Here is a 66,691-nt window from a genome sequence, read left to right as displayed (position 1 = left end):
TTATTGGCTATGCCAAACCTAGCCCACATCAGCTGATCCACTCAGCTGATCGTTCCCTTCGATTGCAAGTGGCCTCTCTCATAAGGGTGACTGATTTAAGCTGCATCAGTCTGTTTACCATCACTGCTTTCTCCACTCTCTGCCACCCACCTCTAGCCTGACTCTCGCTAGACCCTTGTAGTTCCGCCATGCTCCACCAGAGGCGTTTCGCTGAGCTCCACACAAGGGTCTGGGCTCGAGGGCAATCCAAACTCCTTCCAGGGAGCAAAACATGATGAACCAATCAGGAGCGCCGATGAGAGTGTTTGATTCAAACAACAATGGCGGCACTCAGCGAGGAGTCTTGTGCTGACATTGATTCTGCTATTTCAACCGTTTTGTCGAATCTATCGAGTATTCATTCTTTAAAGGATGAACAGACAATGGTTTTGAAGACATTTATTGGTGGCAAGGATGTTTTCACTCTTCTTCCAACCGGGTTTGGCAAGAGCTTGAAGTAGCCTAGCACGTCATTCAAGATAACAGACAAGTGGTTTATCATATCACATGCAAGGATGTTTTACAAGGCCCCGCCTTCAGAAATACGTCTCCTATCTAGAAGTCCCAGATCCTTGTGTGAAGCTCAGCGAACTACAAGGATCTGGCGAGAGTCAGGTTAACCCAGAGCCATAGAGAGAAAGAGTTGCGACACGCTTTGATATCTACCACTCTGGGTTAACCCACCTCCTCCTCAGCTCCACCTTAAAGGAATATTTCGGTTTTTACACTTTAAGTCCGTTTTCTGTATTGCCTAGCATGAAAACGAGCCTGTTTCTGGAACTTTCTGGTCTATAAAAGGAGGAACAGAAAAAAAACAAGATACCCTTACTTGGGCTTTCAAGCTTAAGAGATCTGGAAAGTCCTGGAGAATGGTGATATGAATTCTGGCAGGAAGAAAGAGGATCTAAGAAAGGTGTCAGTGCTTATAGGCAAAGTCATCACGATTAACAATGGTTACTATGCAAAAGGAAATAAACACCAGTGTAAGTGTACAGAAAGGGACATAATAGAAGCAGAACAGCTAATTTTACTCTTAAACAATACCCTCAAGACATGAACACATGTATAACACATTATTCCACTGCTGACATTGTCCTGTGTTCTAGAAGGGGGTGCATTGAGCACATCCACTTGCAATACAACAGTTTAATGCACATATTCCCACACATGAACACTTAATCTTGTGATAATCCGTGATAACGCCTCCATTTTCATGTAGGCTAAATTATAGGCCAAACCAGAGCCATATACATATCTATATGGCTCTGGGCCAAACTGCATGGAAGAATGCATTCATAGCCACAGCGTTTCTGTTGCAATCAAAATCAACCTAAGCGTGAGCGTCAACTGTTGCTCATCTGTCCATCATCGTGTAAAGCCCGCCCTGACAAATTTGATTGGTCTGGAGAGATCTGTACAGCGCATAGTAACAGCCCAACAGAGAAAGGCCAGACCGAACTTCCCACTGTTCAGATAGCCCAGGCTACATGGTAGCACTCGTTTACTGAAAACCGTGACAAAATAAACATCATGAAAATAAGATGTAGCATAGGCAATAATTTTAACAAGTTGCAATTGAACTCTGTTAATGACCAGAACACAAAATGAAACAAAACAAAACAAAAGTAGGCCTATTTGTTGGTTTCGTGTGAGCCTGTGGTGTGTGGAGGGCGCATACAGTATATGTGTGAGAGAGACTGGAGCTTGGCGTGAGCAATAAAATGCTCGCATGCTAAAAGGACCGGGATCTAATTTGTATGCGACACGCAAGCCTGTTGGAAGCAATTCCATTCAATAGAGAGAGTGAAAGAGATGTTCTAATAGGCAGAGTGGCCGCATCAGAGACTTTTCTGGTATGAATGCACATATAAAACCCGACGCAGCAGCCAGGGAACATGGACAGAATGCACACCAGGTCGGCAGTCTGAATGGCTACCAATGTTAAAGAACCTACCGCTTCAATATCAAAGTTCCATATTCGGTATTTTTTTCTCTTTTTTTAAATTCAGTTTCACATATAGTACATGAAACATGTCTTACATAATTGAACTCCACACAACATCATATCTTCTACAGAAATATGACATTATCAAACATAAACACCATTGCATAACTTAGTAGGCCTACTTGTGTTGTTGAAGTTGTGTGTCTCTGCATGCACCTGGGAAAGCCACTGTTCCCAGTGACAGATGCTCAGCATAGCGCAATGAAAGTAGGCCTACTTAGTGTAAAACAATCACGTACACAAATCACACATTTTCGACCTTTGTAGCCTACTCATCTTTCGCATCCTCGCTCCCTTTTTTCCGCATTAGGAACTCTGCGTTTTTAAATGGCTGCAAATGCAGATGTAGTCAACAGAGAGGGTCTGGATAGGGGCCATTAGGCATGCCCTCCGCCAGGTTTCCAGGTAATCAGGCTGAAACCGGAAAACAGGCACTTGGCACCAGCTGGAACTGATCCAGAGAAATAAGTGGGTAGATCAGTAACCCATAACAAATATGTTTTATCAGGCAAACAGACAGTCTTTAGACGTACTGTATGTAATGGAGCAATCCGCCCAAGCTTTCTTTGTCAAAATAAATAAAACAAATCTATTTTGAATTAATGCTCATCCAAAAGTCTGTCCAGCTAGCCTGACGAGCCAGACCCACATCAAGATGTAGGGCAGGGCTATTCAATTAGTTTGTAATAGGGGCCAGTTCATGAAAAGTATCACAACTGAGGGGCCGGAGAAATACCGCTTGAAATATGAGTAATTACGTACAAATGCAGATACAATAAACTACAACAGCACCAATATGGGTGTTCAAATGTTGCATTTTGTAAATGCATATCAGAGCCCGTCCCTTATTAGACATTCTCTGATAATATCGTTTTTTGGTGGTTAGTTGTGTTTTGGGAATATTTCTGCCACCACAGGCCCAGACTACCACAGTGGTAGGCCAACATTGGGAAGGTGACACTGGATCTATATTGCTAATATGTTGCATTTTGTAAAAGCATAAATATTTTGTGGTTATTTTGTTGTATTTGTGTTTTGGGAATATTTCTGCCACAGGCCCAGACTACCACAGTGGTAGGCATTGGGAAGGTGACACTGGACCTGCATTGCTATGGCTAATATGAAATCTGTGATAACATTAACAGCAATGGAATCTGAGCTTTGCGCAGTAACTGCTTGGTCCATACAATTTCCAATGGGCACAAACAGGTTTCAAACAGTGTTTAAATGAATTAAATGTGCGTAATCGGTCGCATATGTAACTCTTCTCAACATACATTTAACGTTTCCACCATTTAAATTGGATGAACGTGTTCACAAATCAATGTTACTTACAGTGGACTTGACATCAAGGCGATGGATGTGTATTAGTTTCACACTGAAACTATTTGCGTGGTGCAACCCGTTAAAATGTTAGTAGCTTATAATACTCCAACGTAGTGGCAATTTACGTTGAAACTAGCTAAGATGGAGCTTATGTTCAACTCGGTCAAAACGTTACGTGCAATTGGCTGAGGTGCAGTGGCTGCAGGACTTCAGAGCGAGTGAGAGCATGCAACAGAACTGATGCCACCAAAGTTAAACTTTTAAACCGACTCCTATTTCCTCCAATAGCTACATTACGAGTGGCAAATGTTTTCGCGAGGATCTGCTTGGACTTGAGAGGCACACTACCGGTGAGATTTCATGCACCAAAAATGCTTCATGCTTTGAGGAAAACAGCTTGGATTCGGCGCACGTCAACATGTTGGTGACGCTGCGTAAAAACGAAGCAATAACGCACCTCTTTGTATAATATCCAGTAACAAAGTAGCCTACAACGGCAACGCACCACACAGAACATTATTTATAGGCGCTACTCGCAGTGTAGCCTATCACTGCACCTCCATTATCGTGTTTTCCACCAGCTATTTACGTCTCTACCGATCATAAGGATTTGCTCATATACAACATCAGCCAACACTTCAAGGGCCACTACAAAGTATCTCGGGGCCCGGATCCGGCCCGCGGGCCGCTAATTGAAGAGCCCTGATGTAGGGTCTGGACTAGCCTGGCACGCCCTCCCAGTGACGCAACGCCTTCAGGCTTTTGCTGCTGGTCTGGTCAACTGCTCATTGAGAAGGATTTCTGAGTTCCCGAAATCTGCGGAACTGCCCCCTTTGGTCGAGAACCAATCAACTTTGAGCAGCTCCAACGGCTCTGGGTAGAGGCGTGTTCAAGGCAGCGGAAAGAGTGTTGTTATTGGTTTAAACTCGGCAATCCGCTTTCTGACATCTGCCAGTAGCAAACCGAGGCACTTAAAGGAGGCGGGTCAACCAGCGCTGGCAAGAAACCGTGTTAGCACAGGCTGTTGGTCAGACTAAAGTCTCGCAGAGCCTTTGAAAGTCGATGGTAATCAGGCTACAGTAGGTCTGGACACTCACCGTAGACAGGGCTCAATCGGAGGGGTGGGATAAACAGTTGTCTTTCAAATTCCCTCCCCGCAATAGGATAACGCTAAACGAATCATCTTCTTGTTTTCAAGTAGCAGGATGCGTAACCTTCCCTCTCCACGCAATAGGATAACGCTAAACGAATCATCTTCTTGTTTTCAAGTAGCAGGATGCGTAACCTTCCCTCTCCACGCAATAGGATAACGCTAAATGAATCATCTTCTTGTTTTCAAATAACAGGATGCGTTACCGTCGCAACTTCTGGTCGCATGTCAGTCACCATTATGTTAAGCCCACCCACCGACTCTATACACGCTGTGATTGGCCCGCTGGTGCTTCGGGTTCTCAGCTCCCTGGCTCTACGGATCGTGCCTAGACTGCCCCGCCAGCCAAATTACATTTGCTGCCGCTAGGGGCGTCTAGATTTCTAGGCTACTGTCCAGCCACAATGAGCAAAAGTTTTCTCTAGAAAATGCAGTTTACTTCAAACACAGATATCAAAAACTTCAAAATGACTTTCTTTTAGGCTTGCATGAGTACTGTTGGTCTGTTAAACATACAGTAGATAAGAATAAGCTATAAATAGCTATAGCTATTATCTAGCATTACAAAATGGGACCTCAAGCCGTGTGAAATGGAGGACCATTTGCCTGTGGTCATGTATGCATGAGACACTCCTCTTTGAATGTCCCTCTGGATCTGTTGTCTCCCCCATGTATAGTGAGGTTCGTCTCTGTGCCCACGTCTACGAGGCAAGCCAGTTGAGTTTTGTTTCACAATTCTGCTGAAGTCATTTGAGTTTATGCTATTTGTGGATTAGGCTTGTAAGATGTCAAATAGGCTTCAGTTCTGTCTGAAAACAGCTATCTTAAAGGGTCACTGCACCCTAAAATAGGTTTTTTGAGCTGTTGATTGATTGAAAATACTCATAAGTGGTGAACTGTACTATTACCAGGGTTAATATTGACAAAAATCGTGTTTCTCGACAAAAGTAACATTTTGTCTGATTTTGTATTGGAAATATTGCTCTCTCGCGCATACTACCGTTTGAAAACATGCCATGGCATGTTGGTCCAAAATACTATTGGAATGCTGACGTTGTCCTGCACTTCTAGTCCGACACTACGTCACCGGGTCGTTACAAATTAGGACTGAAACGCCCCAACACCTGCTGCCCTGATTAGCCTACCTGTGATAAGCCATGTCTGCAGCACTCATTCCCAGATTGACACGAAATCACCATGGTTGATTGGTTGCAGCAGTGCTGCACTCTCTCTCCAAATTTCAGAACGTCTCGCCCATTTTGAAAGACGTTTTCAGAAATGTGAAGTGGGTGGAGTTATGGGGTGAAGTGACTCTTTAACATTTTACAGTATTCCCAAAAATACACTATGCACACGGTACCCTATATATAGTTTTAAATGATTTGCCAGTAGGCCACCTTTAGTGACAAAACATTTGAGAACCACTGAGGGCCTAAGTTAAATGTTCAAGTAAAGGCCAAAGTCTGTCAACAAATAAAATTCTTGTAGGATAAATAACTGGTTTTGCATGTGGGAGCATTGAGCTGATCCATAAATGTTTGTAAAGGGTTTTGCCACTGGTGTTAAATTTGCTAATTGTTTTTGCCAAATTATTAGATTAGCGTCAGACAAGAATTGCCCTTTGCCCATCATTCAAATTAGGGACCTCAGTGACAAATGTGATTCACAAGGCAATTGCCTATTACCTGGTACAGAGTTTCAGTTGCATGGGAGGGAGGGAGGGAAAGGGAGAAGTGAGCTAGTTCTCTATTTTGTTTGAACATCAACAGAAATGACATTACCCAACATCATTGAGAGCACAAAAGAGAGAGAGGAGAGTGCTGTGTTGGGTCACTTAATTAAAGAAAAAAACAGGTGCTCTTCGGGAACAGACAAAAATGGAATTTAAACAACCTGCCTGTCCTGTCCTGTCCTGTATCAGTTCAGTTCAGTTCAGTTCAGTTTACTTTATTAGTACCCATAGGTAGATTTGTTGTGCAGTAACAGGAGGAAGTAAAATGTATGTAAAATTCCTTGGTGATAAAGTTTGTAGAAGGCAGTCAGAGGTCCGAGGCTCACAGATTGAAAGAAAACATTAAAAATCCTTTATTTAATTGGATAAGGTTAGCGCCTACACGTTTAGACTCTACTGAGTCTTCCTCAGGGCAATCAGTAAACACACCATCATTGAGAGCACCTTTTAAGGAACACTATGCGGTTTTAGGTATTTCTGGCGACTGTAGAGCTCCCTCCAGAGTCACAATATTATATTTACTCTGCTGTTGTAAATAGCAAACTTCTCGTGTACCTTCAAGAAATCACAGAATCAGAGCACCATATTTAGAAAAGAATAACATGCTTTATTACATTAATACACATACTTACACATTCATACATACACAAGTTTTTAAATATATTTACAAATATTGACCTTTTTTGTTTCCAAAACCATGGCGTACTGACTCCCGGGTCTGAGTTGGGGTATGGTCGGGGGTAGATTTGCACAGTAGGAGCATGGTGGTGGGGGGAGCACTGGTGGTGTGAGCACTTAAAAACAGAGAGTCGAACATTGAGAGAGTCCCTGTCACCTCGGAGAACAGTATCTGCTGAAGCTCACTCACAGCTGTGCTTAAGTAAACAGTAGTGCCATATCCAACTCATTAAAGAAGATATCAATGTCTCTGTCCAAAGAGAAAATGTCAGTGGGCCATGGCTGCTCTCATAAAGGCTGGTTGTTGACTGAGAGTTACTGACGGGTGCACAGGCTGTGGTCCCATCCACTTTTCACCTGCAACATGTGACAAAGACATGATTGGAAAAATAGACATGGAAGGTTTGAATATGGCTAAAGGTGATGGATGATACATGGATTAACAGCAGTGCAATAGTACAGCTAGGTAAACATTAGTAAATATAGACAATGTCTTACTACAGTTAGCTACATCATCATCTGATTAATATGATCAACTCATTTTGATAATACTAAAACTCTAAATGCTTAGATAACAAATAATACCAATGAGTGTTTTACTGACCGAGACAGTGAGCCATTAGTTCAAATCTGTCTGATCCAAAGAAGATTTTGGCCTCTCCGTTTACATGGCAGACTGTGAGGGGAAATCCAAAACCCTAAGAAGACATAATGGAGGGACAGTAAAAAAAAAGACACTGTGAGCAATCAAAAAAGAATAGCATTAGCCTAATGGCCTCTTTCAGACTAACACAGCATAAATGTATATAATTTGATTAAAAACACGTCCACGTAGTAAGATTGTGTAACTGAGATCAGGAGTTTGTTTCCCAAAAGGATGATGCTAATTATGCATATATGAATACAAAACTACACACTGAACAGATGCATCTCTTGACCTGTGGTTGAAGCACAGTTCCACTGCTCTTCCACTGATAAGACTGGGAGCCAGTCTATGCTATGTACAGTATAGGTGCGTCATTCATTCCACGTGCTACTATATGTCACTCATCAACCATGTTAGCACTAATCACTAAATTTGGGAAACTATCATGGTTCAAATTCAGTATGGTCTGACTTGTTTTGAGAAACTGTGGTTAGTTAGATATTGGTTAGTTAAACAATGCATCATACCATGTTAGTTCAAAGCTAACCTCCATGACAAATGTTCTCCTGATAGACTTGGATAAAGTACATTTTACACAGGCAGTGAAAGACAAATCAAAGTGAATTTAAAGGAACTAACCCCATAATCAAGGGCTTCTTGGGTAGTTGACCACAACTTGTCCTTGACTGCCTTACTGCTGGACATTTCCAGTAATTCTTGTACCCTCTTGTCAGATAGTCCAGCGTGTAGACCCGCCTATGTGAGAAAAAGCATAGTATATGAAAATCAATATATCAGATGTAAACGCGCAGACATGTACACACAAACATTTATCAAATATGTAATGGGTGGGACTGTTGAAGCACAGTTCCAGTGATCTTCTTGTCTGAGACTGCGCTGATGTCAGTTATTGGTGTTCAAATGAATAATTATGGTTTAGTTCATAAAAAACGCAAGTTGAAGACACACACCTGACTAAACAAACATGTTCACAATAATCACACAAACATACTTCAGCAACGTGATGGGTCGGCTATAGTGTCTAGAAATATGGTACCTCTGCAAGTGAAGAGAGCTGGTTGATGTCTTGGCTATTACTCCAGATCCTCATCCACAGCTCCCTGGAGACCTTCTCCACCTGGGCATCACCACCTGTCTCCTTCTCAGCCGCTGCAGTCACAAAGCGCATGGCTTCCAGAGAACCTGGTAACGAATGGTAGAAAGATGTAACACTGACACATGCAGATACAGTAACTATCGCCAGAGAATAGCATGAGAGATGTATGACATAAGAACAGATTGGTGCAAATATGAAGTATCTCAATCTTAAAATCGTCTTTATCTTTTGACTACTAATAGCATTTTAAATCCGAGCTGATTCCGAGCGTACCTTTCGCCATCAAAACGTTGACAGGCTGAGCAGGAACTCTGAGTGGAACTCCAGTGTAGGCGCCCAAGCGGAGAAGGTCTGCTGCCATGTAGTGGAATTTTCTTGGAACATCATCAGGACTCCTGTTACCTACAGTATAAGTTACAGTTATGAGTCGGGTGATTTGTTTATATTGCAACTTTGACAGAATCAAAGGCTGGGCTAAAGACTATTTTAGGAAGGTCATGGATGATATGAGAGACTTGTAGTGTGATGATTTGTAGTGTTTATCTCCTGCCACTAGATGTCACTATTGTTCCTTAATTAGTCAGTAGGTTAATAAAATTGGAGTTAGTAGAAGAAGATACAACTAAAGATGTATTGTGAAACCTGCTCTGGCTTAGAAAAAAGTTATTTATTTAAAGAGAACAAATCAGAAAGTATAGTGCAGTCAACCAAAAAGCAAGATACAGTGGATTGATACTATCAGCTAAGGCTTAGGCCTACATGTCATGGAATTAGCAGAAGTACTACATCTCTGTGTTGGTTTGTGGAGGATTAGAGATTTTCCTTACCGGCACCTTTATAGACTCCACCCAGAAGAGCAGGTCGCAGCTTCAGATCGATATTCCATATGTTCTTGTACCGACCGAGCATCTAAAACAGACGGTGAAATTAACACTTTTACTTATCCCCATTAGACCTACCTACTACATTCTCAGTTTAAAAACAATCATGTAGTATGGGTAAGGTTTGAATTAACACATTCAAAACTAATATTCAATAATATCAACACTTACCTCAAATGCAAGCCATGAGTAAGGGGATATTACATCATAAAACAATTCCACCAGTTTCCGTTTGCCGTAACTTGACATCTAGGAATAAGAGATAATTAGCATTAAAGGTGATACTGGCCACAAACACACACACACACACACACTAAAAAAGAGAGAGAAACAAGGAGAACAAGGCGGTTTAGAGCTGTAAAGTATTCTAGCCAATATTCACACTGCGGCAGGGGCAAGGAGGGGATCGCTGTAATTGTCATTTTAGTTCAAGCATCAGTGACCTTTCACAAGGAGTGGATTGTATCTTGGCTCGTTCAGGACACAATTCAGGCCCTACTGAATAATTAGACTAATCCTGCACCCAAGCAGCAGTGCTTCGCTTGTGCATCGCCCCAATATAGTAACAAATGTCAATACTGCCCATGCCTGTTTTTTTTTTTCTTCTAGTAGGCCTACTAAACACAATAGTTTGCACTCTTATATAACAGCACAACTCAAATGGGGAACTTCAGGGGAACTTCAGGGAAACTACATTTCCCTAATGTGCCAAGCAATGTGCCACAGCTTCAAAACATGAAAGACAAGGAAATCACAGCGACAGCTGGTTTGCATAAATTATAGCAACCACAGACTCGTGAAAAGAATGCCTTCAGCTTTCAGAACAATTAATGACAACATTTTCTCATTTATACATTACAAGTGTTGCAAGACATTTGTACTTCTGTTTGTCTCAATGCACTTTTTTCCAAGACAGTGAATTTACAAATAGAGAAAGCATTAATTTGCACAATTCAAAGCCTTTGATTTATACTGCGAAGCAGTCACATGGGTGCGCATCCCAAACAAAGCTTCAGACATCACACACACAAACCGGGGTCTCGTTTGTCGTCAGTCACATGATTTTTATGGAAACAACACAGGCCTCGAATCAGGACTTTACGTGGCACTTCCCCTTCTGCTCGACACAAGTTCCGAAGCCTCACATCACCAGCGGGAACTTGTCTGAGCTTGTGCGGCTGATGCTAAACTAAAGGCTTATTTGCATTCCATGGGCAGGGTTAGGGAACGGTCAATTGTTTTTCTGCTTGTTTTTTTGTTTTGTTTCAAGTTATTGCTATTTTAATAATCTTGTGCAAGAGACGTAATAGCAAAATGTGAACATCTAGCTTCTCTAGAGATAGACTTTTTGTTGTTCAAAATCAACCGAAGTGCTAAAGTTCAGACTAAATTTTTCCCAACCTTAAATTTTGTAGGCGGGGTTAAATTCGGGGAGGCTTTCAGTCTACATTAACCCACTTATGTAACAGCACAATTCTTTCTCAAACTTACATAATCAAGTGGGAACTTTCAAGTTCTACTTGTATGGTGAACTATTTGACTCTCAGCAGAAGCCTCGACACGGTCACAAATTAATTGTTGGTCCTGTCCACTTTGGCAAGATGTTTTTGATCATATTTACTGAAACCAACAGTATGCTGCTCCAACAGAACAACATAAAACCCCTACACTCCTACCCCACCTAGAGCTGTTATTTGTTTTGCAAAAATCTACAGCTCCCGGTTCTGGTCCAATAAGTGCAGGGCTGAATGATAATTTCCAGATCTGACCGTCAATCACAGTTCGTGCACAGTCACTAACAAGCACAAACTTGACAGGAGGGTGCTTTGACGTGGCGGGTATTAGTGAGGGAAAGACATGAGAGTTGTATTCAAAAAGTCCCCTCAATCTGCCAGACTTGCCAACTGCAGCTTTAAACTGGTTAATTATGAACACACATTATTATTTCTCTTTTGGCCTTTCATCCACACACATTAAAAGAAAGTATTGTGTAAAGTGATAAATAAGCAGTGGGGAAAAAAACCTTTATCATCCAGGATGCCTCCCACCCCCTCCACCAATACTTTGAGCTATTACCATGCCTCTGCCTAAGTCATTATACAACAAATCACTCATTCCAAATGCAAAACATATACAAAACTCGGGCAAACCCGTTTCTGGCAAACAGTTGCAGTAAACTTTAGGCTATGTTACACAGCATGTTTGCAGTAATGCAATATGCAAATTGGGTTTTCACCAGAAGTTCACTAGAAGTTTGCCATCATTGATTAAGTGTGGTGGCAAATCACTGGCGAGTGCATTTGCCACTGCTGGCAAACTTCTCATTGTTGCCAGAACTTTGCTGGAAGTTTGCCTCTAGCAGCAACATTGGCAAACTTCTGGCAATATTTTCTAGGGAAATCATCACTTTCCCAAAAATTACCCACAAATTTACTGCAAATCTGAGAAGAAAATGTTCTGGCATAATAGACAAAGCTTTTTGGATCTTGAATCCTGAATCTTTCTTCATTCTAGTTACAGTTTCTAGATTGTTTTGATGTTGGATGTTGGACTCTCCACACCAACCCATCTCTCCAGTAGGGCCTACCAATTTTAAATTGGGTTTAAGAAAGATGTGGATATTGTTTCAACATTCTTTTGTCGTTTTTGCCGCTATGCCCTGTTAAGTCTGCTTATTTTTTCCAATGATGATAGGTGTTAAGTTTCCATACTGTATGCATGTGCATAATAGCCTGGTAACAACCAGCTCAAAAATAACAAAACAAAGCCAAGTGTACATGTAACACCATGAGCTAATGTCACAATGATGATGTAAAACAGGTTGCCTGATAAGAGCATGTCCTGTCTCCTACATAACAGCAAACAATGAATAGAGTAGCACATTTCTCTCGGACATCTCTGTCATAGATAACAGGCTAGAACAGGCTTTGACAGAGCACCTGTCAAAAAATCTGAGACGATGCGCGATTATGGATGCTCGGATAGAGTCCGTCTATATATCGTCGTTTAGACTTTAGTAGACATCTGCCTGAAATCGTCTGTTTTTGTTTAGCGAGCATGATTGCAAGGTGATTTCAAACTCTGTAAAGCTAGGCACCCAATAAACATGATGCCACTTCTACTGCTATTAAAATATGTCAAAATATAGAACAGATGTTGGGGAACGATGCAGGAGTCAGCCTGCACGTCCATACACGGGCAACATTCAATGTTTCAAAACTGTCAAAACTGAACTTGAGATGTCAAAAGTAAACTATTACCTTCCAGGTCCAACTTCTATTGTGAGTATCCTCTGATATCAACAGTCAACCGAATGTTACGATAATCATTGTCTCCATGAGACCGATTTGCTTTTAAAGTCACTTTGCCACCCCGCCCTTCCCTCCAGCGTGCGTGCCATGAGTCATTGGCGAGGTGCAGGGTTATCCTCCTTGCGCGTCACCATGGTTCCATTGTTTGGGTTGTGCGTTTTCCAGCCAAGTCAGGTCCTGCGCATTGCAAGTTGCGTGAGGACACTTGTCACGTCAGACTCAAATTGGTAGCTGCACGTTCCACTGCGCAACAGCGTAAAAGTAAAATAGCATTAGCCGGCGTTATGGTTATTTCTTTGTTCCATCTCATTATAAAGGCAGGGATACTTCATTATTAGGTTTTAATGCACCATCGGGAACATTATGTTTATCCCACTGTAAAGGCATCTATTTATTGGGACTACATATTTTCCACTTCAAGGGCATCCATTTGAAAATGTTCCCTAAATCAATATAATCAGGGACACACCTTAATTCACTGCATCACATTTTATCCACTAGAGGAGCACCTCCATTGGCACTTCTTTATGTTTTCTCACATGTACAATAATGTATAGGGCTGCATTTCACTGCATCCTGTACTTGAAATGACATCCTTTGGAACACTGTCATGTAGGGGCAGCGTAGAGGGCACTCCATAATGACCTTTTCCGATGGAAGGGCACATGGGAAACGCCAAGTCTGGACCGTTTTAAGGGGCACCTTATAGGATCTTGTATTTAGAACTCTAGAATAGCACTCATTAAGACATGTTACTCAAGCTTATTGTTTGAAGTGGCACTTCAGAGGGCACTGAAACATTGTTCTCATGTACAGTAAAGGCCAGTCAACCGGCATATCACTCAAGATTAGATTAGAAGTCTTTATTGTCCACTACTGTGGAAATTCATCTTTGGCCCCACAACATACACGTATAGCACACACAGGCAAGACTACACAACAAGTACAACATAAAGCGAACACAGACAGAGACTACACATCAAGTACAACATAAGGCAGACATACACAGAGACTACACAGCAAGTACAACATAGAGCAAACACAGACAAAGACTCAACAGCAAGTGCAACAAAAAGCAAACACAAACCAAGATTACACAGCAGGTACAACATATGACACAAACAAGTCTGCACAGCAGATATGGGGATATGGACATGTGCAAATGGGTTAAATTATCATAAAAAAACAGTAAAGTGAATAATAAATTAATTAATTAGTGGTCAGTGGGGACATGGAGTATGATTTGTAGAACTCATAAGTTGAGTTGATTTAATAAGTTAATAGATAAAGGTATAAAAGATTTCTTAAAAATATTTCTACTGGATGTAGGTACTCTGTACCTTCTTCCTGAAGGGAGTCTTTCAAAGGTGTGATATAGTGGATGTAGAGGGTCCTGGACTATCTGTAGAGCTTTCCTCTTAGTGTGGGTTGTATACAGTTCCACCAACTGTCTCTGGGGGTTCAGTATAATTTTACTGGCCATATTTATAATTTTTGTGAGCTTACTCAATTGTGAGCTTTTGTGAGCTTACTCAATTGTCCAGGAAACCTTGCCAGTGACGTAGACCAGCACCATTTTTTTTTTACTAGCGGAAATGCTATCACAGATATTCCCACAGAACAAGCATCATCAGATAATATCCTGTCCCGGCAATGCAGAGTGTATTCAGGAAACGGAAAAGTACAGGGGAAATGTGGAAGGCCGGCTGGGTAAGGCTAAAGGGTCAAAGGGTGAGTTTGCTTTTTATCCTTGATGACAAATAATTTGTCAGATAGAGAAAATAGGTGTGGTTATTCTTGTATCAGGCTAGGTCCCCCATGAAGAATATGATGCAATGGCCTTCATCTCAAAGATACCAAAAGATGAATTTACTGCTATTCATCGCACCCCACCTTCCATGTCACGCCCCTCCTGTCATGCCTCATTCCCCACTAGTATGGATCCACCCCACACTATGAGAACCGAACCAAGGGTCAGTTAAGTATACTAAGGTTACCTTCACACTGGGTCGGTATAACTGGACCGCACCCGGGCCTGATTACTCTCCCTAGTCCTGGCCCAGCTGCTCTCCGTTCACATTACATTTCTGTTTGCAGACCCGGGTTCCATTACAGTATGTCATTAACACTAGATTCTGCCAATATTGCTTGGCAACATAGAAAAACATCTGGTTTTGGAACAGAAAGCATTCAAGCTTTACCAGAGTTCTTGTACTTTGTACTCCTAAGTTTCCCCAAGTTCATTGTTCCCACATGAGATGGTATTTACACTGACTCTATGAATGGAATTGATTCCATTATCTCCAGTTCCCATGAAAATGCCAAAAGTAGACCTCTTCGGGAGTTTGGGAGTGTCTACACATTCCTATACTGTTTTTGTATGCATATCCCTAGGCTACTACTGTACGTTTTGTTTTGACAACTTTGTTTCTGTTTTTAGACATCTGCTATTGGAGACTCAACCACTCGCCGTCATCCGCTCCCTGGAAAATTATATCACTTCTCCCAGGAAATCACATGTTGGAACATGTTATGTAAGGGATGGACAACACAGCGTTCAGGTAGCTAAAGTTAATGCATTCACTTTTGTACAATTACTGTTGTCCTTGGTCCCACATGTTGTGTAGCGGCAATAAAAGTTATATGTTTCTTAACATAAGGTGGTCTATACTTATAAATGATTATGATACTGTGGCTCATGATGTAATGACAAGTGTTGCATCCCACTGCGCAGGTAGTAGTGAGTGAGTGTGAGTGTGTGTGTGTGTGTGTGTGTGTGTGTGTGTGAGAGAGAGAGAGTGACTGGCAGAGAAAGAGTAAGTAGGTATACAAGAGATGAGGTGGGCTAGTGTGTGTAAGATAGTTTCAGTGTGTGTGTGACATGATTATTTATAAATGAGATCATTTTGTGAACTTGCATGTTCTACTCAGGCAGAGGAAAAAGTCTGTAATACACAGTACGTGCTTTTTGCCAACCGTAAGAGCTGCCTCAGCAGTTCCCTCTCACTCTGATCTACTTGTTCTTCATCATCTCACATGGTTCTTCACTGTTCTATGACATTATACAGGGTTCTTGGGGTGCTATATAGAACCATTCAGGCTTTAAAGACTGCTTGCAATGATGAACCCTTCAAAATGGTTTAAGGGGTGCCATATATTAAACTTGCAATATAACCATGTTTGGTTCTATATCACCTTTCTTTGAGTGTACATGAAGGATCATATCCACTTCTTGGAGATAAAACTTACATCTATTATATATATTTCATCTCAGAGCCATGGCAAATTGATACTGTGTGTTGTGTTTCAGTGTCGGAAACTTCAACAGCCAGAGGTTCAGCGAGTCCTTATTGTAACTCATACAGGTTATTTTGAGCATTCAAATGTCTGTGTTTTGCTCAAGCTGATAATGTGATCCATGGACCTGCCTGAACAATCCTGATCATGCCAACAGACACGCAGGCTATCAGATTTACAATGACTGTACTGCCTAACATTCAAGGCATCTTTGGAATAACTGGAATGTTCTCATTTTGTTGATTGGTCTCTGTGGCACATGTTGTACCATGAGGGAATGCCAGTTTCTAGAAAGTTTCGGAACAGCCAAACTCAAAGAAGTGTTTGGAGTATGGCTTCAGTTGAAAATGTTTGGTGACCTTCTCAAAGTAAATTGTAACACTAAAACAAGGGGCTGAATTAATATTCTGGAGGAAAAGATCAGGAAGTTTGCAGAGAGACCTGCCCCAATAAGTGGCATTGGACCATTAAACCACACAATGATCCAAAACATACAGCCAAAGAAAGCCTGCAGTGCACCACTGCATTAATAATTTGAAATATTTAGAAAACATCTGTGTTGCCCCGGCATCCCTCACCAGTTTGAGCTTGTCCCCTCCTGTTGTTGCACCAGTTGTTTGCTGAAGCGCATAGGAGCTGTCCTTTTTTGAAGTTGATATGGGTGTGTTTGAAATGCCATCAGTCGATGATGATTCCGTGTTGGTTAGCTCTGCGGAGCTAATTAAATTGTTTAGGCTATCAAACCACATTAGGATCAGAGGATCCATCACAATATCACAGGATCCACTAGTCAGACGATAAATGAGCATGTTCAGTGACCATCCCTTTTCCTTTGCACACTTGATAAGATGCATATCTTGCAAAATAATATTGCATTGCAGGTGTAACGTTACCGATGAACTTGGAGCTGTTGAAGTTGGTATGGGCAGAAAATAGTTATCTTTTTATAAGATACAAATAATTTTACCCATGCTGCAAGTCACTACAAGTCATTACAAGTCAAAAGTATGGAAGTCCTTGTACCGGTAAGTCATTTCTAATTTTGTTGTGACAGAAGTCATTAAAATTGTGACTCGAGTCCAAATCATGGCTTAAATATTAGCAACCTTTTGCCAGACGAGGAGTGTCTCTTTGAGGAGCTGTGTTGTAACACGTCCTGTGTATGACATCATGATCCCCTTGTATCTGCAATAGCTGTTGTAACCTTTGTGTGTGTGTGTGTGTGTGTGTGTGTGTGTTTGGGGTGGAGTGCTGTGACTCAACAGTGCCCGTACCATACGGGATACGGGCCCAAGTGCTCACAGCCACGTTCAAGGTTCAAGGTTCATTTTCCGATCCCACCCTGTCTTCCTCTCCCCGTCATTTCCTGTCAATCTCATGAACACACTTTTTTCGGAGGTCGGACTTTTAAAGTGGGATCCTCCAAGTCTATGGCGGCATGAAGGCAATAAGCAATACAAAAATCTGACGTGATGATTTTAAGGATCCATTCCAGCTAACGTCCCTGCCTCTCACAGACTAGTCTTCACATTTGCATGTTTTGTGGTAATAGCGCTTGCACAGTAATTTTGTGAAAATCAGACAGGTTGTTGCCTCATCACTGAATGACGAAAAAATGAGTCGCATTGTCTTGTCTAGACGTTTGCTATCACAACTACCGCGTATTTGCAAGGATTATACACATTCTATATAACATATATTACATACATATTTCATCTATCTTGAAGTAGTCTACTGTGCCCCAACTTCACCAAGTTGTAGACTTTGTATGTAGCCTATGTAATGTTAGTGTTTAAAACAAAAAAGAGAGAAACAGACGCTCAAGGCCATTTATAGATAGACCCTCATTTACCATAATGGTAGGATAGACTGATTAGCCTGTTGGGACATGTGTACAATTGATCCAGCAAACTCAAGTTGTATTTTTTGCTATGCACATGTGTATTAGTATCCTCTTTTTGAAAGACAGACCTGTATCTCCGATCCGAAGATATTTGTAAAAAAAATGTTTTTAATAGCCTAATACTGTGAGACTGTGAGTCATGATAGACACCTAATGTAACCTATGTGTGCGTGCCTTGTGGTAACAGTAGTGGGCCTATTTGGAGGAAAGTCCAGAGGCTTTTTTTAGTCTCAGTCAATCCCTGATCACACCTGTTAAACTCTCGAGGGGACGAAGAAATCAGAAATGCGTTTTGCTCTGCACACATTTGTCTACTGCCTTCGAGTGGATACTGTGATATTCAGTAGGCCTACACTAAGACAGACGGCACTTTGATTTTGCTACCCCAGAGCTAACTTGCAATCTTCTTATATGGCCAGCTTTGCAGGTTGCGTAGTGCCCCGCAAGTTAATCATGGCCCCATCCCTGTGTCCCCTATGTGGCCTCACACACTCACTCACTTAACACCTGGGATCAATTAAGTTTGTGAGTTTTTAGGCCTTCGATAATAAAACTGAATTACCCTTTAGGGTATAAATAGAAACGAGAATGAACAACAGCAGTCAGGTAAACTTGTGTTCGTTCCTTAGTTTGATGTCAACAAATAATCTGAGTCGGCCTAGTAACGTTAAGTTGCTCTGTTTTGTTTCCATCTCTCCAGCGTGTGTTGCTATCATAACAGAGAAGTGAATCTACTGACGCAGCTTGCTTGCCAGCCTTCCCTAGTCAGAGTAACAAAAGTTGTTAAATATAACCGCATATACCATGTTTTGAATGCCAGTGCCAGCGGCTGTTTACATTTTTGAGGGGGGAAACAGAGCTTTAAATGCGTTCATAATAAGGTGCATTTCATCGAGATGAAACTCGTTTTTCAGCAGAAACATGCGAAGACCCGTCTGAATTAATGGGTGATCTCACCTTCCCATACATTTAAAAAAAAAAAAAAAAATTACAATATTTTAGTCAAGCTTTAGTTGGTTGCTATGCAAAATGGAAAGTAGCCTAATGGATTAACTTTTATTTGCTGTGACGCACACTGCACAATAGATGCACATAAAATGCATTAGAATTATAGTTGAAATAAACCCTTGAAAATATTGAAGGGAATCAGCGGGAGCCAATCCAGTACACGTCTTTGGCAAGTAGGCCTAGCCTGCAGACAGGTGGAGAACAGCGTCAAGTTTGCGGGGAGTGTCGGACCCAAACGCAGGGAAAGGTGAGGCGAAGTTAGACTAGACTGTAAGAAATAAACTTACTAATAATAATAATAAAGAATCTTACTAGACTTAATAGACTTAACAAACCACTTGAACAAGAACAACACAATACAACTAATGACCGACAAAGACTGAGGGGAGACAGAGGGTTTAAATATACAGGATTAACAAGACACAGGTGAAGACACTGAAACAATAAACTGGTACAGGTGAATTGAAGAAGGGATTAACAGGACTAATGATTGGAGACGTGTGAGGGCGGAGACAAGAATAACAAAACAGAAGCACGTGGAGAGGGTAAACAAAGGGATGATTGTATTGAGAGCACTAGAGTGTTAGGTAACCCACTGCAGGCTCATAGAAGTGTAGCTTGTCATTACATCTGCAAGTGGAAAGTGAAAGCAGTGAGTAATAGGCTATTGTAGAATAACAATGTATTTATAATGGGGGTTCCCTCAAAGTATTTTTATAATTAGAGAGAGAGAGAGAGAGAGAGAGAGAGAGAGGTACTTTTTTACCTTCAGAGAAATGTGAGAAACACTGTGGCATAAGCATACAATTCTGTGTGCTTGTGTGTGTCCCGGGTGGCTCCCGGGCCCTAACATAAAAAGAAGAGACAGACAACACTTTTAACCAAAAAGTGATGTAAACTGTATTAATCAAGAGGCAAAAAGAATGTTTAAGGGAGAAATGTGAGTGCATGTGGCAAAAATGAGAGGAGTGGAAGCATACGTGTTGCTCTGCAGCGCTGGGGAAGGGTGAGAAGGAAATGTTCCCGGTGTGGCTAATGAATGATGCATTAAGGTCCCATGACTGCGGCCTGCATCCCCTTTGCATCGCTCGCAATATCTAAGGGGACCGCAGGGGGTGATAACATGCAGTATGTCTCTGTGTGTGTGTGTGTGTCTGTGTGTGTGTGTGTGTGTGTGTGGGGTGTCATCTGGTATTGTGGAAATGAAACTCTTTCTCAGTCACTCAGTTAGTTCTGGCTTTGACGGAACAGAGACACTTTCTGGTGGCAGGCAGCCACAGTTCATGACTTGTCCAGTATTAGTATACTATACTGGTGTTGATAAATATCCTTGGTTATTAACTTCACAAAGTGAAACCAAGTAATCTGTTCAGTGCACAAAATCAGTCTGTGTAGGGATTCCTTTACTGTTAGTTGGGTGCTCACTCAATCAGTATCTCATATCTCTAGGGGATTTACTGTCTGAGAGTGTCTGAGTCTGTCTCAAACAAAAGTTTGGAAACACTGACATATCTCTCTCCCCACACAATGTCTGTCTCCCACCAAAGTTTCCTTCCCCTTTTTGCTTCCTCCAATGTGATTTTGAAATTAAGCTGACAGATGGCTATCTTAAAGCAAATGGCTACTGTCTATGAGTGCATCAAGGGCTTTCCTAAATTCTAATTTGCTAAATTAGACTCTGGCAAAGTCTATCTGTTAAAAACAGACCTGTCTTCTAGTTATTCCACCTTAAGTATTTTATGTTAATTATTCTTTATTGCTTTCTTTTTATTTTTTATTATTACTATTATTATTATTATTACTCTTTGCTCATCTATGCTTTTATCTGCTATTACTGTTTGTTTTTTGTTATGTAAAGCACATTGATTGACCTCTGTGTATAAAATGCGCTATATAAATAAACTTGACTTGACTTGACTTGACTTTCCAAAGATAGAAGAAGTGAGAGTGAGCGAAATAACAGGTCCTGATGGATGGTCCCCATAGCTCTACAAATGGGCTAAAACAAATCAATGAATGTACATCCATATGCCACCTGCCTCAGGGTTACAGAAACTACAACAGCCCCCTCTGCAGGCTGGCAGCTGCTTCCCTTCCTCCTCTGTTGCACTCACCCCACCTCAGCCCTTATCCATAGGGGGCTCCAGCCTACACTGCATGCTTGCCATTTCCATCATTGCCATTCCAGGACCAAGGCCAGCTACCAAGTCCCACAAGTGTCCATCAGATCTCAGTAGTAAACATGCAAGCCATGAAGGGATATTACATTGTTGCTGTGGACGTTTGTCTGCTTCAGTCATATGGCAGTGTTCCTCTATTTTACTGTGTTAATTCAAAGACCAAATTCCAACATCCAGATTTGGAGCCAGGGGATCATGTAGAAGTACTGGGATATACAGTATTTCTTGTTCTTGTCTTGAAAGTGTCTGACATCACACACACACACACACACACACACACACACACACACACACACACACACACACAGCCCCATATCTGTCTATCATTACATCCCATTTGGGAGATCAAAGGGATCAGAATTTAGAAAGCTTCCATCACCACATACTGGAGAAATGCATTCCAATTGATTAATCTCTTTTGTTGAAAGCATTTAGTCATGCTTTATTTTTTAACGATAATTGACACCAAATGTACAGTACAGTATATGGATTTTTAACAACCCTACCCTTTGATAAGTGCTAAAACACAACATGATATTTTATGTAAGTTGTTTCTTACACTTGCATTGAATTATTCTGCATGAAAGTTCATCACAAATAGGCTTCCTGCACAGAATTATCACAAGGGGGCATTGTTTATTTGTTTATTGTTTGTCATAGCACTGCATTTAATTTTGGATAAATAATAACAATAAATATAGCTGCAAGCAGCAATGTGGGGGCCAAGCAGTAGGCCGGAGTAACCACGGCAACTCGACGCTGTTGGCTCAATGCGGCAATGAGATATATGGCCGTAAGCAGTCAGAACAAGTTTCATGTCTAACACGTCAAAAGTTACAAGCCAACTTGCATTTTTGCTAATTGAAGCTATCCTAAAGGTCAAAGGTCACCAAATTTCTTGAGCGTCCTCAGGATCGGGTCACAAGTCCCTGCACTAAGTTTGGTTTTGATAGATTCAAAGTTTGCTGAGATATGAGCTCACTTCCTGTTTGGCGGCTTCATACCCTCGAGGTGAAAGGTCACCAAATTTATTGGGCTTCGTCCCAATTGGGTCACAAGTCCATATACTAAGTTTGGTGTTGATAGATGCAAAGGCAGCTAAGATATGGGCTCACTTCCTGTTTGGCGGCTTCACCGCGAATTTCGATTGGCTGTGACGGGCAAACGCTTCTGTCAATTGTTACAGAAATCGAAACACTAACAAGGCATGGTCTGAAGATGGTCTGTGCCAATTTTGGTGAGGATCAGTTGAAATTTGTGACCTAGGGAAATGTGTTAGTGTTTTTGATTAAGTCCAATATGGCGGCCGAATCAATTAGGTTGATGTCACAAGTTGTCATCTGTCGACATAAGTATCTTCCAAAGTATTACTAGACATCACTAGTACATTGTAATTCTAAGCACAACAGCAGTTATAGGCCAAAAAGCATGTTTCTGAATAACAGCGCCTCCTAGAGGTCAAAGGTCACCAAATTTCTTGAGCGTCCTACTGATGGAGTCACAAGTCCATGTACTAAGTTTGGTTTTGATGCGTGCAAGGTTTGCTGAAATATGAGCCAACTTCCTGTTTGGCGGCTTCGCCACGAATTTCGATTCGCTGTTTTGAGCAAACGGTAATACTTCCGGAGAAAAAAAGCAATTCGTTGGCAAAACATATTCTGCGGATTCTCCACGTCAAGTTTGGTGTCGGTCGGACAAAATTTGTGAGAGGAGTAGGCTCTCAAGTGTTTTTGATGAAATCCAAAATGGCGGAAAATCCATCATGGCGGAAAATAACGTCATAGGGTGCGTTGAACTCGGGCAGGTCCAAGGATTCCAATGATACCTGACTTTTGAAAATCGGATCAACGGGTCAAAAGTTACGTGCATGAAGGCACCTCTAACTTTGACCTGTTGGTGGCGCTAGAGGGTTCGAGGTGCCGACATGAAATTTGGTGACATGAATAATGGGACTGTCCCTAATCAGTGTGCCAAATTTTACAACTTTTCACCAGTCGGTTCTATGGGCTGCCATTGACTTCCATGGCGGAGGAATAATAATAATAAGAAAACTAAGAATCACAATGGGTTCCTCGCAGCTTCGCTGCTTGGCCCCCAAAAAAGAATCACAATAACAATCTAAAGCTGACGCTTTTGGAGAGGTGGGGTGAACTTTTTGCTTGAGTATACAGAAGCTAGAAAATGATCCCAAAAACTGTCTGTATGTCGAAAATTCTGCAAAACATAATCTAAATACTTACTTATTTATACTAAATGTATATTTGCAGTTTTTGTGAAACACATAAAAGTATGCATCTTCAACAGAAGTGCTTGACCCTAATGTGTTGTTTGTTGTAAAAAGTATTCATAATATTTCTCATGGACTCGCGCGTAGGAACGTACTGTAGTTAGCATGGGGGGGGGGGGACAAGGAGGAGGTCCGCGCGCCGAAATAGGGCCTAAGCAGACATGCTGAACATTCTTATCTTGAGTTCATAGCCCAGGCTATGCCAGACAGAGAACGACCAAGAGTAGATAGCGCTCGCGATGATTTCACTCTTTTTTTGCACCTTCATTTTCACCATCAGTGAGTAGGCTACCTGTCTGAAATTTGATCATGAGAATTGCGCAGTAAGCCTACTCTTTCAGCCACATGTCACTGTTTTCGTGCCGGCTCCCACCGTTCATCACATTTCAATTGATAGATTGTAATTATTTGCTTTCTTTTTTTTCAGATATCAGACATGTTGTGGCAGATCAGAGTGATTTTGTGTTTGGTGTTACCGGGTCCACTGTTACCATTTTCAGCCAACTACAGACTTCAGCAGACAATCCGATTATTCTCTGGTACCACGAGAGCCCTGTGGGAGACATTAATTTCGTCTGTATTTTAACCCAGTCTACACTGATGTTTGAACGTGGCCGAGGAACATTGCCAGACGCTGCGAATAAAACTTCATTGACTTTCTGGAACACCACAATGTCAGATGCAGGACGTTATTTCGCCATCCTATTTTTCAAGAGGAGGCATGAGAGTGGCTCGGCGCAGTATTTGGTTGTAACAAGTAGGTCATTTTTACAAATGTGCGTCATATAGCCTTGACATGTGTGAATTCATCCATTAATGTTTTGGTTTACCAACAGTAGGCCTAGGCTATTCTAGCTAAAGGTCTGATACTTGCCAATGATCAGTGAAATTAAATCATGCGAAATGTTCCTTTGCCAAATGCTCCTTTTACACTTTATGTTTTCTGTTGAGAATTGTACCGAAACATAAACTATAGGGCTAATATTTAAATATATCGTATTATGCTATATGGGCACTTTTTGACTTAAGTTTGACGCGTGCGGTATTTGATTATTTTCAGAATAAATAACGCATATGGCTAAATATATTTATATATATTTTATATAACGTTGACAGTTTTTTATTATTATTTTTCCCTTTGTCTGTTTTCAGACTCTTCTGGCCCGGCCATGCGTTTGTACCGCGGGGCTGATGAACTTGGCTCTCCCTTGTATTTCTGTGAGGTGGCAGGAGCAGGGGCTAACTGGAGCGATCCGTATTGGCAAATCAAGGGGAATGGGGCAGTGTGCACGCTGGAAGGAACCACAGCAAGACGGATTGGCTCTGATGGAGTCTTCACTCGATGGTCCATCATCAGACTCAACTCTACACTTACTGTGACATGCCGGTGTCACCAAATTAACGGAACACGCATCCTCTTCAGCTCCAATGAAGTAGACGCGCGTAATGGTGGGTTTTAGTCATGCTTGGGTCTATGAATACTTAGTAAATCATTATTGTTTTATTTTTCGTGGTTGGATGTAAATGTCCATGCAGTTTCAGATATGCTTTGTTATAATCATTGGTGTAGGCTTTAAAATGCTCTATCTAAATGTCTGAAAGGTAACCGTGTGCGTGTAGCGTAATTAATGCTTTGGGAAAGGGTGAAAGGTTAATGTACGCAATAAGTTATGTTTTGGCCTTTTCTCTTCTCTTCTTTTCCAGGGGCAGCTGCGTGTGATTGGCTGATTTCCCTCAGTCCTTTATGTCTTCTCCTATTTTTGCTCACATTTGCGGCAACCATCCTCTGGACACGGAGACTCCACCAACTCAGAGCTGCATGATGCAAAGCGGAACCTTTTGAAATCTGTGACGATGTGTGGCATGCAACTTTTTTCAGTCTTTCATTCGTTACATTTGATAATCATTAGTTAGTTAGATTGCCCCCCGCTCCTTTCAATGCCACCAAAAAGACACAGAGAACCTACTGAAGCTAAAGTTTTGGGGAAAATATACTGTTGCTTGGACTGGAGCCTGGGGTGGGGCTATTTTGCAAGATGTAAATGGATGCAGAAATGTTGCATGTGAGTCATTGACCTGCGATAAATTGAAAATAATGATGAACAAACAATATTGTAGCAGTATTGGTGTTTCTTTATATTTTTATTGTTTTGTTCCCATTTCTGTTTCTGTCCATCTGAAATAAAATATAGGTCTGTGAGGGTGTTGTTTAACACAATTAAATGTGACTGTGACAGTAGCCTGACGGAACAATTCTCTGTGTTTCCTGTAAACAAAATAACCGCAACACTTTTTGTACAAACCTTTGATGGCCATACTTGGTTTCAGAACACCATAGCCCGATCACCCACCACCATCCACTGTGTTCGTAGGCGACTGTATCAACGTACAAATATATTTTGACGCCCATTTTAGAGAATTTCTGCACTCACGTTTGGGACGTTTGATTCTTCTTGTCAAATCAAGTGAAATCTACAACAATTGTTTCTGATGGGTATAAATCAAGTATCGTCCATTTACAAGAGATAATTGCAAAGGTGTGCAGAAATGCGTGCAGGGGTGTAAACGCAGTTTATTCAACTTTGACATTTCAGAAATAGAGCATCCATCTTATTGTATATCTATCTCTCCAGTTTATTCACCAATTGCAACTTTTACCATTCAAAAATCACACTGTATTATCCACAATCACAATATGAACCCTCGCCAACACTCTAGAAATGTATAATGTTATAGCCTATGCATCTCCACCACCATAACTTCTGACACTACACTACACTACACCCTTGGATGCGTGCATAAGCCTTTTACTGCAACTGTTGCTGCCTGTGACACTATCAGACAGGATCTACTAAGTCTCCACCAAGGTTATCACTTGTGTTTATAGTATATTATGGCATGGCCCTGGAAAATAGGGATTATTCCTTTAACATGAAAGTTGCTTAACCACATTGATTGAACAGACCCATTCATGACAGACTGATTATAATGTAAAGTCTGCCTAAAATTAATGTTTCCAATATCCGATTCAACAGTGGAACATTCTGGTGTTGTTTTTGTGATAGCCTATAAAAAAAAACATCATGTTGTAGCCTACGCCACCTCTTTCAAACGTGTCAGACCACGAGGACTATTACGCAGATTTTAGCCTCCGTGAACCAAACCGACCTTAGAGAGGAAATACAAAATCCAGTTCGTCTCTCTTTTGTAGGCTACTTAGCGCAGATTAACACATGCTTTGTCAAAACAATATGGCTATATCAGACATCACAATTTTCATCCTTATGTTTATCCTTGGTAAGTCATTTTGCGTCATTGGACATGTGTTGCTTTTCCGGTATGCAGCAGTGGTAAGATACGGTTGTATTATGCACTTCTATGCCTAGGCCTATATGATTGTTTAGCAAGCATAGGCCTATACGAAACGTTAAAATTCAACGAATTGTTTAATTTCTTTTTGCAGACTACTCTGCATGTGAGAGGGGGTTAATACTTGCAAAACTGGATGAAGATATTTCAATTACCTGTCCTTGCCCGGCATCCATACGGTGTGAGGCTAAATTCATTCGCTGGATGAAAGTCGCTGTGAATGGCACCGTGATAATTATAAACACCGACTGCAGACAATCTTGCCGAATCTCTCAGAAAATAGTCAACTCCCAAATTGAGTTGACTATTACCCGGGCGACGAGAGATGATGAAGGGCGATATTACTGTGACATGAACACTTTGTGGGTTCTCAAATTTAGCGGAAAGGGTACATATCTTCAAATTAAAGGTGAGAACTCAATAAGCCTTTATTCAAATATTTGATCAAAAGCCAGGCTATATTTGGACAAAGAGAAACGTTCAGTCACATTCGAACTGTTTTTGGTTCCTATTTGAAAACTAAAATGGCGTTTCAGAGTCTGAGAGCTGGACCAACAGGAGTGAGGTGACTTTGTTAAGAGAATTGGAGAGAACTACGATGAAACCAAATTTGGATGAGCTTCAACATGGATCTCTGCTATGCTTTGTGACCGGTTTGCTCACTCCAAATATCATCATCACTTGGCATTCAACACACACACGGGTGGCAGCCGGTCAGACCTGGGTATCTGATACAATCGAAAGGTAAGGAAATAGCCGAAATAATTAATGTTATTATCCTATTATTATTATTATTATTATTATTATTATTATTATTATTATTGTTGTTATTATTATTAGGCTATTGTCATTAGTATATCCAGTAATAGAACACTTTTGTTCTTGCATTTATAAATAAATAGTAGTAGCCTAGAAGAACAAGAATAAAAGGAGAAAGTAGCCTGAATATTATTCATTATAATTAGGCCTATATTCTTTTTTTTCATGTTTTTGCCTACTCACCATTCCTGTTTAGCTGTGTTAACAGCACAATTGTTAAAATGTGAACATGCTTTGCACAACTGGATCAAACTCTGAATTATTTTATTATGTAGGCCTATGTTTTTATTAATTATGCATATCATCAGATTTCTGTAAGAAATGTGCTTTGAGATCAGAAATGCTGTACCTGGACTGGCATCTATTTAGCTTCTCCCCCACATTTGGATATGTAACCTAGAAGTGATGATTTGTTCATTAATAAAAGAAAGACTCTAACTTTTTTCCATCATTTAAGGGATGGTTTTAGAGGGAAAGGTGATATGTTTTTCCTGTCTGTTTATCATAATAGTTTCACTGCTGGAAGCCGGCTACAACTAAATGTGACCACTGGCGAGAACCTCCACATCACCCAAAATGGCAAGGGGCCTGGAGAGGAATGGTGGTGTGAGGTGCATTATGACAACTTCACAGAGAGTGCCATGTCTTCTCTGGACAATAATACAGGTAACATCTCGTTACTACCTGAGGTCTTTAGAGAGATGAACTAATGCTGTACTCCTCAGATGTCGTGTAAGGTTCACTGATTCCTCTTCTCCAGTTCCAGAGTGGTGTCCTGTTGTGCTGTATTCAGCCGTGTCACTCGTCCTGCTGTGTGCACTTTGTCTCGTTCTCCTCACCAGTCACTGGGTCCTGCACTCACACAAAGGTTTGCTGCACATATGGGAAACACAAAGATGTCAAGAGCTGTTTATCGCATATTATTGAAGTGAACTGAAATGTGCTGGAAATGTTTTCAACTGAACTGACAACAATGTAGTTGAATTACACAGGGGTGCGTTTCTAGAAAGCGTCGTTTGCTAACTTGCGTCGCAATCTTGGGAGTTCGCTCCGTCGTTCTTGAATTTGGTGTTTCTAGAAAAGGTAGTTCAAACTCTCAATCGCAAACAAGGACGCAAAGTTTGGTCGTTTGAACTACTGCCCCTGGGCAGTCGCACCTGTGTCGTACCTTGGGAGTTCCAGTTGGTGATGTAGTCAGTGCAAGATCGCCTGACCAAAAATCACAAGCGCCCAACCAAAAATCACTAAGTTGTTGTTTTCTCGTGACTCAATGATTGCGCTATACTGTAGGCTAATATAAAGTAAAATATCGTTGGGCTCATTCTTGCTACGTGTGTTACCTTGCGTTCATTTGCGTGTTGGTTTGCGTTTTGGTAGGCTACTGTTATGATATTGACAAACCCTCGGGTCATGCACACCGTTCATTAGTATAGTGGTTAAGGCAGGTGGTCTATCATCACAACATCGTAGGTTCTTTTCCCGTATGCATCACACATGCTTTTGTTTCTGACTAGTGAAACGTGGAAATAACCCTAATAAGTAATGTCGAGGAACTATTAAACTGATGTCGTGTTCCTGGCCACTCGATGTAAAGCAATTAAATATATTTAGGGTCTAACCTATTGTTGTGTGTGTGGTATGCCTGCTCTTACTCAAAAGTGACATGGAGAGGTAAGATGAGAACTTGGGCCGCGCGCGCAATGTACTGACGTGCAACAGCTGAACCACCAGACACCGATTTAGTATTATGATCATTTGTAATTAGTCTAGGCCATATATATTTTGTACAGATATTTTTTTAGATATTTCACACAAATAAGTACATATATTGGACAGCTTAAGCAAACTCTTTCATGTGCTTGCAGCTTGCATAGGTTTACGTTTTTTTCTGATAGCAATGATAATGCCAGCATGAATCACTTTGGGTTTAAATTAGACTCGTCGACACATAGTGGGTGCCTCTCAACATCCCTCCTTGATCCTCGGTCCTCTATCCCATTGTTGCCGCCCTATCATTCAGTGAGGACGAGGATCGAGGAAGGAAAGGAGAATCTATAAAAGACAAGTGATAGGCATCCAGTGACGGAGCATTTCTAGTGGGTGGGGTATTATACGTTGACACCTTTTCCACCACTGAAATGTGCCGCTGGGTCCTCAACAACGTTGTTGGAACCAGGGGGTCAGGATTTGACTGGTTAGCTTCGCCAGAGCCCCTTTAGGGAGAGCCGGTCCACTTCCTATTAACTCCATTGTACCGGATTGTTCATGCAATCTGTTGAAATTCCGCTGGGGGCGTTGCCGAGCAAGTGATAAATGAATTGTGGTCTATGGGGCTAAGCGGCTAGAACTCGTTTTTTTCACAGTTGACAACTTCATTTCTTAATGTACATTGTCGTAGTAGCTACCTGAGTATAGGTTTTCCACTGGAAATGAAATAAAAAGTCACTCATGTCCTTTCTGCTTTTCATAGGATGGGCCGTTTTCCCTGTAACATGCTAGCATTTAGCTCATGGATGCTCGCGACAATCGCGACCGATTACGACCGTCGTGAAGCTGAACCTTCTTTTAGGTCTATGGCCGTAAAGTGGTTCGCTTGTGTCACGTGACATGAACACTTTGAAAGGGTTTTTAGGAATAACAACACATATTGAAAATTGTATTGGTCAGCTGATTGTCAAGTCAAGTTATCCTGCATCGCATGCATTAATGCAATTTTAGGACAAAAAATTATATAACGAGAAATGTGGTACTGGGGGGTTCAGCTCCATTGCTACCCATTCATTCATCACTTGCTCGCGATCGCCCTCTAGTTGCAGTACCATGCGGAAGTATTTCGCTAGTGGTCCTTCTCCCCTTATTAGACATTCTCTGGCTTCGCCGATTAGCAAAGCACTTCCTCGTCGCCATTTTCCAGAAATACATCATGTCCGGTGCCGTTTTCCCTGCGTTTTCCTCATGCTGATTGGTGGCTGTTCCACTCTCAGCTCATGCACGAGCTTAGTGTGGGCACGAGCTCTCCTTCTGTACCTTACGTCAATCGGTAACCTGGCACTTAATTGGCTAAGTAAAACGGCACCGGAAACAAGCCCCTTGAAACGCCATGTTGAAGCCTGAAAAAATGGTTCAATTTTGGCAATTTTACTAGCCTAGCATTCCCATTGAAATGAATGGGGGCGGGACTTGTTCACTTTCTCCAGTTCTTATAATACCTCCATGGTTGGAACAACGGTGTTCGAACAACGGAGGTAGCGAATTGCGACACAGGTACGATGCTTTCTGGAAACAGGTGTAACACTGTCGTTGTTTGATAGCAAGTTGCGTCGCACCACGGTGGTTAAACAACGCTGTTGCTAACTTTTCTAGAAACGCACCCCAGAAGATTTTCAGACATTTTATATCAGCATTATAAATGAACAAGTCAGTGATATGTAGCCTATTTTCTGGCATAATCATGTGTAATACAGTGGTGATGGTTAACGAAAGAAAATGTCAGGTTAGTTTTTTTTTTTACTGCTCTGCTGTAGGTGCAGGAGTCGCAGTCACTACGATCTCATCTGCTCAGGTAACATTTACTGTGTCTATACATACATTTTTGCCATTTGGTATTTATATGTTTACACAAAAATATTGTAGCACTAAAAGAGGTACAAGGACTTTTATTTTGTGAACTGTAACAACGGGAAGGGGGATGCAGAGTGCGAGATCTGTAAGAGTCGGTGTTTAGGACTTGCGTTCTGAGCCGATCAGTAATTTTAGAGGTGAGCAGCCCGGGAAGATATGTTGTACAACGTTACTTGGAGCTAAGGAATACACATTTCAAGAGTTTGAGATACAATGAAACTCGGTATCAGGTTATGTTGGATGCCCCCACAGAATTTACTTTTACAATATCCTGAATCCTCTGTGTTCAATCTGACAGGATCGCCCTGGCTCAGGATTGAGATCACAGCTCACCCAACTTCCCACATCCACAGGACAACCTACAAACAGTGGTTCGGAAGTGTACAGCATCCTAAAATGTTAGTATGCATAATCACATCTACTGCAAGTGATAGTGGTGTGTGTTACATTCATTTGAATAGTGTGTTTGATGACTCAGAAAGCAATGCTTTTGGTAGAATACTGATTGTGTGTTTGGTGTTCATCAGATCATTCTCACAATACTGTGGCTTCAGCTGCCCCTCAAGTAAGTGTCTGAGTGTTGCAGAACAGGGGTGTGTGGGACAAAGCTAAGAAAGACGTTTCTGATTTGCTTTTCTGATTGTTTTTGTTTACTCTCTCACTCTAGAGTCATGTGTCAGATGTGAACAGTGTGACATACTCTGCCCTGAACTTTCAGCAGCCACCACCAAGACCTGGGAGACGACGCAGAGAGAAAAACAAAGACTGGCACACTGACATTTACAGTGCACTTAATTATCATGACGTGTGAATGTTTTTGTAATTTAAGGTGATACAATGAGAACTAAAAAGGCACAGGACCCTTCTACTGAAGTTCATCTAGTTATAGACCACAGGATGCTCTGCAAGCTTTACAATTTCACTCTCACTTCAAGTGATTGCTTTAAAGTCAATATTCTGGATGATATTTCCCATTGTTTACTTTAAACATAATCCCATAAAACATCATTTTTCTATTTAAAAGTTCTGTTAATTCATCATTTTTTTTTTAAATCTGTAGTCAAATGAATGACAGAGTTTTCACTGAGGATGCAAATAAATATGTGAAACAAAAGAGATGTTTCATTTGCGTCAATTTTTTTTTTTTTTTTTTACCAAACCAACCATGATATTTACGAGCGACAGAGTACTATAATGTCAGTGAAGCTTGTGACCCTGCAGAGGAATCTGATTGAAATAAAACGTAATGCAGTCGGTGTTTGAAACATAGCAAAATGTGTTAGCCTGTGTGGGTGAGTAAGTGAGACTGTGGGTGAGAAAATGACAGCAGTGAAAACATACCTCACGAGTTTATTGTGCACAAAACAATGCCAACACCCCCTGTAATAGCTTAATGTTCTGTTGTTTTTCTCTCTTAGTGGTCAGTCACCTCCCACCCACTTTGGTGAACCTGGCGCACTGTAGGCGATAAAGACGTGTCTAACCATACGTAGGCCATCCACACCATAACCACCTGCCCTCACCATACAAATGCACTCCATTCAACTTGCATGGTCTTTTCAAGTCAAACATATCTCAACAAGTTGCATGCACAGCCCAGACTGCAAGATTGCACTGCTGACAAACACTCCATGTCCGTGCACATTCTTATCCAGTACAGTATTTTTTATTCAGGCAGATAAATGTATACATTACAGTAATAAATCTTCAGCTGCCATGTATTGGTTCTACCTGTGCACTTAACACAGGTGATCTCAATAATTAAGATGCTCTACCTAGCTGAAGAGTTGTGCTAATTACTGTAGAATCAGCTGGTTTAAATCAATGGTTGGCACAGATATGTGGGAGGATTTTTACTTTCTGAAGCCGGACTTTTCCACCTCTGCACAGATTTGTGTTTTACTGTTATTCCTCACTACAATATTTTTTATTACGCTCAATCACGCATGTTGTTCTTGTCATGTTTAGCTACTCTGAAGCCCACCGTGAGAACTCACATGTTTAACTACAACCAAGCAACCTGTGGAATACTGAGAAACTTTCATTTTGTCAACAACACTATAGACAAGATTTCTGAACTGAAACAACACACAAAGTCGCTCATGGCAAAATCAGAACAAAACATTTCAAATTGAAAATAAACTGTGATACTGGCTATAAAGCATCTGTTAGAGCAATATCTGTGTCTGTCCAAGTCCCTTTGGAAGAATACAGGCGTGAGGCAGTTGAATAGAATAATACTTTATTGATTTGATAAAATGGTACAGTAACTGTCAAAGTGAAATGTATTGTGTGCACATACAGAGAGCCACATACTCATGAGATCTTTGGTCATTAAATAGCAACATCTCCATCTGGATGCTGGAGGTGGAACCACTGGTATGTTTGACAGAGAACTCCGAAGTTCATCTACAAGGAAAGTTACGTACCAACTGCCTGTAAAGCGGTGTTAAATAGGCTAATGATGGGAGATGGGAAGTGTTTCCTTAGGAGAGACAGGGTTTCCAGCAGCCTATTGCGGAGATGCTGAATGAAGTCAATGATTGTGATAATACCCTCATTAGATGAACGAATAAACAAAATAAATTAATAATAATAATAGTAATAGGCTAATAATAATAACAATAAAAATACCCTGCTAATTCCCACAAGTAAAAAAATATGCTACACACGCCAAATGAGCACATTAGAATATGTGGCGTAATTGCGCAGCGCTTCCGAAGTGCTAGCCTTGTGTGATAGATTTGACGGCCGTTTTTATCGAGTAATTCGTTATAGTAGGCCTACACGTTGATTATCGATATGCAGCAGTGAACACATGCACATGAAGTAGTTATCGATGACAGGAGACAGACATTCAAGACAATCTGAGAAATAGGCCACTGCTAATGGTGCAGATTGGACATGCTTCTCGCGTACAGGTTTGACTTCACGTCATAGATCGGTAGCCTTTATGACGTCGGTACTCGTAAACATTTTTGGATATTATGCATCCGAGATTACCATTTACTCTGAGCCCCAGTAGGCTACAAGCGTCTAACACTGCTCGGCCTCTACTCGTTGGAAAAATCACCTACTGAAATTTACCGGTGACATCCTGAATAAGTAAGTTATAAACGTAGGTCTTACATTGTATTCGTTCGTATGAATCGAGCATAACTTGTTTCTATTGTTTTGACCAGCCTATAATTGTACAAAAAGGGAGACCTGGTGTGTAGCCACGCAAATTTCAAGCGTAGCCTAACTAACGAAGATACTCTCTGTAGGCCTACAACTCATCCGTCCTGTCATTCGAAAATTCGGACAAAAATACTTTGCATAATGTCAGGGTAAATGTGCTATGCTTACAGGCCTATAATGCGCAACTGACATTTTCTTACTATTGACTTGAACAGTTAGCACTTCTTCATTCACAACACTGGGTATTGTCATTTGTTTTCAGTCAATTCTTGGAGGGAAAGAGTTGAGAGTTAAAATTCAGATTATGAACTCAGATTTTTTTTTTATTGATTTATTTAATTAATTATTTTATTAACACAGATCCACATTGTGGATGCCATAAGGGCGTCACCCCCTGCCTGAGCACCTGAGCTGAGCCCCCAGCCAGGTCCCAGGACAATGGGAAACACAGTTAGCTGCTGCTTCCGTGCCAATCCTGGCGACCGCCAGGAGGAGCAGCGGCTGCAAGATGAGGGCATCAAGCGAAAAGTGGCACCAGGTAAGGCAGCAGATTCTGTGGGAGACAGCATTCTCCCACATCAAAAAGAGGTAGCTGCAGGACTGGTGTCAGAGGGTTTGGCAGATACCGCCAAGAGTGTGGCCTCTGAATATGCTGATGAGGTGACTGAACTCAGAGAGCCTCCTGCATCAGCAGTTGTCACCAATCTGCACGTGAATGCACCTGCTGCTGTGGACAACAGCATGCAAGAGGTGGCTGCAGGGCTGGTGTCGCAAGTGTTGGCAGAGGCCACTGAGCTTGTGAATGCACCTGCTGCTGTGGACAACAGCATGCAAGAGGTGGCTGCAGGGCTGGTGTCGCAAGTGTTGGCAGAGGCCACTGAGCTTGTGGCAGTATTTAATGCCACCCTTCCAGTGGACCATCTATTTGGGGAGGCTTCCTCGAAGATGGTAAATACCAGTCTGACTGAGAGTGTGCAAGCTCTCAAGGACGTTAACCTTAGAGAGGAGCGCTGCAATGGTGACAACAGGGACAGCGCCCTCCCCTGTGTTCCAGCTGAAAAAGCTGCACGGCCTGAGATTAGGTAAGCGGCACCTGTTGACTGCTGATGACACCAATAGATGGTATCAAAACACAAGTGGAATTTTGAAAAAGGTCTTTAATTCCACAGATCATCCCAAGAGGACCCTGCCACCATTACACCGGCTGCAAAGCCGGAGGACCGGCTGGTTCAGAATCCCTCGGCTGAGGGGGTGGTGAGTATTGCTCCAAAGGGGTTTCCTCAGGTAAGTAGTGACATTGATGCCCATCTGGACAGGTGTGGACATCAGCCACTGTTTGACTCATCCAAAGCCCTGGATGGGGAACGGGATGCGTCTCTGCACGGCAGTGAGGATGAGCGGCTGCTCACCTCCGCCATGCTTGGCACGGGTTTGCCCGTCATGAATGCTAAGCTTGCTGAGGCTATCTCGCTGCACAGGAGTGATAGTGGTCACTCGTTCAGCATGGAGGGACAGCATCGCCACAGTGGCCTTCACCTCAAATCTGTTCCCACTGATGCTTCTGCAAGGTGAGTCCGGCAAAGTTTGATCGCCTCAGTTCCATAACAGAACTTCTGTTGCATATAATACATTGGTTGGTTTTTTAATACATTTCATTCCTTAATCTCAACATTCATTTTTTGTCTATTTATGTATAGAGGCTCTGCTGCAGCCTCTACCGCCCGAGACATGGTGTTTGGCCCGAGCACCAAGTCTAAGAGTGTACCCCTTCCAAAGTTGCTCGCTGAACTTGCGGCACTTCAGAGGGTTGTTGTGAGCTCCAATAGTTCCGCTCACAGAGGGCTGGCTGGGAATCTCCAGGATGAGAGACCTGGAAGTGCTGGCAGGTGGAGCCCGGTGTCAGATGGGAGTGAGGCCTGGCTTACTTGGTATGTCAGTTGCATAACCATTTACCATAGCAAATGAATGAGATGGTGTTGGATCAAGACATTTAACCTAGAGCATCCAACCTCTCTCCCTGCAGTGACGAAGACCTCTACTACAGCGAGGACGAGATTGAGGAGGAGCTGGCGAGGCAAAGTCCCATGGAGATGCCTGGTGATTAACTCTAAATGATTGCTGTATTCTTTCATGGCATATACACTGCACGTGTAAAAGTCTCCTTATACTGCTTTCAATCCAGTTCCGGAACAGGACCGATGCAGCTTTGGGCCGCCCGTTGCCATTTTAACTCACTGCGAGAAGGAATGGAAAGGGCAGACCACCGAAAGCATGGTCATTAGAAAAGTATGTTGCACATATTGCATGTGTATTTTCTCTCTTCACAAGTTGAAGCCTGCCACTAATCTTTTTTCATTCTATCCCTCTGTGCGCACTTTCCTCCAGGGCTACGCTGAGCTCTCCCGGGACTTTGGATTCTTCCGCCGGGGAAGGGAAGACGACTACTGTGCCCTGCGAGCCTCCCTGTACCAGACGCTGGTGAGCTCTGCCCAGCTTCCCGACTGGCTGCAGCGGGAGAGTTTCTTATTGGTATGCCCATCTTCTCTACCCTTGGGATTACTACAGTAGCTGACTGAACCTACTAGATCACAAAGTCTTATTCAGAATGGCCTGTCTTCCGTCTGATACAGAATGGCTTGTCTCCAAAGAAATTAGAGAAATAAAAAATGTGATTCACTGTTAAACACATGAATTTGTTTCTATTACAGTGGAGCAATATTTGATCGGGCCCTTTCACACATCAAACATTTCACTTGAATTTTCCCATTTTCCTAGATCCCTGAAAAGCTTCAGTCTCGCTACGGTCTGATTGAAGGCTGGTCGTTTCCCGACGTGTGCAAGCAGACGAGCGGGATCAAAGACGACGTGGCTCTTTTGAAACACCACCTGAGCCTTCTCCAGAAATGGGTACAGCTCTCATTTGCACATTATTACAGTGGTTGGATATTGCGTTATACCTGAAGTAATATGTTAAACTTTGTTGACATTTCATTTGTCCATATCAGTCATTATTGCAATGCACACATTGGGGCAACTGAGATTCTTGCGTGTGCATTGACGTTTGCGTATCTGTACAGTGGCGTGCGGCAGCAGCCTCTCCTGGGCTCGAGGGACGCAGACGTTTGTGCGATCAGCTCTTCCAGGGCGGAGAGGACGAGTTTGGTGTCATGGAGGCGCTCAAGCTCCTGATGCTAACCTGCGCCGTGGAATTGCACGACATCATGCAGAGGGGCAGAGACGTGCCAATCTTCTGCTGGCTGCTGTTCTCCCGCTACACCTCCTCGTGCCCGCGCACGTTCCTGGCCAACCACCTGAGCCGGGTTGGCTTCAGTGGAGGCATGGGGCAGGTGAGAAGGCTCAGGGAGACTTTTGATGTGCTTGTTGTTGTCGCTGACCCATTGACTGCCAAATAAGAAGGTGTATCAAAGTCTGTTGTGGTAGCCTACTACTAATGGCTGTTGTACTCATTTCTGTGTTATAGGTGGAGATGTGTCTCCTGGGTTACACACTGCACCACACCATCAAGGTGTACCGCCTCTACATGGCCAACATGAAGGACTTCATTGTCACTCATTACCCGGACAATCACATTCAGGACTGGCCCTCTGTCTGCCTGGTAACCGAGGATGGCCGCCATTATGACGTGGCTGTTGGCGACCCCGTCTGTCTTCGGGAGGACTTTTCTGGTGGACCTCACTGATTGGCCAACCAGCAATTTTGTTGCAGTTTGATTGTTGACCCAAGTGACCAAGGTCCAATCATGGCCAATTCAGGATTCACTATTTTACACCACCCGTGTTAATTCGACACATTATTAAAATACATTTTCTCAGCATCATATTAACGGCTGTGTTGTGGTTTCTCGGTCTGGAAGATTTCCTTTGGAAGGTTTAGACATCTTATCTTTTAAGAGATAAGGCAATAAGATGAAGCAATCAGACTGCTTTGGATTTGAATCCATATGAATGACACTGACTTTTCTAAAATTAACCAGCTTTGTCACAGTGATGGTTATGGTTGTTTAGTGATGTCAAAGGAACATGTTTAGCTACTCTGAAGCCCACCGTGAGAACTCACATGTTTAGCTACGACCAAGCAACCTGTGGAATACTGAGAAACTTTCATTTTGTCAACAACACTATAAGACAAGATTTCTGAACTGAAACAACACACAAAGTTGCTCATAGCAAAATCAGAACAAAAAATGTCCAATTGATTATAAACTGTGATACTGGCTATAAGGCATCTGTTAGAGCAATATCTGCATCTGTCCAAGTCCCTTTGGAAGAATACACGTGTGAGGCAATTGAATAGAATAATTATACTTTATTGATTTGATAAAATGGTACAGTAACTGTCAAAGTGAAATGTATTGTGTGCACATACAGAGAGCCACATACTCATTAGATCCTCGGTCATTAAATAGCAACATCTCCATCTGGATGCTGGAGGTGGAACCACTGGCATGTTTGATAGAGAACTCCGAAGTCCATCTTCAAAGAAAGCTACCAACTTTGCCTGCAAAGCGGTGTTAAATAGGCTAATGCTGGGAGATGGGAAGTGGTTCCTTTGGAGAGACAGGGTTTCCAGCAGCCTATTGAAGAGATGCTGAATGAAGTCAATGCTTGTGATAATACCCTCATTAGATGAACGAATAAACAAATAAATTATTATTAGTAATAATAATAGTAATAGGCTAATAATAATATCAATAAAAATACCCTGCTAATTCCCACAAGTAAAAAAATATGCTACACACGCCAAATGAGCACATTAGAATATGTGGCGTACTGTAATTGCGCCGCGCTTCCGAAGTGCTAGCCTTGTGTGATAGATTTGACGGCCGTTTTTGTCGAGTAATTCGTTATAGTACACCTTGATTATCGATATGCAGCAGTGAACACATGTACATGAAGTAGTTATTGATGACAGAAGACAGACATTCAAGACAATCTGAGAAATAGGCCACTTCTAATGGCGCAGATTGGACATGCTTCTCGCGTACAGGTTTGACCTCACGTCATAGATCGGTAGCCTTTATGACGTCGGTACTCGTAAAGATTTTGGGATATTATGCATCCGAGCATTACCATTTACTCTGAAACCCAGTAGGCTGCAAGCGTCTAACACTGCTCGGCCTCTAGTCGTTGGAAAAATCAACTACTGAAATTTACCGGTGACATCCTGAATAAGTAAGTTATAAACGTAGGTCTTACATTGTATTCGTTCGTATGAATCGAGCATAACTTGTTTCTATTGTTTTGACCAGCCTGTAACTGCACAAAAAGTGAGACCTGGTGTATAGCCACGCAAATTTAACTAACGAAGATACTCTCTGTAGGCCTACAATTCATCCGTTCTGTCATTCTAAAATTCGGTCAAAAATACTTTGCATAATGTCAGGGTAAATGTGCTATGTGCTTACAGGCCTATAATGCGCAACTGACATTTTCTTTCTTTTGACTTGTTAACAGTTAGCACTTCTTCATTCACAACACTGGATATTGTCGTTTGTTTTCAGTCAATTCTTGGAGGGAAAGAGTTGAGAGTTAAAATTCAGATTATGAACTCAGATTTTTTTTTTATTGATTTATTTAATTAATTATTTTATTAACACAGATCCACATTGTGGATGCCATAAGGGCGTCACCCCCTGCCTGAGCACCTGAGCTGAGCCCCCAGCCAGGTCCCAGGACAATGGGAAACACAGTTAGCTGCTGCTTCCGTGCCAATCCTGGCGACCGCCAGGAGGAGCAGCGGCTGCAAGATGAGGGCATCAAGCGAAAAGTGGCACCAGGTAAGGCAGCAGATTCTGTGGGAGACAGCATTCTCCCACATCAAAAAGAGGTAGCTGCAGGACTGGTGTCAGAGGGTTTGGCAGATACCGCCAAGAGTGTGGCCTCTGAATATGCTGATGAGGTGACTGAACTCAGAGAGCCTCCTGCATCAGCAGTTGTCACCAATCTGCACGTGAATGCACCTGCTGCTGTGGACAACAGCATGCAAGAGGTGGCTGCAGGGCTGGTGTCGCAAGTGTTGGCAGAGGCCACTGAGCTTGTGAATGCACCTGCTGCTGTGGACAACAGCATGCAAGAGGTGGCTGCAGGGCTGGTGTCGCAAGTGTTGGCAGAGGCCACTGAGCTTGTGGCAGTATTTAATGCCACCCTTCCAGTGGACCATCTATTTGGGGAGGCTTCCTCGAAGATGGTAAATACCAGTCTGACTGAGAGTGTGCAAGCTCTCAAGGACGTTAACCTTAGAGAGGAGCGCTGCAATGGTGACAACAGGGACAGCGCCCTCCCCTGTGTTCCAGCTGAAAAAGCTGCACGGCCTGAGATTAGGTAAGCGGCACCTGTTGACTGCTGATGACACCAATAGATGGTATCAAAACACAAGTGGAATTTTGAAAAAGGTCTTTAATTCCACAGATCATCCCAAGAGGACCCTGCCACCATTACACCGGCTGCAAAGCCGGAGGACCGGCTGGTTCAGAATCCCTCGGCTGAGGGGGTGGTGAGTATTGCTCCAAAGGGGTTTCCTCAGGTAAGTAGTGACATTGATGCCCATCTGGACAGGTGTGGACATCAGCCACTGTTTGACTCATCCAAAGCCCTGGATGGGGAACGGGATGCGTCTCTGCACGGCAGTGAGGATGAGCGGCTGCTCACCTCCGCCATGCTTGGCACGGGTTTGCCCGTCATGAATGCTAAGCTTGCTGAGGCTATCTCGCTGCACAGGAGTGATAGTGGTCACTCGTTCAGCATGGAGGGACAGCATCGCCACAGTGGCCTTCACCTCAAATCTGTTCCCACTGATGCTTCTGCAAGGTGAGTCCGGCAAAGTTTGATCGCCTCAGTTCCATAACAGAACTTCTGTTGCATATAATACATTGGTTGTTTTTTTTAATGCATTTCATTCCTTAATCTCAACATTCATTTTTTGTCTATTTATGTATAGAGGCTCTGCTGCAGCCTCTACCGCCCGAGACATGGTGTTTGGCCCGAGCACCAAGTCTAAGAGTGTACCCCTTCCAAAGTTGCTCGCTGAACTTGCGGCACTTCAGAGGGTTGTTGTGAGCTCAAATAGCTCCGCTCACAGAGGGCTGGCTGGGAATCTCCAGGATGAGAGACCTGGAAGTGCTGGCAGGTGGAGCCCGGTGTCAGATGGGAGTGAGGCCTGGCTTACTTGGTATGTCAGTTGCATAACCATTTACCATAGCAAATGAATGAGATGGTGTTGGATCAAGACATTTAACCTAGAGCATCCAACCTCTCTCCCTGCAGTGACGAAGACCTCTACTACAGCGAGGACGAGATTGAGGAGGAGCTGGCGAGGCAAAGTCCCATGGAGATGCCTGGTGATTAACTCTAAATGATTGCTGTATTCTTTCATGGCATGTACACTGTACGTGTAAAAGTCTCCTTATACTGCTTTCAATCCAGTTCCAGAACAGGACCGATGCAGCTTTGGGCCACCCGTTGCCATTTTAACTCACTGCGAGAAGGAATGGAAAGGGCAGACCACCGAAAGCATGGTCATTAGAAAAGTATGTTGTACATATTGCATGTGTATTTTCTCTCTTCACAAGTCGAAGCCTGCCACTAATCTTTTTTCATTCTATCCCTCTGTGCGCACTTTCCTCCAGGGCTACGCTGAGCTCTCCCGGGACTTTGGATTCTTCCGCCGGGGAAGGGAAGACAACTACTGTGCCCTGCGAGCCTCCCTGTACCAGACGCTGGTGAGCTCTGCCCAGCTTCCCGACTGGCTGCAGCGGGAGAGTTTCTTATTGGTATGCCCATCTTCTCTACCCTTGGGATTACTACAGTAGCTGACTGAACCTACTAGATAACAAAGTCTTATTCAGAATGGCCTGTCTTCCGTCCGATACAGAATGGCTTGTCTCCAAAGAAACGAAAGAAATAAAAAATGTGATTCACTGTTAAACACATGAATTTGTTTCTATTACAGTGGAGCAATATTTGATCGGGCCCTTTCACACATCAAACATTTCACTTGAATTTTCCCATTTTCCTAGATCCCTGAAAAGCTTCAGTCTCGCTACGGTCTGATTGAAGGCTGGTCGTTTCCCGACGTGTGCAAGCAGACGAGCGGGATCAAAGACGACGTGGATCTTTTGAAACACTACCTGAGCCTTCTCCAGAAATGGGTACAGCTCTCATTTGCACATTATTACAGTGGTTGGATATTGCGTTACCTGAAGTAATATGTTAAACTTTGTTGACATTTCATTTGTCCATATCAGTCATTATTGCAATGCACACATTGGGGCAACTGAGATTCTTGCGTGTGCATTGACGTTTGCGTATCTGTACAGTGGCGTGCGGCAGCAGCCTCTCCTGGGCTCGAGGGACGCAGACGTTTGTGCGATCAGCTCTTCCAGGGCGGAGAGGACGAGTTTGGTGTCATGGAGGCGCTCAAGCTCCTGATGCTAACCTGCGCCGTGGAATTGCACGACATCATGCAGAGGGGCAGAGACGTGCCAATCTTCTGCTGGCTGCTGTTCTCCCGCTACACCTCCTCGTGCCCGCGCACGTTCCTGGCCAACCACCTGAGCCGGGTTGGCTTCAGTGGAGGCATGGGGCAGGTGAGAAGGCTCAGGGAGACTTTTGATGTGCTTGTTGTTGTCGCTGACCCATTGACTGCCAAATAAGAAGGTGTATCAAAGTCTGTTGTGGTAGCCTACTACTAATGGCTGTTGTACTCATTTCTGTGTTATAGGTGGAGATGTGTCTCCTGGGTTACACACTGCACCACACCATCAAGGTGTACCGCCTCTACATGGCCAATATGAAGGAATTCATTGTCACTCATTACCCAGACAATCACATTCAGGACTGGCCCTCTGTCTGCCTGGTAACCGAGGATGGCCGCCATTATGACGTGGCTGTTGGCGACCCCGTCTGTCTTCGGGAGGACTTTTCTGGTGGACCTCACTGACCAAGGTCCAATCATGGCCAATTCAGGATTCACTATTTTACACCACCCGTGTTAATTCGACACATTATTAAAATACATTTTCTCAGCATCATATTAACGGCTGTGTTGTGGTTTCTCGGTCTGGAAGATTTCCTTTGGAAGGTTTAGACATCTTATCTTTTAAGAGATAAGGCAATAAGATGAAGCAATCAGACTGCTTTGGATTTGAATCCATATGAATGACACTGACTTTTCTAAAATTAACCAGCTTTGTCACAGTGATGGTTATGGTTGTTTAGTGATGTCAAAGGAACATGTTTAGCTACTCTGAAGCCCACCGTGAGAACTCACATGTTTAGCTACGACCAAGCAACCTGTGGAATACTGAGAAACTTTCATTTTGTCAACAACACTATAAGACAAGATTTCTGAACTGAAACAACACACAAAGTTGCTCATAGCAAAATCAGAACAAAAAATGTCCAATTGATTATAAACTGTGATACTGGCTATAAGGCATCTGTTAGAGCAATATCTGCATCTGTCCAAGTCCCTTTGGAAGAATACACGTGTGAGGCAATTGAATAGAATAATTATACTTTATTGATTTGATAAAATGGTACAGTAACTGTCAAAGTGAAATGTATTGTGTGCACATACAGAGAGCCACATACTCATTAGATCCTCGGTCATTAAATAGCAACATCTCCATCTGGATGCTGGAGGTGGAACCACTGGCATGTTTGATAGAGAACTCCGAAGTCCATCTTCAAAGAAAGCTACCAACTTTGCCTGCAAAGCGGTGTTAAATAGGCTAATGCTGGGAGATGGGAAGTGGTTCCTTTGGAGAGACAGGGTTTCCAGCAGCCTATTGAAGAGATGCTGAATGAAGTCAATGCTTGTGATAATACCCTCATTAGATGAACGAATAAACAAATAAATTATTAATAATAATAATAATAATAATAATAGGCTAATAATAATATCAATAAAAATACCCTGCTAATTCCCACAAGTAAAAAAATATGCTACACATGCCAAATGAGCACATTAGAATATGTGGCGTACTGTAATTGCGCCGCGCTTCCGAAGTGCTAGCCTTGTGTGATAGATTTGACGGCCGTTTTTGTCGAGTAATTCGTTATAGTACACCTTGATTATCGATATGCAGCAGTGAACACATGTACATGAAGTAGTTATTGATGACAGAAGACAGACATTCAAGACAATCTGAGAAATAGGCCACTTCTAATGGCGCAGATTGGACATGCTTCTCGCGTACAGGTTTGACCTCACGTCATAGATCGGTAGCCTTTATGACGTCGGTACTCGTAAAGATTTTGGGATATTATGCATCCGAGCATTACCATTTACTCTGAAACCCAGTAGGCTGCAAGCGTCTAACACTGCTCGGCCTCTAGTCGTTGGAAAAATCAACTACTGAAATTTACCGGTGACATCCTGAATAAGTAAGTTATAAACGTAGGTCTTACATTGTATTCGTTCGTATGAATCGAGCATAACTTGTTTCTATTGTTTTGACCAGCCTGTAACTGCACAAAAAGGGAGACCTGGTGTATAGCCACGCAAATTTAACTAACGAAGATACTCTCTGTAGGCCTACAACTCATCCGTTCTGTCATTCTAAAATTCGGTCAAAAATACTTTGCATAATGTCAGGGTAAATGTGCTATGTGCTTACAGGCCTATAATGCGCAACTGACATTTTCTTTCTTTTGACTTGTTAACAGTTAGCACTTCTTCATTCACAACACTGGATATTGTCGTTTGTTTTCAGTCAATTCTTGGAGGGAAAGAGTTGAGAGTTAAAATTCAGATTATGAACTCAGATTTTTTTTTTATTGATTGATTTAATTAATTATTTTATTAACACAGATCCACATTGTGGATGCCATAAGGGCGTCACCCCCTGCCTGAGCACCTGAGCTGAGCCCCCAGCTAGGTCCCAGGACAATGGGAAACACAGTTAGCTGCTGCTTCCGTGCCAATCCTGGCGACCGCCAGGAGGAGGAGCAGCGGCGGCTGCAAGATGAGGGCATCAAGCGAAAAGTGGCACCAGGTAAGGCAGCAGATTCTGTGGGAGACAGCATTCTCCCACATCAAAAAGAGGTAGCTGCAGGACTGGTGTCAGAGGGTTTGGCCGATACCGCCAAGAGTGTGGCCTCTGAATATGCTGATGAGGTGACTGAACTCAGAGAGCCTCCTGCATCAGCAGTTGTCACCAATCTGCACGTGAATGCACCTGCTGCTGTGGACAACAGCATGCAAGAGGTGGCTGCAGGGCTGGTGTCGCAAGAGTTGGCAGAGGCCACTGAGCTTGTGAATGCACCTGCTGCTGTGGACAACAGCATGCAAGAGGTGGCTGCAGGGCTGGTGTCGCAAGTGTTGGCAGAGGCCACTGAGCTTGTGGCAGTATTTAATGCCACCCTTCCAGTGGACCATCTATTTGGGGAGGCTTCCTCGAAGATGGTAAATACCAGTCTGACTGAGAGTGTGCAAGCTCTCAAGGACGTTAACCTTAGAGAGGAGCGCTGCGATGGTGACAACAGGGACAGCGCCCTCCCCTGTGTTCCAGCTGAAAAAGCTGCACGGCCTGAGATTAGGTAAGCGGCACCTGTTGACTGCTGATGACACCAATAGATGGTATCAAAACACAAGTGGAATTTTGAAAAAGGTCTTTAATTCCACAGATCATCCCAAGAGGACCCTGCCACCATTACACCGGCTGCAAAGCCGGAGGACCGGCTGGTTCAGAATCCCTCGGCTGAGGGGGTGGTGAGTATTGCTCCAAAGGGGCTTCCTCAGGTAAGTAGTGACATTGATGCCCATCTGGACAGGTGTGGACATCAGCCACTGTTTGAGTCATCCAAAGCCCTGGATGGGGAACGGGATGCGTCTCTGCACGGCAGTGAGGATGAGCGGCTGCTCACCTCCGCCATGCTTGGCACGGGTTTGCCCGTCATGAATGCTAAGCTTGCTGAGGCTATCTCGCTGCACAGGAGTGATAGTGGTCACTCGTTCAGCATGGAGGGACAGCATCGCCACAGTGGCCTTCACCTCAAATCTGTGCCCACTGATGCTTCTGCAAGGTGAGTCCGGCAAAGTTTGATCGCCTCAGTTCCATAACAGAAATTCTGTTGCATATAATACATTGGTTGTTTTTTTAATGCATTTCATTCCTTAATCTCAACATTCATTTGTTGTCTATTTATGTATAGAGGCTCTGCTGCAGCCTCTACCGCCCGAGACATGGTGTTTGGCCCGAGCACCAAGTCTAAGAGTGTACCCCTTCCAAAGTTGCTCGCTGAACTTGCGGCACTTCAGAGGGTTGTTGTGAGCTCAAATAGCTCCGCTCACAGAGGGCTGGCTGGGAATCTCCAGGATGAGAGACCTGGAAGTGCTGGCAGGTGGAGCCCGGTGTCAGATGGGAGTGAGGCCTGGCTTACTTGGTATGTCAGTTGCATAACCATTTACCATAGCAAATGAATGAGATGGTGTTGGATCAAGACATTTAACCTAGAGCATCCAACCTCTCTCCCTGCAGTGACGAAGACCTCTACTACAGCGAGGACGAGATTGAGGAGGAGCTGGCGAGGCAAAGTCCCATGGAGATGCCTGGTGATTAACTCTAAATGATTGCTGTATTCTTTCATGGCATGCACACTGTACGTGTAAAAGTCTCCTTATACTGCTTTCAATCCGGTTCCAGAACAGGACCGATGCAGCTTTGGGCCGCCCGTTGCCATTTTAACTCACTGCGAGAAGGAATGGAAAGGGCAGACCACCGAAAGCATGGTCATTAGAAAAGTATGTTGTACATATTGTATGTGTATTTTCTCTCTTCACAAGTTGAAGCCTGCCACTAATCTTTTTTCATTCTATCCCTCTGTGCGCACTTTCCTCCAGGGCTACGCTGAGCTCTCCCGGGACTTTGGATTCTTCCGCCGGGGAAGGGAAGACAACTACTGTGCCCTGCGAGCCTCCCTGTACCAAACGCTGGTGAGCTCTGCCCAGCTTCCCGACTGGCTGCAGCGGGAGAGTTTCTTATTGGTATGCCCATCTTCTCTACCCTTGGGATTACTACAGTAGCTGACTGAACCTACTAGATAACAAAGTCTTATTCAGAATGGCCTGTCTTCCGTCCGATACAGAATGGCTTGTCTCCAAAGAAACGAAAGAAATAAAAAATGTGATTCACTGTTAAACACATGAATTTGTTTCTATTACAGTGGAGCAATATTTGATCGGGCCCTTTCACACATCAAACATTTCACTTGAATTTTCCCATTTTCCTAGATCCCTGAAAAGCTTCAGTCTCGCTACGGTCTGATTGAAGGCTGGTCGTTTCCCGACGTGTGCAAGCAGACGAGCGGGATCAAAGACGACGTGGCTCTTTTGAAACACCACCTGAGCCTTCTCCAGAAATGGGTACAGCTCTCATTTGCACATTATTACAGTGGTTGGATATTGCGTTACCTGAAGTAATATGTTAAACTTTGTTGACATTTCATTTGTCCATATCAGTCATTATTGCAATGCACACATTGGGGCAACTGAGATTCTTGCGTGTGCATTGACGTTTGCGTATCTGTACAGTGGCGTGCGGCAGCAGCCTCTCCTGGGCTCGAGGGACGCAGACGTTTGTGCGATCAGCTCTTCCAGGGCGGAGAGGACGAGTTTGGTGTCATGGAGGCGCTCAAGCTCCTGATGCTAACCTGCGCCGTGGAATTGCACGACATCATGCAGAGGGGCAGAGACGTGCCAATCTTCTGCTGGCTGCTGTTCTCCCGCTACACCTCCTCGTGCCCGCGCACGTTCCTGGCCAACCACCTGAGCCGGGTTGGCTTCAGTGGAGGCATGGGGCAGGTGAGAAGGCTCAGGGAGACTTTTGATGTGCTTGTTGTTGTCGCTGACCCATTGACTGCCAAATAAGAAGGTGTATCAAAGTCTGTTGTGGTAGCCTACTACTAATGGCTGTTGTACTCATTTCTGTGTTATAGGTGGAGATGTGTCTCCTGGGTTACACACTGCACCACACCATCAAGGTGTACCGCCTCTACATGGCCAATATGAAGGAATTCATTGTCACTCATTACCCAGACAATCACATTCAGGACTGGCCCTCTGTCTGCCTGGTAACCGAGGATGGCCGCCATTATGACGTGGCTGTTGGCGACCCCGTCTGTCTTCGGGAGGACTTTTCTGGTGGACCTCACTGATTGGCCAACCAGCAATTTTGTTGCAGTTTGATTGTTGACCCAAGTGACCAAGGTCCAATCATGGCCAATTCAGGATTCACTATTTTACACCACCCGTGTTAATTCGACACATTATTAAAATACATTTTCTCAGCATCATATTAACGGCTGTGTTGTGGTTTCTCGGTCTGGAAGATTTCCTTTGGAAGGTTTAGACATCTTATCTTTTAAGAGATAAGGCAATAAGATGAAGCAATCAGACTGCTTTGGATTTGAATCCATATGAATGACACTGACTTTTCTAAAATTAACCAGCTTTGTCACAGTGATGGTTATGGTTGTTTAGTGATGTCAAAGGAACATGTTTAGCTACTCTGAAGCCCACCGTGAGAACTCACATGTTTAGCTACGACCAAGCAACCTGTGGAATACTGAGAAACTTTCATTTTGTCAACAACACTATAAGACAAGATTTCTGAACTGAAACAACACACAAAGTTGCTCATAGCAAAATCAGAACAAAAAATGTCCAATTGATTATAAACTGTGATACTGGCTATAAGGCATCTGTTAGAGCAATATCTGCATCTGTCCAAGTCCCTTTGGAAGAATACACGTGTGAGGCAATTGAATAGAATAATTATACTTTATTGATTTGATAAAATGGTACAGTAACTGTCAAAGTGAAATGTATTGTGTGCACATACAGAGAGCCACATACTCATTAGATCCTCGGTCATTAAATAGCAACATCTCCATCTGGATGCTGGAGGTGGAACCACTGGCATGTTTGATAGAGAACTCCGAAGTCCATCTTCAAAGAAAGCTACCAACTTTGCCTGCAAAGCGGTGTTAAATAGGCTAATGCTGGGAGATGGGAAGTGGTTCCTTTGGAGAGACAGGGTTTCCAGCAGCCTATTGAAGAGATGCTGAATGAAGTCAATGCTTGTGATAATACCCTCATTAGATGAACGAATAAACAAATAAATTATTAATAATAATAATAATAATAATAATAGGCTAATAATAATATCAATAAAAATACCCTGCTAATTCCCACAAGTAAAAAAATATGCTACACATGCCAAATGAGCACATTAGAATATGTGGCGTACTGTAATTGCGCCGCGCTTCCGAAGTGCTAGCCTTGTGTGATAGATTTGACGGCCGTTTTTGTCGAGTAATTCGTTATAGTACACCTTGATTATCGATATGCAGCAGTGAACACATGTACATGAAGTAGTTATTGATGACAGAAGACAGACATTCAAGACAATCTGAGAAATAGGCCACTTCTAATGGCGCAGATTGGACATGCTTCTCGCGTACAGGTTTGACCTCACGTCATAGATCGGTAGCCTTTATGACGTCGGTACTCGTAAAGATTTTGGGATATTATGCATCCGAGCATTACCATTTACTCTGAAACCCAGTAGGCTGCAAGCGTCTAACACTGCTCGGCCTCTAGTCGTTGGAAAAATCAACTACTGAAATTTACCGGTGACATCCTGAATAAGTAAGTTATAAACGTAGGTCTTACATTGTATTCGTTCGTATGAATCGAGCATAACTTGTTTCTATTGTTTTGACCAGCCTGTAACTGCACAAAAAGGGAGACCTGGTGTATAGCCACGCAAATTTAACTAACGAAGATACTCTCTGTAGGCCTACAACTCATCCGTTCTGTCATTCTAAAATTCGGTCAAAAATACTTTGCATAATGTCAGGGTAAATGTGCTATGTGCTTACAGGCCTATAATGCGCAACTGACATTTTCTTTCTTTTGACTTGTTAACAGTTAGCACTTCTTCATTCACAACACTGGATATTGTCGTTTGTTTTCAGTCAATTCTTGGAGGGAAAGAGTTGAGAGTTAAAATTCAGATTATGAACTCAGATTTTTTTTTTATTGATTTATTTAATTAATTATTTTATTAACACAGATCCACATTGTGGATGCCATAAGGGCGTCACCCCCTGCCTGAGCACCTGAGCTGAGCCCCCAGCTAGGTCCCAGGACAATGGGAAACACAGTTAGCTGCTGCTTCCGTGCCAATCCTGGCGACCGCCAGGAGGAGGAGCAGCGGCGGCTGCAAGATGAGGGCATCAAGCGAAAAGTGGCACCAGGTAAGGCAGCAGATTCTGTGGGAGACAGCATTCTCCCACATCAAAAAGAGGTAGCTGCAGGACTGGTGTCAGAGGGTTTGGCCGATACCGCCAAGAGTGTGGCCTCTGAATATGCTGATGAGGTGACTGAACTCAGAGAGCCTCCTGCATCAGCAGTTGTCACCAATCTGCACGTGAATGCACCTGCTGCTGTGGACAACAGCATGCAAGAGGTGGCTGCAGGGCTGGTGTCGCAAGAGTTGGCAGAGGCCACTGAGCTTGTGAATGCACCTGCTGCTGTGGACAACAGCATGCAAGAGGTGGCTGCAGGGCTGGTGTCGCAAGTGTTGGCAGAGGCCACTGAGCTTGTGGCAGTATTTAATGCCACCCTTCCAGTGGACCATCTATTTGGGGAGGCTTCCTCGAAGATGGTAAATACCAGTCTGACTGAGAGTGTGCAAGCTCTCAAGGACGTTAACCTTAGAGAGGAGCGCTGCGATGGTGACAACAGGGACAGCGCCCTCCCCTGTGTTCCAGCTGAAAAAGCTGCACGGCCTGAGATTAGGTAAGCGGCACCTGTTGACTGCTGATGACACCAATAGATGGTATCAAAACACAAGTGGAATTTTGAAAAAGGTCTTTAATTCCACAGATCATCCCAAGAGGACCCTGCCACCATTACACCGGCTGCAAAGCCGGAGGACCGGCTGGTTCAGAATCCCTCGGCTGAGGGGGTGGTGAGTATTGCTCCAAAGGGGCTTCCTCAGGTAAGTAGTGACATTGATGCCCATCTGGACAGGTGTGGACATCAGCCACTGTTTGAGTCATCCAAAGCCCTGGATGGGGAACGGGATGCGTCTCTGCACGGCAGTGAGGATGAGCGGCTGCTCACCTCCGCCATGCTTGGCACGGGTTTGCCCGTCATGAATGCTAAGCTTGCTGAGGCTATCTCGCTGCACAGGAGTGATAGTGGTCACTCGTTCAGCATGGAGGGACAGCATCGCCACAGTGGCCTTCACCTCAAATCTGTGCCCACTGATGCTTCTGCAAGGTGAGTCCGGCAAAGTTTGATCGCCTCAGTTCCATAACAGAAATTCTGTTGCATATAATACATTGGTTGTTTTTTTAATGCATTTCATTCCTTAATCTCAACATTCATTTGTTGTCTATTTATGTATAGAGGCTCTGCTGCAGCCTCTACCGCCCGAGACATGGTGTTTGGCCCGAGCACCAAGTCTAAGAGTGTACCCCTTCCAAAGTTGCTCGCTGAACTTGCGGCACTTCAGAGGGTTGTTGTGAGCTCAAATAGCTCCGCTCACAGAGGGCTGGCTGGGAATCTCCAGGATGAGAGACCTGGAAGTGCTGGCAGGTGGAGCCCGGTGTCAGATGGGAGTGAGGCCTGGCTTACTTGGTATGTCAGTTGCATAACCATTTACCATAGCAAATGAATGAGATGGTGTTGGATCAAGACATTTAACCTAGAGCATCCAACCTCTCTCCCTGCAGTGACGAAGACCTCTACTACAGCGAGGACGAGATTGAGGAGGAGCTGGCGAGGCAAAGTCCCATGGAGATGCCTGGTGATTAACTCTAAATGATTGCTGTATTCTTTCATGGCATGCACACTGTACGTGTAAAAGTCTCCTTATACTGCTTTCAATCCGGTTCCAGAACAGGACCGATGCAGCTTTGGGCCGCCCGTTGCCATTTTAACTCACTGCGAGAAGGAATGGAAAGGGCAGACCACCGAAAGCATGGTCATTAGAAAAGTATGTTGTACATATTGTATGTGTATTTTCTCTCTTCACAAGTTGAAGCCTGCCACTAATCTTTTTTCATTCTATCCCTCTGTGCGCACTTTCCTCCAGGGCTACGCTGAGCTCTCCCGGGACTTTGGATTCTTCCGCCGGGGAAGGGAAGACAACTACTGTGCCCTGCGAGCCTCCCTGTACCAAACGCTGGTGAGCTCTGCCCAGCTTCCCGACTGGCTGCAGCGGGAGAGTTTCTTATTGGTATGCCCATCTTCTCTACCCTTGGGATTACTACAGTAGCTGACTGAACCTACTAGATAACAAAGTCTTATTCAGAATGGCCTGTCTTCCGTCCGATACAGAATGGCTTGTCTCCAAAGAAACGAAAGAAATAAAAAATGTGATTCACTGTTAAACACATGAATTTGTTTCTATTACAGTGGAGCAATATTTGATCGGGCCCTTTCACACATCAAACATTTCACTTGAATTTTCCCATTTTCCTAGATCCCTGAAAAGCTTCAGTCTCGCTACGGTCTGATTGAAGGCTGGTCGTTTCCCGACGTGTGCAAGCAGACGAGCGGGATCAAAGACGACGTGGCTCTTTTGAAACACCACCTGAGCCTTCTCCAGAAATGGGTACAGCTCTCATTTGCACATTATTACAGTGGTTGGATATTGCGTTACCTGAAGTAATATGTTAAACTTTGTTGACATTTCATTTGTCCATATCAGTCATTATTGCAATGCACACATTGGGGCAACTGAGATTCTTGCGTGTGCATTGACGTTTGCGTATCTGTACAGTGGCGTGCGGCAGCAGCCTCTCCTGGGCTCGAGGGACGCAGACGTTTGTGCGATCAGCTCTTCCAGGGCGGAGAGGACGAGTTTGGTGTCATGGAGGCGCTCAAGCTCCTGATGCTAACCTGCGCCGTGGAATTGCACGACATCATGCAGAGGGGCAGAGACGTGCCAATCTTCTGCTGGCTGCTGTTCTCCCGCTACACCTCCTCGTGCCCGCGCACGTTCCTGGCCAACCACCTGAGCCGGGTTGGCTTCAGTGGAGGCATGGGGCAGGTGAGAAGGCTCAGGGAGACTTTTGATGTGCTTGTTGTTGTCGCTGACCCATTGACTGCCAAATAAGAAGGTGTATCAAAGTCTGTTGTGGTAGCCTACTACTAATGGCTGTTGTACTCATTTCTGTGTTATAGGTGGAGATGTGTCTCCTGGGTTACACACTGCACCACACCATCAAGGTGTACCGCCTCTACATGGCCAATATGAAGGAATTCATTGTCACTCATTACCCAGACAATCACATTCAGGACTGGCCCTCTGTCTGCCTGGTAACCGAGGATGGCCGCCATTATGACGTGGCTGTTGGCGACCCCGTCTGTCTTCGGGAGGACTTTTCTGGTGGACCTCACTGATTGGCCAACCAGCAATTTTGTTGCAGTTTGATTGTTGACCCAAGTGACCAAGGTCCAATCATGGCCAATTCAGGATTCACTATTTTACACCACCCGTGTTAATTCGACACATTATTAAAATACATTTTCTCAGCATCATATTAACGGCTGTGTTGTGGTTTCTCGGTCTGGAAGATTTCCTTTGGAAGGTTTAGACATCTTATCTTTTAAGAGATAAGGCAATAAGATGAAGCAATCAGACTGCTTTGGATTTGAATCCATATGAATGACACTGACTTTTCTAAAATTAACCAGCTTTGTCACAGTGATGGTTATGGTTGTTTAGTGATGTCAAAGGAACATGTTTAGCTACTCTGAAGCCCACCGTGAGAACTCACATGTTTAGCTACGACCAAGCAACCTGTGGAATACTGAGAAACTTTCATTTTGTCAACAACACTATAAGACAAGATTTCTGAACTGAAACAACACACAAAGTTGCTCATAGCAAAATCAGAACAAAAAATGTCCAATTGATTATAAACTGTGATACTGGCTATAAGGCATCTGTTAGAGCAATATCTGCATCTGTCCAAGTCCCTTTGGAAGAATACACGTGTGAGGCAATTGAATAGAATAATTATACTTTATTGATTTGATAAAATGGTACAGTAACTGTCAAAGTGAAATGTATTGTGTGCACATACAGAGAGCCACATACTCATTAGATCCTCGGTCATTAAATAGCAACATCTCCATCTGGATGCTGGAGGTGGAACCACTGGCATGTTTGATAGAGAACTCCGAAGTCCATCTTCAAAGAAAGCTACCAACTTTGCCTGCAAAGCGGTGTTAAATAGGCTAATGCTGGGAGATGGGAAGTGGTTCCTTTGGAGAGACAGGGTTTCCAGCAGCCTATTGAAGAGATGCTGAATGAAGTCAATGCTTGTGATAATACCCTCATTAGATGAACGAATAAACAAATAAATTATTAATAATAATAATAATAATAATAATAGGCTAATAATAATATCAATAAAAATACCCTGCTAATTCCCACAAGTAAAAAAATATGCTACACATGCCAAATGAGCACATTAGAATATGTGGCGTACTGTAATTGCGCCGCGCTTCCGAAGTGCTAGCCTTGTGTGATAGATTTGACGGCCGTTTTTGTCGAGTAATTCGTTATAGTACACCTTGATTATCGATATGCAGCAGTGAACACATGTACATGAAGTAGTTATTGATGACAGAAGACAGACATTCAAGACAATCTGAGAAATAGGCCACTTCTAATGGCGCAGATTGGACATGCTTCTCGCGTACAGGTTTGACCTCACGTCATAGATCGGTAGCCTTTATGACGTCGGTACTCGTAAAGATTTTGGGATATTATGCATCCGAGCATTACCATTTACTCTGAAACCCAGTAGGCTGCAAGCGTCTAACACTGCTCGGCCTCTAGTCGTTGGAAAAATCAACTACTGAAATTTACCGGTGACATCCTGAATAAGTAAGTTATAAACGTAGGTCTTACATTGTATTCGTTCGTATGAATCGAGCATAACTTGTTTCTATTGTTTTGACCAGCCTGTAACTGCACAAAAAGGGAGACCTGGTGTATAGCCACGCAAATTTAACTAACGAAGATACTCTCTGTAGGCCTACAACTCATCCGTTCTGTCATTCTAAAATTCGGTCAAAAATACTTTGCATAATGTCAGGGTAAATGTGCTATGTGCTTACAGGCCTATAATGCGCAACTGACATTTTCTTTCTTTTGACTTGTTAACAGTTAGCACTTCTTCATTCACAACACTGGATATTGTCGTTTGTTTTCAGTCAATTCTTGGAGGGAAAGAGTTGAGAGTTAAAATTCAGATTATGAACTCAGATTTTTTTTTTATTGATTTATTTAATTAATTATTTTATTAACACAGATCCACATTGTGGATGCCATAAGGGCGTCACCCCCTGCCTGAGCACCTGAGCTGAGCCCCCAGCTAGGTCCCAGGACAATGGGAAACACAGTTAGCTGCTGCTTCCGTGCCAATCCTGGCGACCGCCAGGAGGAGGAGCAGCGGCGGCTGCAAGATGAGGGCATCAAGCGAAAAGTGGCACCAGGTAAGGCAGCAGATTCTGTGGGAGACAGCATTCTCCCACATCAAAAAGAGGTAGCTGCAGGACTGGTGTCAGAGGGTTTGGCCGATACCGCCAAGAGTGTGGCCTCTGAATATGCTGATGAGGTGACTGAACTCAGAGAGCCTCCTGCATCAGCAGTTGTCACCAATCTGCACGTGAATGCACCTGCTGCTGTGGACAACAGCATGCAAGAGGTGGCTGCAGGGCTGGTGTCGCAAGAGTTGGCAGAGGCCACTGAGCTTGTGAATGCACCTGCTGCTGTGGACAACAGCATGCAAGAGGTGGCTGCAGGGCTGGTGTCGCAAGTGTTGGCAGAGGCCACTGAGCTTGTGGCAGTATTTAATGCCACCCTTCCAGTGGACCATCTATTTGGGGAGGCTTCCTCGAAGATGGTAAATACCAGTCTGACTGAGAGTGTGCAAGCTCTCAAGGACGTTAACCTTAGAGAGGAGCGCTGCGATGGTGACAACAGGGACAGCGCCCTCCCCTGTGTTCCAGCTGAAAAAGCTGCACGGCCTGAGATTAGGTAAGCGGCACCTGTTGACTGCTGATGACACCAATAGATGGTATCAAAACACAAGTGGAATTTTGAAAAAGGTCTTTAATTCCACAGATCATCCCAAGAGGACCCTGCCACCATTACACCGGCTGCAAAGCCGGAGGACCGGCTGGTTCAGAATCCCTCGGCTGAGGGGGTGGTGAGTATTGCTCCAAAGGGGCTTCCTCAGGTAAGTAGTGACATTGATGCCCATCTGGACAGGTGTGGACATCAGCCACTGTTTGAGTCATCCAAAGCCCTGGATGGGGAACGGGATGCGTCTCTGCACGGCAGTGAGGATGAGCGGCTGCTCACCTCCGCCATGCTTGGCACGGGTTTGCCCGTCATGAATGCTAAGCTTGCTGAGGCTATCTCGCTGCACAGGAGTGATAGTGGTCACTCGTTCAGCATGGAGGGACAGCATCGCCACAGTGGCCTTCACCTCAAATCTGTGCCCACTGATGCTTCTGCAAGGTGAGTCCGGCAAAGTTTGATCGCCTCAGTTCCATAACAGAAATTCTGTTGCATATAATACATTGGTTGTTTTTTTAATGCATTTCATTCCTTAATCTCAACATTCATTTGTTGTCTATTTATGTATAGAGGCTCTGCTGCAGCCTCTACCGCCCGAGACATGGTGTTTGGCCCGAGCACCAAGTCTAAGAGTGTACCCCTTCCAAAGTTGCTCGCTGAACTTGCGGCACTTCAGAGGGTTGTTGTGAGCTCAAATAGCTCCGCTCACAGAGGGCTGGCTGGGAATCTCCAGGATGAGAGACCTGGAAGTGCTGGCAGGTGGAGCCCGGTGTCAGATGGGAGTGAGGCCTGGCTTACTTGGTATGTCAGTTGCATAACCATTTACCATAGCAAATGAATGAGATGGTGTTGGATCAAGACATTTAACCTAGAGCATCCAACCTCTCTCCCTGCAGTGACGAAGACCTCTACTACAGCGAGGACGAGATTGAGGAGGAGCTGGCGAGGCAAAGTCCCATGGAGATGCCTGGTGATTAACTCTAAATGATTGCTGTATTCTTTCATGGCATGCACACTGTACGTGTAAAAGTCTCCTTATACTGCTTTCAATCCGGTTCCAGAACAGGACCGATGCAGCTTTGGGCCGCCCGTTGCCATTTTAACTCACTGCGAGAAGGAATGGAAAGGGCAGACCACCGAAAGCATGGTCATTAGAAAAGTATGTTGTACATATTGTATGTGTATTTTCTCTCTTCACAAGTTGAAGCCTGCCACTAATCTTTTTTCATTCTATCCCTCTGTGCGCACTTTCCTCCAGGGCTACGCTGAGCTCTCCCGGGACTTTGGATTCTTCCGCCGGGGAAGGGAAGACAACTACTGTGCCCTGCGAGCCTCCCTGTACCAAACGCTGGTGAGCTCTGCCCAGCTTCCCGACTGGCTGCAGCGGGAGAGTTTCTTATTGGTATGCCCATCTTCTCTACCCTTGGGATTACTACAGTAGCTGACTGAACCTACTAGATAACAAAGTCTTATTCAGAATGGCCTGTCTTCCGTCCGATACAGAATGGCTTGTCTCCAAAGAAACGAAAGAAATAAAAAATGTGATTCACTGTTAAACACATGAATTTGTTTCTATTACAGTGGAGCAATATTTGATCGGGCCCTTTCACACATCAAACATTTCACTTGAATTTTCCCATTTTCCTAGATCCCTGAAAAGCTTCAGTCTCGCTACGGTCTGATTGAAGGCTGGTCGTTTCCCGACGTGTGCAAGCAGACGAGCGGGATCAAAGACGACGTGGCTCTTTTGAAACACCACCTGAGCCTTCTCCAGAAATGGGTACAGCTCTCATTTGCACATTATTACAGTGGTTGGATATTGCGTTACCTGAAGTAATATGTTAAACTTTGTTGACATTTCATTTGTCCATATCAGTCATTATTGCAATGCACACATTGGGGCAACTGAGATTCTTGCGTGTGCATTGACGTTTGCGTATCTGTACAGTGGCGTGCGGCAGCAGCCTCTCCTGGGCTCGAGGGACGCAGACGTTTGTGCGATCAGCTCTTCCAGGGCGGAGAGGACGAGTTTGGTGTCATGGAGGCGCTCAAGCTCCTGATGCTAACCTGCGCCGTGGAATTGCACGACATCATGCAGAGGGGCAGAGACGTGCCAATCTTCTGCTGGCTGCTGTTCTCCCGCTACACCTCCTCGTGCCCGCGCACGTTCCTGGCCAACCACCTGAGCCGGGTTGGCTTCAGTGGAGGCATGGGGCAGGTGAGAAGGCTCAGGGAGACTTTTGATGTGCTTGTTGTTGTCGCTGACCCATTGACTGCCAAATAAGAAGGTGTATCAAAGTCTGTTGTGGTAGCCTACTACTAATGGCTGTTGTACTCATTTCTGTGTTATAGGTGGAGATGTGTCTCCTGGGTTACACACTGCACCACACCATCAAGGTGTACCGCCTCTACATGGCCAATATGAAGGAATTCATTGTCACTCATTACCCAGACAATCACATTCAGGACTGGCCCTCTGTCTGCCTGGTAACCGAGGATGGCCGCCATTATGACGTGGCTGTTGGCGACCCCGTCTGTCTTCGGGAGGACTTTTCTGGTGGACCTCACTGATTGGCCAACCAGCAATTTTGTTGCAGTTTGATTGTTGACCCAAGTGACCAAGGTCCAATCATGGCCAATTCAGGATTCACTATTTTACACCACCCGTGTTAATTCGACACATTATTAAAATACATTTTCTCAGCATCATATTAACGGCTGTGTTGTGGTTTCTCGGTCTGGAAGATTTCCTTTGGAAGGTTTAGACATCTTATCTTTTAAGAGATAAGGCAATAAGATGAAGCAATCAGACTGCTTTGGATTTGAATCCATATGAATGACACTGACTTTTCTAAAATTAACCAGCTTTGTCACAGTGATGGTTATGGTTGTTTAGTGATGTCAAAGGAACATGTTTAGCTACTCTGAAGCCCACCGTGAGAACTCACATGTTTAGCTACGACCAAGCAACCTGTGGAATACTGAGAAACTTTCATTTTGTCAACAACACTATAAGACAAGATTTCTGAACTGAAACAACACACAAAGTTGCTCATAGCAAAATCAGAACAAAAAATGTCCAATTGATTATAAACTGTGATACTGGCTATAAGGCATCTGTTAGAGCAATATCTGCATCTGTCCAAGTCCCTTTGGAAGAATACACGTGTGAGGCAATTGAATAGAATAATTATACTTTATTGATTTGATAAAATGGTACAGTAACTGTCAAAGTGAAATGTATTGTGTGCACATACAGAGAGCCACATACTCATTAGATCCTCGGTCATTAAATAGCAACATCTCCATCTGGATGCTGGAGGTGGAACCACTGGCATGTTTGATAGAGAACTCCGAAGTCCATCTTCAAAGAAAGCTACCAACTTTGCCTGCAAAGCGGTGTTAAATAGGCTAATGCTGGGAGATGGGAAGTGGTTCCTTTGGAGAGACAGGGTTTCCAGCAGCCTATTGAAGAGATGCTGAATGAAGTCAATGCTTGTGATAATACCCTCATTAGATGAACGAATAAACAAATAAATTAATAATAATAATAATAATAATAATAGGCTAATAATAATATCAATAAAAATACCCTGCTAATTCCCACAAGTAAAAAAATATGCTACACATGCCAAATGAGCACATTAGAATATGTGGCGTACTGTAATTGCGCCGCGCTTCCGAAGTGCTAGCCTTGTGTGATAGATTTGACGGCCGTTTTTGTCGAGTAATTCGTTATAGTACACCTTGATTATCGATATGCAGCAGTGAACACATGTACATGAAGTAGTTATTGATGACAGAAGACAGACATTCAAGACAATCTGAGAAATAGGCCACTTCTAATGGCGCAGATTGGACATGCTTCTCGCGTACAGGTTTGACCTCACGTCATAGATCGGTAGCCTTTATGACGTCGGTACTCGTAAAGATTTTGGGATATTATGCATCCGAGCATTACCATTTACTCTGAAACCCAGTAGGCTGCAAGCGTCTAACACTGCTCGGCCTCTAGTCGTTGGAAAAATCAACTACTGAAATTTACCGGTGACATCCTGAATAAGTAAGTTATAAACGTAGGTCTTACATTGTATTCGTTCGTATGAATCGAGCATAACTTGTTTCTATTGTTTTGACCAGCCTGTAACTGCACAAAAAGGGAGACCTGGTGTATAGCCACGCAAATTTAACTAACGAAGATACTCTCTGTAGGCCTACAACTCATCCGTTCTGTCATTCTAAAATTCGGTCAAAAATACTTTGCATAATGTCAGGGTAAATGTGCTATGTGCTTACAGGCCTATAATGCGCAACTGACATTTTCTTTCTTTTGACTTGTTAACAGTTAGCACTTCTTCATTCACAACACTGGATATTGTCGTTTGTTTTCAGTCAATTCTTGGAGGGAAAGAGTTGAGAGTTAAAATTCAGATTATGAACTCAGATTTTTTTTTTATTGATTTATTTAATTAATTATTTTATTAACACAGATCCACATTGTGGATGCCATAAGGGCGTCACCCCCTGCCTGAGCACCTGAGCTGAGCCCCCAGCCAGGTCCCAGGACAATGGGAAACACAGTTAGCTGCTGCTTCCGTGCCAATCCTGGCGACCGCCAGGAGGAGGAGCAGCGGCGGCTGCAAGATGAGGGCATCAAGCGAAAAGTGGCACCAGGTAAGGCAGCAGATTCTGTGGGAGACAGCATTCTCCCACATCAAAAAGAGGTAGCTGCAGGACTGGTGTCAGAGGGTTTGGCAGATACCGCCAAGAGTGTGGCCTCTGAATATGCTGATGAGGTGACTGAACTCAGAGAGCCTCCTGCATCAGCAGTTGTCACCAATCTGCACGTGAATGCACCTGCTGCTGTGGACAACAGCATGCAAGAGGTGGCTGCAGGGCTGGTGTCGCAAGAGTTGGCAGAGGCCACTGAGCTTGTGAATGCACCTGCTGCTGTGGACAACAGCATGCAAGAGGTGGCTGCAGGGCTGGTGTCGCAAGTGTTGGCAGAGGCCACTGAGCTTGTGGCAGTATTTAATGCCACCCTTCCAGTGGACCATCTATTTGGGGAGGCTTCCTCGAAGATGGTAAATACCAGTCTGACTGAGAGTGTGCAAGCTCTCAAGGACGTTAACCTTAGAGAGGAGCGCTGCGATGGTGACAACAGGGACAGCGCCCTCCCCTGTGTTCCAGCTGAAAAAGCTGCACGGCCTGAGATTAGGTAAGCGGCACCTGTTGACTGCTGATGACACCAATAGATGGTATCAAAACACAAGTGGAATTTTGAAAAAGGTCTTTAATTCCACAGATCATCCCAAGAGGACCCTGCCACCATTACACCGGCTGCAAAGCCGGAGGACCGGCTGGTTCAGAATCCCTCGGCTGAGGGGGTGGTGAGTATTGCTCCAAAGGGGCTTCCTCAGGTAAGTAGTGACATTGATGCCCATCTGGACAGGTGTGGACATCAGCCACTGTTTGAGTCATCCAAAGCCCTGGATGGGGAACGGGATGCGTCTCTGCACGGCAGTGAGGATGAGCGGCTGCTCACCTCCGCCATGCTTGGCACGGGTTTGCCCGTCATGAATGCTAAGCTTGCTGAGGCTATCTCGCTGCACAGGAGTGATAGTGGTCACTCGTTCAGCATGGAGGGACAGCATCGCCACAGTGGCCTTCACCTCAAATCTGTGCCCACTGATGCTTCTGCAAGGTGAGTCCGGCAAAGTTTGATCGCCTCAGTTCCATAACAGAACTTCTGTTGCATATAATACATTGGTTGTTTTTTTAATGCATTTCATTCCTTAATCTCAACATTCATTTGTTGTCTATTTATGTATAGAGGCTCTGCTGCAGCCTCTACCGCCCGAGACATGGTGTTTGGCCCGAGCACCAAGTCTAAGAGTGTACCCCTTCCAAAGTTGCTCGCTGAACTTGCGGCACTTCAGAGGGTTGTTGTGAGCTCAAATAGCTCCGCTCACAGAGGGCTGGCTGGGAATCTCCAGGATGAGAGACCTGGAAGTGCTGGCAGGTGGAGCCCGGTGTCAGATGGGAGTGAGGCCTGGCTTACTTGGTATGTCAGTTGCATAACCATTTACCATAGCAAATGAATGAGATGGTGTTGGATCAAGACATTTAACCTAGAGCATCCAACCTCTCTCCCTGCAGTGACGAAGACCTCTACTACAGCGAGGACGAGATTGAGGAGGAGCTGGCGAGGCAAAGTCCCATGGAGATGCCTGGTGATTAACTCTAAATGATTGCTGTATTCTTTCATGGCATGCACACTGTACGTGTAAAAGTCTCCTTATACTGCTTTCAATCCGGTTCCAGAACAGGACCGATGCAGCTTTGGGCCGCCCGTTGCCATTTTAACTCACTGCGAGAAGGAATGGAAAGGGCAGACCACCGAAAGCATGGTCATTAGAAAAGTATGTTGTACATATTGTATGTGTATTTTCTCTCTTCACAAGTTGAAGCCTGCCACTAATCTTTTTTCATTCTATCCCTCTGTGCGCACTTTCCTCCAGGGCTACGCTGAGCTCTCCCGGGACTTTGGATTCTTCCGCCGGGGAAGGGAAGACAACTACTGTGCCCTGCGAGCCTCCCTGTACCAAACGCTGGTGAGCTCTGCCCAGCTTCCCGACTGGCTGCAGCGGGAGAGTTTCTTATTGGTATGCCCATCTTCTCTACCCTTGGGATTACTACAGTAGCTGACTGAACCTACTAGATAACAAAGTCTTATTCAGAATGGCCTGTCTTCCGTCCGATACAGAATGGCTTGTCTCCAAAGAAACGAAAGAAATAAAAAATGTGATTCACTGTTAAACACATGAATTTGTTTCTATTACAGTGGAGCAATATTTGATCGGGCCCTTTCACACATCAAACATTTCACTTGAATTTTCCCATTTTCCTAGATCCCTGAAAAGCTTCAGTCTCGCTACGGTCTGATTGAAGGCTGGTCGTTTCCCGACGTGTGCAAGCAGACGAGCGGGATCAAAGACGACGTGGATCTTTTGAAACACCACCTGAGCCTTCTCCAGAAATGGGTACAGCTCTCATTTGCACGTTATTACAGTGGTTGGATATTGCGTTATACCTGAAGTAATATGTTAAACTTTGTTGACATTTCATTTGTCCATATCAGTCATTATTGCAATGCACACATTGGGGCAACTGAGATTCTTGCGTGTGCATTGACGTTTGCGTATCTGTACAGTGGCGTGCGGCAGCAGCCTCTCCTGGGCTCGAGGGACGCAGACGTTTGTGCGATCAGCTCTTCCAGGGCGGAGAGGACGAGTTTGGTGTCATGGAGGCGCTCAAGCTCCTGATGCTAACCTGCGCCGTGGAATTGCACGACATCATGCAGAGGGGCAGAGACGTGCCAATCTTCTGCTGGCTGCTGTTCTCCCGCTACACCTCCTCGTGCCCGCGCACGTTCCTGGCCAACCACCTGAGCCGGGTTGGCTTCAGTGGAGGCATGGGGCAGGTGAGAAGGCTCAGGGAGACTTTTGATGTGCTTGTTGTTGTCGCTGACCCATTGACTGCCAAATAAGAAGGTGTATCAAAGTCTGTTGTGGTAGCCTACTACTAATGGCTGTTATACTCATTTCTGTGTTATAGGTGGAGATGTGTCTTCTGGGTTACACACTGCACCACACCATCAAGGTGTACCGCCTCTACATGGCCAATATGAAGGAATTCATTGTCACTCATTACCCGGACAATCACATTCAGGACTGGCCCTCTGTCTGCCTGGTAACCGAGGATGGCCGCCATTATGACGTGGCTGTTGGCGACCCCGTCTGTCTTCGGGAGGACTTTTCTGGTGGACCTCACTGATTGGCCAACCAGCAATTTTGTTGCAGTTTGATTGTTGACCCAAGTGACCAAGGTCCAATCATGGCCAATTCAGGATTCACTATTTTACACCACCCGTGTTAATTCGACACATTATTAAAATACATTTTCTCAGCATCATATTAACGGCTGTGTTGTGGTTTCTCGGTCTGGAAGATTTCCTTTGGAAGGTTTAGACATCTTATCTTTTAAGAGATAAGGCAATAAGATGAAGCAATCAGACTGCTTTGGATTTGAATCCATATGAATGACACTGACTTTTCTCAAATTAACCAGCTTTGTCACAGTGATGGTTATGGTTATTTAGTGATGTCAAAGGAACATGTTTAGCTACTCTGAAGCCCACCGTGAGAACCCACATGTTTAGCTACTACCAAGCAACCTGTGGAATACTGAGAAACTTACATTTTGTCAACAACATTATAAGACAAGATTTCTGAACTGAAACAACACACAAAGTTTCTCATAGCAAAATCAGAACAAAACATTTCAAATTGATTATAAACTTTGATAGTGGCTATAAAGCATCTGTTAGAGCAATATCTGTATCTGTCCAAGTCCCTTTGGAAGAATACACGTGTGAGGCAATTGAATAGAATAATTATACTTTATTGATTTGATAAAATGGTACAGTAACTGTCAAAGTGAAATGTATTGTGTGCACATACAGAGAGCCACATACTCATGAGATCCTCGGTCATTAAATAGCAACATCTCCATCTGGATGCTGGAGGTGGAACCACTGGCATGTTTGATAGAGACCTCCGAAGTTCATCTATAAAGAAAGCTACAAGCTTTGCCTGTAAAGCGGATTTAAATAGGCTAATGATGGGAGATCGGAAGTGTGGAGAGACAGGGTTTCCAGCAGCCTATTGAGGAGATGCTGAATGAAGTCAATGATCATGATAATACCCTCATTAGATTAACGAGTAAATAGCTAAATTAGTATTAATAGTAATAATAAAAATGATAATAATAATAATAAGACCCTGCAAATTCCCACAAGTAAAACAAATATGCTAGAAGCGGCCGTTTTTATCAAGAAATTCGTTATAGCATTGGCGGTTTACAGATTGGTGGGCCAGTGCCCCTGTAAAATTGCTTTTGGCCCCTGTTATTGCCCCTGCACCGATCAGCCAACAATTAAATTACGCAAATTCTGTCTAGACGGACACTCTAAATTGTGTTTCCAGAGACATTAGCCCTGTCTTGCCAAGCTGCATAACTTTGTACGTGTGTGCACACGGCACACAGACAATTAGTACACCACTAGATGTCACTCAGCCACCATCAGTGCTTGTAAATCTCCATTTCAGGAAAGGGTTGGCTGCTTAGGCTGTGACTTTACTGCTTGCCCACACAGGTTCATTTATATATTTATTTTATTATTTATTTATTTATTTATTTATGGGTTGTTTTCACACCCAAAACTCCTAAACCCTTAACTTTCATTTGGGGTGGATCTGAACTCAAGATTACTAGCCTGGCTACCACCTGCTGAAATACTTAATTGACTTCTTTACGAGGTATGTGGAAAGGAGAAAGACTGTTTTCATCTGCCTATTTTTATCCAGCACGAAGATGGAAAGAAAACTGACAGACCAACCGATGTAAAAATCAGTAAGCTGTTGATAAATGTAAGATCGTCTCTACTCTACAAAGGCTCTCTCTCTACAGTTCAGATTGCTTAAGGTCTACTGAAGTTCCTCAGTCCATGATCAAGATGATACCAGACGTGTGATTCAGAGGTTTTGCGCAATGTTGAAGTTTCTGCCTCTGTCACCTTGTCTTGACCTGATTGTCTGCTTTTCTGCAAAATTTACACCAATAATCTGGTGATATAGTGATAGTGATATAGTTACTTTATATGACCCATAGGATTTGCTGTTTTTAAGGCTGATTATGTTTTGGGGTTGATCAGCTTTTCTCAAGGTTCACTGGAGTTTCTGAAAAACTCTTTTCTCTCTATACAGTATGATCACAATAACATCAGAATTGTGTGCGTCGGTCAGAGGTGTTGTGCAATGTTGACCTTCCTGCCTCTGTCACGTTTGTCATGTATTCAGCCTCGACCTCATCGTTTGCTTGCACGCAACGGTAACTTCCGCACAGAGGGGACGTGATCCAAAGGTGTCTCACTAGACATTGAC

At 43.6% G+C, this 66,691-nt stretch overlaps 12 protein-coding genes and 1 long non-coding RNA gene across 15 annotated transcripts; 12 read left to right on the top strand and 1 right to left on the bottom strand.

The window, feature by feature from the left end:
- Positions 1–6,838: 6,838 nt before the first annotated feature.
- Positions 6,839–12,982, bottom strand: LOC134082677 (glutathione S-transferase kappa 1-like). Its single transcript, XM_062538572.1, has 8 exons — positions 12,835–12,982; positions 9,746–9,823; positions 9,521–9,602; positions 8,967–9,095; positions 8,634–8,779; positions 8,216–8,332; positions 7,535–7,628; positions 6,839–7,287 (listed from the first exon to the last, which is right to left on the bottom strand). The coding sequence occupies exons 2-8, from the start codon at positions 9,821–9,823 to the stop codon at positions 7,199–7,201; spliced, it is 735 nt and encodes a 244-aa protein (XP_062394556.1). The 5' UTR covers positions 12,835–12,982; the 3' UTR covers positions 6,839–7,198.
- Positions 12,983–26,740: 13,758 nt separating this feature from the next.
- On the top strand, positions 26,741–32,477 carry LOC134082675 (uncharacterized). Of its 3 annotated transcripts, none has more exons than XM_062538567.1 (9): positions 26,741–26,857; positions 27,024–27,338; positions 27,466–27,673; positions 28,260–28,414; positions 28,509–28,616; positions 31,279–31,310; positions 31,668–31,767; positions 31,897–31,934; positions 32,037–32,477. In XM_062538567.1, the coding sequence occupies exons 1-9, from the start codon at positions 26,794–26,796 to the stop codon at positions 32,178–32,180; spliced, it is 1,164 nt and encodes a 387-aa protein (XP_062394551.1). In that variant the 5' UTR covers positions 26,741–26,793; the 3' UTR covers positions 32,181–32,477. The 3 variants fall into 3 exon arrangements, with proteins under 3 accessions (XP_062394551.1, XP_062394552.1, XP_062394550.1); XM_062538568.1 differs by having other exon boundaries at positions 31,273–31,310; positions 32,091–32,477; XM_062538566.1 differs by having other exon boundaries at positions 31,273–31,310.
- A 2,438-nt stretch (positions 32,478–34,915) lies between these two features.
- On the top strand, positions 34,916–36,514 carry LOC134082374 (uncharacterized). The gene is made up of 3 exons (XM_062538051.1): positions 34,916–35,631; positions 35,719–36,117; positions 36,247–36,514. Exons 1-3 carry the CDS (start codon positions 34,988–34,990, stop codon positions 36,512–36,514), a joined length of 1,311 nt encoding a protein of 436 aa, XP_062394035.1. The 5' UTR covers positions 34,916–34,987.
- A 61-nt stretch (positions 36,515–36,575) lies between these two features.
- Positions 36,576–37,026, top strand: LOC134082678 (uncharacterized). The gene is made up of 3 exons (XR_009939649.1): positions 36,576–36,646; positions 36,732–36,835; positions 36,935–37,026. It is a non-coding gene; the product is annotated as an uncharacterized LOC134082678 (long non-coding RNA).
- A 128-nt stretch (positions 37,027–37,154) lies between these two features.
- On the top strand, positions 37,155–38,338 carry LOC134082370 (ubiquitin thioesterase otulin-like). Its single transcript, XM_062538046.1, has 4 exons — positions 37,155–37,217; positions 37,325–37,456; positions 37,627–37,896; positions 38,031–38,338. Exons 1-4 carry the CDS (start codon positions 37,155–37,157, stop codon positions 38,247–38,249), a joined length of 684 nt encoding a protein of 227 aa, XP_062394030.1. The 3' UTR covers positions 38,250–38,338.
- A 1,317-nt stretch (positions 38,339–39,655) lies between these two features.
- Positions 39,656–43,507, top strand: LOC134082369 (uncharacterized). Its single transcript, XM_062538045.1, has 10 exons — positions 39,656–39,741; positions 40,169–40,890; positions 40,978–41,376; positions 41,507–41,737; positions 41,833–41,906; positions 41,998–42,095; positions 42,195–42,338; positions 42,585–42,716; positions 42,885–43,154; positions 43,289–43,507. Exons 2-10 carry the CDS (start codon positions 40,247–40,249, stop codon positions 43,505–43,507), a joined length of 2,211 nt encoding a protein of 736 aa, XP_062394029.1. The 5' UTR covers positions 39,656–39,741; positions 40,169–40,246.
- A 4,126-nt stretch (positions 43,508–47,633) lies between these two features.
- On the top strand, positions 47,634–48,815 carry LOC134082350 (ubiquitin thioesterase otulin-like). The gene is made up of 4 exons (XM_062538004.1): positions 47,634–47,696; positions 47,804–47,935; positions 48,104–48,373; positions 48,508–48,815. The coding sequence occupies exons 1-4, from the start codon at positions 47,634–47,636 to the stop codon at positions 48,724–48,726; spliced, it is 684 nt and encodes a 227-aa protein (XP_062393988.1). The 3' UTR covers positions 48,727–48,815.
- A 1,911-nt stretch (positions 48,816–50,726) lies between these two features.
- On the top strand, positions 50,727–52,399 carry LOC134082349 (uncharacterized). Its single transcript, XM_062538003.1, has 3 exons — positions 50,727–51,376; positions 51,464–51,862; positions 52,318–52,399. The coding sequence occupies exons 1-3, from the start codon at positions 50,727–50,729 to the stop codon at positions 52,397–52,399; spliced, it is 1,131 nt and encodes a 376-aa protein (XP_062393987.1).
- Positions 52,400–52,825: 426 nt separating this feature from the next.
- LOC134082348 (ubiquitin thioesterase otulin-like) lies at positions 52,826–54,081 on the top strand. The gene is made up of 4 exons (XM_062538002.1): positions 52,826–52,858; positions 53,070–53,201; positions 53,370–53,639; positions 53,774–54,081. The coding sequence occupies exons 1-4, from the start codon at positions 52,826–52,828 to the stop codon at positions 53,990–53,992; spliced, it is 654 nt and encodes a 217-aa protein (XP_062393986.1). The 3' UTR covers positions 53,993–54,081.
- A 1,911-nt stretch (positions 54,082–55,992) lies between these two features.
- LOC134082347 (uncharacterized) lies at positions 55,993–57,665 on the top strand. Its single transcript, XM_062538001.1, has 3 exons — positions 55,993–56,642; positions 56,730–57,128; positions 57,584–57,665. Exons 1-3 carry the CDS (start codon positions 55,993–55,995, stop codon positions 57,663–57,665), a joined length of 1,131 nt encoding a protein of 376 aa, XP_062393985.1.
- A 426-nt stretch (positions 57,666–58,091) lies between these two features.
- Positions 58,092–59,347, top strand: LOC134082343 (ubiquitin thioesterase otulin-like). Its single transcript, XM_062537993.1, has 4 exons — positions 58,092–58,124; positions 58,336–58,467; positions 58,636–58,905; positions 59,040–59,347. Exons 1-4 carry the CDS (start codon positions 58,092–58,094, stop codon positions 59,256–59,258), a joined length of 654 nt encoding a protein of 217 aa, XP_062393977.1. The 3' UTR covers positions 59,259–59,347.
- Positions 59,348–61,255: 1,908 nt separating this feature from the next.
- LOC134082342 (uncharacterized) lies at positions 61,256–62,928 on the top strand. The gene is made up of 3 exons (XM_062537992.1): positions 61,256–61,905; positions 61,993–62,391; positions 62,847–62,928. The coding sequence occupies exons 1-3, from the start codon at positions 61,256–61,258 to the stop codon at positions 62,926–62,928; spliced, it is 1,131 nt and encodes a 376-aa protein (XP_062393976.1).
- Positions 62,929–63,354: 426 nt separating this feature from the next.
- Positions 63,355–64,623, top strand: LOC134082340 (ubiquitin thioesterase otulin-like). The gene is made up of 4 exons (XM_062537990.1): positions 63,355–63,387; positions 63,599–63,730; positions 63,901–64,170; positions 64,305–64,623. Exons 1-4 carry the CDS (start codon positions 63,355–63,357, stop codon positions 64,521–64,523), a joined length of 654 nt encoding a protein of 217 aa, XP_062393974.1. The 3' UTR covers positions 64,524–64,623.
- Positions 64,624–66,691: the final 2,068 nt, after the last annotated feature.

Source organism: Sardina pilchardus, chromosome 6 (assembly GCF_963854185.1).
Source record: "Sardina pilchardus chromosome 6, fSarPil1.1, whole genome shotgun sequence".
Lineage (NCBI taxonomy): Eukaryota > Metazoa > Chordata > Actinopteri > Clupeiformes > Clupeidae > Sardina > Sardina pilchardus.
Note: the sequence above shows the minus strand (reverse complement) of the source record. Positions and strands in the feature narration are given on the sequence as shown.

Excerpts from the sequence above, each read along its gene's own strand:
- LOC134082677 (XM_062538572.1), bottom strand. The coding sequence starts at position 9,823 with ATGTCAAGTTACGGCAAACGGAAACTGGTGGAATTGTTTTATGATGTA. Across the intron at positions 9,603-9,745 it reads ACTCATGGCTTGCATTTGAG|ATGCTCGGTCGGTACAAGAA; the intron begins GTAAGTGTTGAT and ends CGTCTGTTTTAG. Across the intron at positions 7,629-8,215 it reads AAGAAGCCCTTGATTATGGG|GGTTTTGGATTTCCCCTCAC; the intron begins GTTAGTTCCTTT and ends ATGTCTTCTTAG.
- LOC134082675 (XM_062538566.1), top strand. The coding sequence starts at position 26,794 with ATGCTTTGTCAAAACAATATGGCTATATCAGACATCACAATTTTCATC. Across the intron at positions 27,674-28,259 it reads GTATCTGATACAATCGAAAG|TTTCACTGCTGGAAGCCGGC; the intron begins GTAAGGAAATAG and ends TTATCATAATAG. Across the intron at positions 31,935-32,036 it reads TGGCTTCAGCTGCCCCTCAA|AGTCATGTGTCAGATGTGAA; the intron begins GTAAGTGTCTGA and ends CTCTCACTCTAG.
- LOC134082374 (XM_062538051.1), top strand. The coding sequence starts at position 34,988 with ATGGGAAACACAGTTAGCTGCTGCTTCCGTGCCAATCCTGGCGACCGC. Across the intron at positions 35,632-35,718 it reads GCTGCACGGCCTGAGATTAG|ATCATCCCAAGAGGACCCTG; the intron begins GTAAGCGGCACC and ends TTAATTCCACAG. Across the intron at positions 36,118-36,246 it reads CCCACTGATGCTTCTGCAAG|AGGCTCTGCTGCAGCCTCTA; the intron begins GTGAGTCCGGCA and ends ATTTATGTATAG.
- LOC134082370 (XM_062538046.1), top strand. The coding sequence starts at position 37,155 with ATGGCCTGTCTTCCGTCTGATACAGAATGGCTTGTCTCCAAAGAAATT. Across the intron at positions 37,457-37,626 it reads TGAGCCTTCTCCAGAAATGG|TGGCGTGCGGCAGCAGCCTC; the intron begins GTACAGCTCTCA and ends GTATCTGTACAG. Across the intron at positions 37,897-38,030 it reads TCAGTGGAGGCATGGGGCAG|GTGGAGATGTGTCTCCTGGG; the intron begins GTGAGAAGGCTC and ends TCTGTGTTATAG.
- LOC134082369 (XM_062538045.1), top strand. The coding sequence starts at position 40,247 with ATGGGAAACACAGTTAGCTGCTGCTTCCGTGCCAATCCTGGCGACCGC. Across the intron at positions 41,907-41,997 it reads AAGTCCCATGGAGATGCCTG|AACAGGACCGATGCAGCTTT; the intron begins GTGATTAACTCT and ends ATCCAGTTCCAG. Across the intron at positions 42,096-42,194 it reads AAAGCATGGTCATTAGAAAA|GGCTACGCTGAGCTCTCCCG; the intron begins GTATGTTGTACA and ends ACTTTCCTCCAG.
- LOC134082350 (XM_062538004.1), top strand. The coding sequence starts at position 47,634 with ATGGCCTGTCTTCCGTCCGATACAGAATGGCTTGTCTCCAAAGAAACG. Across the intron at positions 47,697-47,803 it reads AAACGAAAGAAATAAAAAAT|ATCCCTGAAAAGCTTCAGTC; the intron begins GTGATTCACTGT and ends CCATTTTCCTAG. Across the intron at positions 48,374-48,507 it reads TCAGTGGAGGCATGGGGCAG|GTGGAGATGTGTCTCCTGGG; the intron begins GTGAGAAGGCTC and ends TCTGTGTTATAG.
- LOC134082349 (XM_062538003.1), top strand. The coding sequence starts at position 50,727 with ATGGGAAACACAGTTAGCTGCTGCTTCCGTGCCAATCCTGGCGACCGC. Across the intron at positions 51,377-51,463 it reads GCTGCACGGCCTGAGATTAG|ATCATCCCAAGAGGACCCTG; the intron begins GTAAGCGGCACC and ends TTAATTCCACAG. Across the intron at positions 51,863-52,317 it reads CCCACTGATGCTTCTGCAAG|TGACGAAGACCTCTACTACA; the intron begins GTGAGTCCGGCA and ends CTCTCCCTGCAG.
- LOC134082348 (XM_062538002.1), top strand. The coding sequence starts at position 52,826 with ATGCCCATCTTCTCTACCCTTGGGATTACTACA. Across the intron at positions 52,859-53,069 it reads CTACCCTTGGGATTACTACA|ATCCCTGAAAAGCTTCAGTC; the intron begins GTAGCTGACTGA and ends CCATTTTCCTAG. Across the intron at positions 53,202-53,369 it reads TGAGCCTTCTCCAGAAATGG|TGGCGTGCGGCAGCAGCCTC; the intron begins GTACAGCTCTCA and ends GTATCTGTACAG.
- LOC134082347 (XM_062538001.1), top strand. The coding sequence starts at position 55,993 with ATGGGAAACACAGTTAGCTGCTGCTTCCGTGCCAATCCTGGCGACCGC. Across the intron at positions 56,643-56,729 it reads GCTGCACGGCCTGAGATTAG|ATCATCCCAAGAGGACCCTG; the intron begins GTAAGCGGCACC and ends TTAATTCCACAG. Across the intron at positions 57,129-57,583 it reads CCCACTGATGCTTCTGCAAG|TGACGAAGACCTCTACTACA; the intron begins GTGAGTCCGGCA and ends CTCTCCCTGCAG.
- LOC134082343 (XM_062537993.1), top strand. The coding sequence starts at position 58,092 with ATGCCCATCTTCTCTACCCTTGGGATTACTACA. Across the intron at positions 58,125-58,335 it reads CTACCCTTGGGATTACTACA|ATCCCTGAAAAGCTTCAGTC; the intron begins GTAGCTGACTGA and ends CCATTTTCCTAG. Across the intron at positions 58,906-59,039 it reads TCAGTGGAGGCATGGGGCAG|GTGGAGATGTGTCTCCTGGG; the intron begins GTGAGAAGGCTC and ends TCTGTGTTATAG.
- LOC134082342 (XM_062537992.1), top strand. The coding sequence starts at position 61,256 with ATGGGAAACACAGTTAGCTGCTGCTTCCGTGCCAATCCTGGCGACCGC. Across the intron at positions 61,906-61,992 it reads GCTGCACGGCCTGAGATTAG|ATCATCCCAAGAGGACCCTG; the intron begins GTAAGCGGCACC and ends TTAATTCCACAG. Across the intron at positions 62,392-62,846 it reads CCCACTGATGCTTCTGCAAG|TGACGAAGACCTCTACTACA; the intron begins GTGAGTCCGGCA and ends CTCTCCCTGCAG.
- LOC134082340 (XM_062537990.1), top strand. The coding sequence starts at position 63,355 with ATGCCCATCTTCTCTACCCTTGGGATTACTACA. Across the intron at positions 63,731-63,900 it reads TGAGCCTTCTCCAGAAATGG|TGGCGTGCGGCAGCAGCCTC; the intron begins GTACAGCTCTCA and ends GTATCTGTACAG. Across the intron at positions 64,171-64,304 it reads TCAGTGGAGGCATGGGGCAG|GTGGAGATGTGTCTTCTGGG; the intron begins GTGAGAAGGCTC and ends TCTGTGTTATAG.